The sequence below is a fragment of the Eublepharis macularius genome, chromosome 8, assembly GCF_028583425.1.
Source record: "Eublepharis macularius isolate TG4126 chromosome 8, MPM_Emac_v1.0, whole genome shotgun sequence".
In the NCBI taxonomy this organism is placed as follows: domain Eukaryota; kingdom Metazoa; phylum Chordata; class Lepidosauria; order Squamata; family Eublepharidae; genus Eublepharis; species Eublepharis macularius.
This window is the reverse complement of record NC_072797.1, coordinates 121,593,945-121,666,033: the sequence shown is the minus strand read 5'-3', so window position 1 is coordinate 121,666,033 and position 72,089 is coordinate 121,593,945.

Genomic DNA, 72,089 nt, shown 5'->3' with positions numbered 1-72,089 from the left:
TCTCGCATATCTGTCTTCCTTGCTTGCTAATTCCCCTTTAAATTATTTATTTATTGCAAGGAGACCACTTCCGGTAACAGCCTGCTCACTCTCTGTTGATTTTGGGAAATGAGCAGCCCTGACTGCCTCCTCCTTGGCCCATGGCTTTGAGGGTTTAAATAGCCAGCTGGTTTGTATCTCTTTGCTGGTTTGAACCTCACTATTGCCGTGAGCTCAGCAGGTGGCCTTGGGTAAACCACTCCTCTCAGTCCCAGCTCCCCAGTGGTACTGTAGGGATAATAACACTGACTTTTTTCTCCGCTCAGAGTAACCTTGAATCTGTCCAGAAGAGCGGTATACAAATGAACTGTGAGGAAGGAGCTGCCACTGTTACTCCTTTGGGGCACTTCTCTGCTGGCCAGCTAGACCGCAAGGGGGGAACTGGCACCATTGCTCCTTGTAGCTGTGCCCCTACCAGTCAGCTGGACTCTGGGGGGTTGAAGCTGCCGCTCTCAGCCTGACAACAGGGACCTCCAAAAAGGATCCAGTTAGAGTTTCAACGAGATGAAAGCAGAGGCAGGACTGGTGCCAAGAAGGAGTTCCCTGCCTGATCCCAGACAAGCATCTTCTAAAATAATCGTTATTTGGCCTCATTGTTGCTAATTAATGGTGTTTACTCTTGGGAGTACAGTACAACAGGCTTTAGCTGCTTTCTCTCTGTGTGCTTTCTCTCTCTCTGTGCTTTCTCTCTCTGTGAATAGCGGAAATAAGGTACCAGATATACTCCTATAGAAAGGGGTGCCAACTACATTGAAGTGATTTCTCAATTGAAACCAGGCGAGAGAACTAGATTTTAGTTTGTGATACTGAAGATTATCCGTTCACTCCATTACAAAGCAATTTTGTCACTGTCAGAAAAAACGTGGGTTGGCATTTATGCTAAACATTTACCCATTCACCGGGCAGGCCTTGTGCAGTTAGCTTCCTCCGGGAAGGCCCTGCCTGGTGCCTTTCCCCTTCATTCTGAGCGGATCAAGACTGAACTGGAGGGTTTTTGTCAGGGCTAAAAATGCCCCCATTTCTTAAGTTGTGAGATCAGCGCTGCTTATATAATATTTAGTGAAGAGTACATTTTGAAATATATAAACAGCTACATAATCAAATTGGAACCATTTTTCTAAGTGTCTGCTAAACTTTGAAACTTCATGGCACAGCTTGGAAACATTTGACTGAAACTCCACCCCTCTGCTCTACAAAGGCAGACTGGAGTTTCAGAAACTCCATTCTGCAAAACTGTAAAAGACCAGGAAACCATAAAATAAGCACAGCTGTAATCCATAAAGTCTCCCTTCAGTGCTGAGGCCATCGTTCACCCAGCTCAATGGTGAATGCTTTCGCATTTCTTTCTAGGTGAAATGTAATTCCCAAGCGGAAGAATAATATCTAAAGGGGGGGAGGGATCAGGTCTGTCTCTTGCCTAACTCCAATAATATAACTTTAAGGGCACATTGCCAACCATTTACGGGCACTCATTAAAGCCAATGGGCTTTAGTGCCAGTGTAAGTGCTTAATGTCCACCATAGGAAATTGAACCCAGGTGACTTGTATATTAATTTTCTAAGGCACAATATCCCTTATGCTCAAAGCAGTTAAACTCCATATGTATTTTGCTACATGTATATACATACTGCAACCCTTGTAGTTTAATTAATAGCGTAACTACATGTTATAAAGCAAAACAACTCTGTAATGCTAGTATGAGTTGGAAGGAGTATTTTCTGGGGAGAATTGGTGGATTGTTTGCCGTTTCGTATTCCCAGTGACTTTGCCCTGCAGATTTTCTGTCCTCTTTCCCCAGCTGGCTGGGTGAAGCATCCCCTTTTGATTACTGGTTCCTCCCTACACATTCTCTCTCCCGTTCCATTCCCATGCGCCTACGGAGCTGGGTGGCTTAAAGAAGGTTGTGAGACGTCTAAAATGGCATAAGTTAAAAAACATGAAGCTGGCAGAAGCCCATTATACATAACAGCCTCACACATTCAATGAACACATGAGGAGGGGAACCGTGTGCAAGTGTCTTGACCACACCCCCTGCCTCTGCATAATCATCTACTCAGCTGCAGGCGTAACTGCGCAAAGTAACTAGGTGGGCAGACCTGCCCTCTCCCTGTTATGAGTGACATTCAGAAAGCAGCCTTGCTGATCATGGGGAGGAAGCATATGTGTGGCCACTTCTTCCATGTGGTCCTACTATGCAGACTACCAAGCAGGGCCAGGGCCAGGGCCAGCACGCTTGTGCCTGCTCTTCCTCCCCACACATTCACTGAACACATGAGGTTGCCATGCATACCAGGCTAGAGAGTCTTTTTTTTTTTTTTGCTGTAAATGTATTTATTTAAACAATAAACAGTAAAACATAAAAGATAAGAAAAAACACAACATTTTTTAAAAAAACAAACGAACAGTACATATAAACATGAAAAAAACAACAGGAAAAGCAACTAACAATAATTTAAAAAAGAAGATAGAACTTAGAAAGATGGGGGGGGAAACCTAACTACAAGTTCAGTTCTGATTTTCTTCATGACAAATATGTATCATTTTCAAAGTTTCACTTATTCTATGTTAAACATAAGAGCCCTCTTTTTTCTATTGTTCATTATTCTTAATCCATAAATCCAGATATCATCAAATCATTGTTATCTATTTCATGTAAAAAGTTTATAAACGGTCTCCATTCAACCAAAAATGTAGATAATGTCTTTTCTCTAATCAGTGAAGTAAGTTTTGCCATTGACGCAAACTCCAAAACTTTTATCTACCATTCCTTCATTGTAGGCAATATTGGAGTTTTCCATTTTTGGGTATACAGTACTCTTGCTGCCATGATAACATATAAAAATAAAGTTCCAAAACTTCTTTCCAACTGGCTGTCCATCATTCCCAGCAAGAAAGTCTCTGGCTTCAATTGGATTTTAATCTTCAAAATCTTCTGAACCAATTATTGTATCTGCAACCAGAAACTTTTTGCTTTCTTACATGTCCACCACATATGATAAAATGACCCTTCTTGTTTAGCACCTTTCCAGCATACATTTGAAGCATCCTTGTATATTCTAGCCAATTTTTCAGGAGTCGTACACCAATGATACATCATCTTATAGAAATTCTCCTTAATACTAGAACTTAATATAAATTTCAACACTCTTGTCCACACATTTTTTGCCCATTTGTCCACATTTTTTTGCCCATTTAATCATACATTCTTTTACTGGCTCTTCTTCTGTCTCAAACCTCAACAAAAGTTTATCCATTTTAGAAATAACATATGCATCACTTGTACAGAGGAAAATTTCAAATTCAGTTTTAGATTACTCAAAGTCATAGTGTCTCTTGTCTAATTTAAATCTTTCCAAAATTTGCATATAAGAAAAACATTGGCAAACATGTCCTTAAACTACTAAATCCTCTCTTGATTTAATTTTAACTTGACCTTGAGAAAATCCCAACAAATCACGATAAGTTAACCATTTAACTCACCATTTCCCTTCTAAAATGAGCTTCTTGCAATGATAGTCAGAGAGGTCTTTTTGAACAAAACCTAACTTTATATTTATTTTATACTTTCAAAATGGCACACCTGACATAATGATTATTAAACTCTGCATTAACCTTAGCCTTATCGTACCGTACGTATCCATGCTACCCAAATTTTAAGTCACGCAAGTAGTCTTCTGTTTTTTAACAAAATCCATTCCTTTATCCAAATCAAACAAATAGCAGTAAAATAGAATCTCAAGTCTGGTAAACCCAAACCTCCTCTTTCCCTTGCATCCTGCAGAACCTTAAATTTAACCCTTGGTTTTTTGCCTTACCATATAAATCTCTATATATCCTTCTGCCATTGTTTAAATGGTGCCTTGGCTGTCAAAACTAGAATTGTCTGAAATAAGAATAACATTCTAGGAAAACATTCATTTTAATTGTAGCTATTCTTCCTAACAGCGATAGTTGAATTTTAGCCCATCTAAATGTATCCTTTTTTACTTTCATTCCAAGTCTTCATATATTATTTTGGAATAACATACAGTTCATATTTGACAAAGTGATATCCAAGTATTTTACCTTTTTCTCAATTTTAAACCCTGATTTGTTCTCCCATTTCATTTGATCCTGTATTTTCATATTTTTAGTTAACACTTTGGTCTTCTGCTTATTAACCTTGAAACCAGCCACTGTACTAAATTCTTTCAATTTTAACATTAGGGTTTCAATTTCCTTTAGGGGGTTCTCCAAAACTGGGCTAGATAATCTATAAGCCTATGAGTTAACAGTGACAGTGGCGAAGATATCATACTTTCCTGCAACCAGTGTTAGCTGTTTCATAGCTAGTCCATACAATGTTCTATGCAGTTCGCAACGAGATAAGATTACAGGTCTAATTGCATGTGCACGAATCCCAACCCAGCACGAATCCCAACACCTTCAAAATGGTGGTGGGGGGGAGCTCCCAAGTGTGTGCAGAGGCAGGAGCAGCTTCCACAGTCCCTGATTTCCACCCAGCATGCTTTTCCAGATAGCAAAGGGCCCGGGGGGGGGCGGTGTTGTGCATCTTAGTGCTGGAGATGTGTCTCCTCGACAGACACTCCTCTCATTTAGTGCATTTGTGATCAAACCCTAAATCTTGACACAGGATCGGTGTGCCTGTTTGTATAATGTCGCTCAGAGCTACATCCATAGAATGTAAACATCCTGCAATCAGAAATGATACTGCCCGTTCTGCCTTTCTCAGAGGTTTGGCCTTTCTATGTCAGAGAGCTGCTGCCAGACAGATAAAACAACCCTGAGGTACGTGAACCAATGGTCTAACTCAATATAAAGCAGTTTCATTTGTTGTCAAAGTGGGGAAGGGGAATGGGAATTTCTCCCCGTGCTCTCAGTTTTGCTGCGGTGCGAATATTTCAGCATAAACAGAGAGCATTAGTACAATTCCCTCGGCAACAGCGATATTGCCTGTGAATATTTCACATCTGGGCTGGTGGTGAGAGCTATCCCTCCCAATAAAGATCCCCTCTGGGCCCTCTCACACCGCCAATACCAAACCCAAATGTTATATGAAAACAAGTCGCATGTAACATGTCTGGCTCCACGAGCCCCCAAGGTGTACAACCATTCTCATGGCAGCTCTGTTGAAACCCAGTTATGCACCTGAGCTGTCTCCCTTTTTATTTTATATTTTTCTATATGCAATATTTGTGGTGATGTTTTTTAATATGAAATTGTTCAAACACACTTGAATGCATGAATTGTTCTTTAGTCTACAAATTAATTAATGTACCATACAAAAGGGCAAGAATGCATACTTGATGCAAAACATATTATCCGGGGATTGAAAATGGTTTATGAAAAGTTCTTTTAGTCAAGAAACTCTTTAGTATTTTGGGAGAGCTCCATCCAAGAATTATCCACATGTATCAAGGATCAGTGAAAAACACAGCTGGTTCTTGTATTCTTAATAACTAAGGAATGTTTCTTCTACCTGGAAAATTTTATTTGGCAAAGCAGTTTGAAAAGAAGATCCTACAGTGATATTCAAATATTAGGCAGTTCCCTTCACTTGCATGAGAAGAAGATGAAGCCCTTAACCCAATGTAAGAAAGTAAGAAATTTTTGTGCAGTCTGACCCTATGGATGTTTCCTTAGAGGTCAGTCCTACTGTGTTTAGTTGGAGTTACTTAACAGATGGCTTCTTTATCTTGACACAGCTGACCTGGCCACCTGGATCCATGCTATGGTAACATCAAAACTTGACTATTGTAATGCACTATATATTGGTCTCCCATCTAAATTAACTAGGAGGCTCCAATTGGTACAAAATGCTGCAGCTCGACTGTTCAATAGACTAATGAAAACACAACTAAGGGATAACAAAGCAATTATTCAATCTATACAAATGATGAGAATCCATTCCTATAAAGACAGTCTATTGATAAACTTTTAAAGTGACTAAGTGCAAAGTAGCAAGGAACAATATATTCAGATTCTCATATTGTACATTAGACAAACCTTAGACGATAAAGGCAAACGGCCAAGTATGGAAATTACAAATGATAAAAAATAAATACAATTGGTGCATTCATACAAAATTGATAAGGAATAGGTGCGGAAATTCCAGAGAATCCGATCGAAACACTGGAACAGACAATAAAGTCCAAAACAATGGAGTACCGAATCAGGTTCAAGGTTTTGGTACTATCCTATAAAGTCCTATGTGGACTGAGACCATTGTATCTGCGGGACTGCCTCTCCCGATATGAGCCCCAGAGGACCCTTCGCTCGAGCGATAAACATCTATTAAAGATCCCTGGCCTTAGGGAGGCTCGCCTGACGTTGACCAAGGCCAGGGCTTTTTCAGCCCTGGCCCCAGCCTGGTGGAACTCTCTGCCTTATGAGACCAGGGCCTGGCAGGATCTGTTAGCATTTTGCCGGGCCTGCAAGATGGAGCTGTTCTACCAGGCATATGGTTGATGCTAGGTGGTGCCCCCCCTAGTGGGGAGTTAAACTATATGCCCTCCCGTTCAATGTCACCTTCCATCTCTCACATATTTTGCTGAAAAATGCTCTATAGATGGTGAAAGGTGAGCATCTAAATTATGTGCTGCTATGGGTTTTTTTGTTTTTATACTTATATAGATGTAATATTTTTAAATGAATGATATGTACTATTTTATGTTTTTAATGGTAATGCTGATTAATTGTGCAGTGCGTTTTTAAGCTTTGTTGTGATCCGCCCTGAGCCTACTGGTGCGGGGAGGGCGGACTATAAATTGAATAAATTAAATTAAATTGTTCTCTATTAGTCTCCTTCTTATAAAAAGACAAATCGCAGAAGGCAAGCTTTCCAAGGCTGCAGACTCAACAAGGAACCGGTCATCGAGATGCTTGTTTGCAAGGAGCTTGCTTCATCGGGGTCAAACACACCTTGATATCATGTGGTGGCCCCTACCCTGTGTTTAGTTGCAGTACTGCAGCTTACCACTCTGCGCCACGGGGCTCCTGGGGTGAAGCTATATATTTAATGGCCTATTTATTTATAGGAAGGAGAAGGGTAAGTGCAAGACCTTGGGACAGCTACCACCTCTCAGCCTAACCGAACTCACAAGGCTGTTGTGAAAATAAAACAGAGAGACCATGGGATAGAAATGTGAATAGGAGAAGATACGATGTACATAAATAACCAACTATTAGCATAAGATTCATACTAACATTGAGTCATGTGATGGTTGGGTTGGGTCTGGGTGGTGTTAGAGAGCTCCCAAAGAGAATCTTTAGGGGAGTGCTGATGGATCTTGGCAGCGCAAGCAAGAGGCAGCCACTCTTATGCATGGGTTCATGGATATGTTTGATCGTTTAATTAATGTATCCCTCAGAGGTCAGTAACAATTTTCTTGCAATGCACAGCTTGCGAGTTACTGGCTTACGGTGATTGCCTTATGAGAGCAGACACATGCAAACATTACAGTCTCTTCATTATTTCAGCTCTCCTGCTTCCCAGACACACGTAGCCACCCATCTCCTTACAACTCCCCCCTTTCGTCTATGCTTAAATCCTCCAAGGATGCATATGCAGGGAGAATGAATATGCCAGGCCTGATATACATCTCTTCCATATTAAACTTTGGCTGGACGAGGAGTTTTTATTCCTTGTAAAAGAGCCTCCCCCCCCCCATCTCTGCTCTGCTTTGAAAGGTGAGCAGAAGATCAAAGCGGCTGGTTTTGAAGTTGCTAGACAACAACGTCATCCGAAGCAGATGGAAAATACATTATTCCTCCAAAAACAAACAAACAGAAACAAATAAGCCACATCCTTGTTTAATAGGCTTTGGGGCTGGGTTGGCCTGAACACCGGGAGCTATTTACACGTTTCAGCCATGTTGGTTGTTTGGCTGCAGAAGACTGTACTTGCGTGCTGTCATCTGTGCGGTAGTCTGGCTGACTGCTCACGTGGCTCACAGCTGCTTTACAACTTTGCAAAAGGATTTTTCACTGCCTGGCTGCACTAGCACCACCCCGCTTTTTTCCAGCAAAGGAATGTGGAGATAATTTTGAGGGCCTATGCTAGAGTAACATAGATAAGGGATTAACCACTCAGTTAAATGGACGACTTTTATTTCAGTGCTGTGCTAAGGATATCAGAGCAGAGCATTCATGGGGCAAGAGGAATGTTTGTCCCAGGAGGCTTCAAGAGGCTGGCTTAGTTCCTTGTGGTTGCAGCTACACCTTTCTTTCAGATCTGGCAAAACTGCTGGAGGAGGTGAACTGATACTCCCAGAACACTACAGTAGTAGTGGAGAGCTGGTAGAAGATAGGAATGGTGATTCCAAGTCCAGGGTCTGAGGGCAACATAGAGTCTCTCTCAGGGCTTTTTTTCTGGGAAAAGAGGGGGTGGAACTTTCAAGAGGGAAATAAGGGGTACTGATCTCTGTCTGGAGATCAGGGGGTGAGGCCACCAGACATGTATTTTCAAGAGGTGCTGAAACTAGGGTTGCCAACTCAGTGTTGGGAAATTCCTGGAGAATCAGGAATCAAAACTGTTGAAAATTAAGCCCTTCCTTGCCTGGTGCCACCATAGCATAGGGTTGCCAGCTCCAGTTACAGGTTAGGAAATTCCTGGAGATTTTGGATGTGGAGCCTGGAGAGGGCAGGATTTGGGAGAGGAGAGATCTCAGTGGGGTATAATGCCAAAGAGTCCACTCTCCAAAGCAGCCATTTTCTCCAGGGGAACTGATTTCTATGGCCTGGAGCTCAGTTGTAGTTCCAGGAGATTTCCAGCTACCACCTGGACGTTGGCAACCCTACCGTAATGGCATTGCTAATCCCCAGCATATTATTTGCAGGAGAGGAGAGGGCAGCAGCTCCTATCAGGGCTCTGGGCAACAGCTGGGCAACGGCGCTGCCCCCACACGCTCTTCACTACCTGGCCTCAAACTATGCGAGCACGGAACCTCTCGCCATTCAGCATGCATACTGGACCTTCCACCATCCTCACACAAAGGAAAGACCCACTTTGGGGGGCAGCAGAAGTTCCAGCTAAGTTCTGGCGAGTGGAACTGAGAGCCGCAGCTGGCCTCATTCAAATTTGGTGCCTGGGATGTGTTGTTGCTTCTGCTGCACCCAGGCTCTTCCACCACTTCTGCTTCTGGCTGCTGTGATTCAGATTTAGCTTCTTGCAGGCTGGGAAATAAGGAAAGAGTGCAGAAGCAGGGGGCTTTGGGGGTGTGGTTGTTGCTGTGAGAGGTGGGGGAATCTGCACACAAGGCTGAAATTGGAGCCATGCTGATAGTGGGGGGGGGGGCTGCCCTGGAAAGGGGGATGATGCATCACTGGGGTATGATGCAATAGAATCCTCCTTCCAAAATGGCCATTTCCTCCAGGAGATCAGGAGATCAGGGGGCGGGGCCACCTAATACGTGAGTATTTTCAAGAGGTGCCAGAACACTATTCCACTGCATTCCAGCTGAAAAAAGCCCTGGTCTCTCTACACATTACTAAGTGCCTAGGGATGCTCAAGTGCAGGGCTGTATGTGTAGTCCTCAATTCACATACAGGCTCTGTGCACATGAATGCTGCTTTCACGGGAGCTCCCTTTGTGTGGCTGCATCTGCAAGTGACTCTGGAGACTGGAGCCATGAATAGATAAGAAAGATCTTCCTACATACCTGGAAAAAGCCCCAGCTTTGCAGAAAAATCTGAAATATAAAAAAAAACCCACCGAGGGGTTAAAAAAAACCCAAAATAATAGAAGGGACACCTGTCGCTTTAAGAATCAGATCTTCCTCAGTAGCTGTCGCTGGGTAACCACGGGGCAATTTGATACCACATGACTTGCATGACTCACCCAAGCCTGGCTGCTTGCTGCTGTTCAGCTGCCCCCCCCCCCGCCCCCGGAACAGCCAGTGTAATGCAGTGATCAGAGTAGGATGTGGGAGAACCAAGTTCGAATCACCACTCTGCTGTGGAACCTCATGGGTGACTTTGAGCCAATACATACTGTCATCCTAACATACCTCTCAGGGTTGTTGTGAGAATAATATGGAGGCAAGGAGAATGATGTAAGCTGCTTTGGGCTTGCATTGTGGAGAAAGGCGGCATATAAATGAAATTAATAAATATAGATGAATATGGGGGGGCAGATAAAAAGGTAAGTTGTTTTTAGTGGTATGGAGGCTGCCAGGAGGAGGGAAACAGAAATAGTGTGGGGAAGGGGATACAGGGAAAAGTGAAGTAGCCCCTGCAAGTCCTTGCAGGTTCTCCATGCAACTTGGCCACAGGGAAGAGGCTGCTGGGAGGACAGGTAAGGTGAAGACGGAGGTGGGCAAACAAGGGTAGATGGGAAGGAGAGAAGGAAGCAGGAAAAGGGGGAGAGGCTATGGAGGGGCCAGGGAAGGGAAACAGGACATGGAGGGGGGGATGAGATGCTCCCGCAAGTCTTACGGGTCCCCTGCTTGTGAGAATGCCTAATGCCCACCCCCTATCTAATTCCTGTTGCCTTCCTGGTGGGTTTTTCTAATACTGAACTTTTGTAACCGAAAGATTTGATATGAATTTCACTTTTAATTGATTTCATGCACATCATCCTATCCACAGCACAAGCATGTCTGTGTAATGTTATGAAAGACAAAGTTCCTGGTTGTTTCCTTCTATTAATACAGAGTTTGAATGCTGCAATCTTATGCACAGTTTGGGAATACGTCCCATTGAACCCATTGAACTACCTGAATGGATTGGTCTCATCAAATTACAATTCTTCATAGAGCAGGGTACCGTCTGAGCCTTTGTTCAGTGATAATGCAAATATATAGTATTTCCCTGACTGTCCATTGTATTAGCTCGCTCTAGTAACATACCAGGTACTTTTTAGAAATTGCATTCTAAACAGAATGTAATAAATGGCAGTGATTGCAATCCAACACATAATGGCTGCTTCCATCCCACTGAAGCCATTAAATCCAACTGAAGTTTAATGGAGTTGAAGATGGCAGCCTAAGAAATACAATTATTTAAGTAGCAAATAGAATCTGAGGAGTGAAGCCTCCACCTAAAAGCATCAGAAATGTCCGTTGCCCAATAAAGCATGCAATTGAACCATGGCTGCTATGGAAACCATATAGTGTCAATATTAGCTGAAGGGGGAAATATGTTAACACACAGCCCTACTGCACTCATGAAAGCAAATTATTGCACACTTATGTGATAAGGAGCTGCATTTGACATCACACCATCATCCATCCATAAAAGCTGCTACAGGACAAAAGAGAAATCTTCCCAATAACAGCAGCAACAGCAATTTCAGAGTTGACTGGAGCAATTGAATTATTAGCTAGTCATTTATTCCCAATTCTTCCATATAGAGTATGTAATGGGTGAGCAACAGGCATATTGGAGGGAAGCACATTGTGGAGAATTCAAGTTTAAGTATTTATATATTTGTTATTTGTTAGGAGCACCATATGGAACAAGTCTGTGGCCCAATCTGTACATCTCTTTAGGGTGTGGATACTGTTCAATTTATTAATTTATTTTAAAATGGTATATGCTGCTGCTTCTACAAAAAAAAAAAGAGGGAGGTAATCAGAACCCAACCAGGGTAGACGTATTCCCCATCAAATAACATCAGCATTCCCCTCCCCTCAATGCTTTCCCGCCCAAACCAGTAAGTAACCTTGGAGGGAGAACGCTCCTCCCTCAGTCCTTCCTTTGCTGCTATTGAGGTCGGATGTCTTTCAGCTTTCCATTCCAGAAACAAAATTTTAAGCAAAAAAACCCACCAAAAATTTAAAGAACTTTCCCCCTACTATGGTTCTCTTTTAAAAATGTACTGAATGTGGTTCGAAAATGGTGCAATCCAACAGACATGGTTTGTGATTTATGTGCCTAGCGGAAAACCACAATGTCTTGCCCCGTAAAGTTTACTGCCAAGTCACCCTGAAGGCCAGACATGAATGGGCAGCAAGACTTAAAGCAGCCCTTTGTGAAAAGGCTAGGACCTATACACCATTGTCTTTTTTGGTGGCTCCACTTCCCTCCTCAGATCTGGCCCTTTCTTCAGAGCTGAGATCAATTCTGCCTTCGATGTCGGAACCACCACTACCTAAAAAAGCCAAGAAGAAATCAATGCATGTGAGTAAAGATTCCCCTCATCATAGATTGCCTCATTTGAGACATGGATCCAACAGGGCTATGGGGTTCGATCAAACTATCCCTCCTCACACTGCCTCACTGTTCATGAAGATTGTGGATGAGGATTGCGGATGTGGAATTGTTATCTAAAGATGACTTGATGGGGGTCCCTCACACCTCACCTCCTCCATCTTGGGTGCATAGGGAGCAGAATTGAAGTATCCATGGACATTCTACTCACGGGCAAGTAGCAGGACACTTGAAACTGTTTTCTCGGGGACCTCAGCAACTGCAATGATTCCCTTATCCTCAGGCACTGTCTCCTTCCCTCAGTGGGGACCTTGGAACCAACAGACTTTTGTACCCTCGATGCAATCATCGGATAATTTGGTGCCAACCTGTACCTCTACATCAGCGCCTTCAGTTCTACAATTGGGCTAAGCCATAGACTGCCCTCAGACTCTGATGATGAAGAAGTACCTGCTGAATCGGATCATGAATCCAATGTTACTTTGGGTCCATCTGGTGGACCTTGAGCTTGTTTGGAGGTTCTAGCAGAGGAGTGCAGCTATCGTAAACCCTTGACTGAAGAACGGTACACTCCTTCTATCTGGGACGGTCATCTTCTTCCACCAAGCACTCAGCTTTGGGAGGGATGCACATGGAGTGGTGAGGGAGGGAGGGGACACTCGCCTAGCCAGCCAGATCAGCCGAATCAACCCTGGCGATCAATGGGGCGACAGATGTCGCAGCCAGATCACCCTCACATCCACTTGGGTCCATCACTAGATGAGATGGTGAGGGATCAATGACCAGTATCTCTGTCAGAGGATCTGAGCAACTTATTAGAATGGCAAGATCTTTGGAATTGGATGTCATATGTCCAGATCTGGAGCCCTCAGATTCAATATTGAAGGTCCTATACAACACCAGTGCTGGACTTGTAGCGGTCTCTGTGCTTCAGGGACTTTTGGATATTGCCTCCAATATCTGGCTGAAACCAGTTTCTGAAGCTCAATGTGCCCAAAAGCTGAAAAATATGGATAAGGTCAGAGAAGAAAGTTGTGAGTTTCTTTCCCTGCACCCCTCCCCCAAGGTAATTCCCTCGTGGCAGTGTTACCCTCTAGGCAAATAACAATAATATAATAACATTTGATTTATATACCGCCCTTCAGGACAACTTAATACCCACTCAGAGCAGTATACAAAGTATGTCATTATTATCCCCACAACAAACACCATGTGAGGTGGGTGGGGCAATCACACTGCTCCATTAGATAAAGAGGTTGCAAAGCTGGACAATTTGAGAAGGAAGATTTATTCATTTGGTACCAGAGCTTGTAAGATTGCTAATTATAGGGCTATCTTTTCTGAAGAGGATAGCTCCGTATCTCTCAGCCTGGCAACAAATCACCTAGGGTTCTTGGGTCCTTTCTGTTGTGCTATTTTTTGGAATTTTTTCATCCTCCCCCCAACTATTGGATTTATTATCTGTTACTAGTTCTGCACCATGTTCCCCCTTTTTAGAAGGGATCATATAGCTAGTTCCTACAACTGAAAACTTTCATAGTTTTTATTCTAGATATTTTATTATAGATAAAAAGTTGGGCGAAAGAGGCCAGTTCTTGACCTGAGCGAGCTCAATAAGTATCTGAAGATCTCTAAGTTCCATCTGTTGTCTGTTGTTGATGTTTATTGCAAATAAATTCCTGTTCTGCTTTTTTGGATCTGAAAGATGCCTCCTTCCATGTTTCTGTACACAACTGTAGAAATTATCCCCAATATGGAGATGCTCATTTTCAGTATTCAGTCTTATCCTTTGGTCTTACCACAGCCCCCAAGGTATTTGCTAAGTGTATCTTACTTAGTTGTAATGGCCCATCACTCTATGAAAGGATGCAATATATTTGCATACTTAGACAATTAGCTGCTCACATCTCTGTCAAGGGACATCTTGGTGATTGAAATATGCCTTGTTGTGACTGCATTATCGGATCTAGGTTTGTTAGTGAATTGGAAGAAACCTGATCTATGACCTGTGCAAACTAGTCAATTAATTACGATTATTATTGATGCTGTACAGGGCAAGGCCCTTTTACCTAGACAAAGTACCTGCTAAATATAGTCTACGGTAAAACAATTTTTGGTCCACAGGTTGCAAACGGTTTGGGCTGTTCAGAAACTCATAGGCCTGATGGTTCCCACCATGCTGTGCTGCCATTTGCTAGACTTCTTCAAAGGCCCCTTCAAAATTGGTTCAAATGTAAATTCAGCGGAAGGGACAGCTCTGCACACTTAGGAAATCTCTAGAAAATCGTACATGTGCATGTGCAGTCCCATATGTGCCTGCACAGAAGACCACTTGATGAACAACAGTTACAACTAAGTGAAACCCTGTTTTATCATGTTCTAAATAAACACTACATTTTTGTCCAGAAAGCTAGCTGTGCATAGTGCTGATCAGGGCTTTTTTTTTCTGGGAAAAGAGGTGGTGAAACTCAAGAGGTTGCCAGCACAGGGGGCAACTCTTGGTGGGAGGTAGTGCCTCTGGTAACACATGCATGCGCGCAAAGTGCACACATGCTCCCAGGACCACACAATGACATCACTTTGGGTCAGCTGGAACAAGGGGGAAGTTTTTTAAAGGTTAAATCACCCTCTGCAAAAATGGTCACATGGCTGGTGGCCCTGCCTCCTGATCTCCAGGCAGATAGGAATTTAGATTGCCCTCCATGCTGTGGCATGGAGGGCAATCTAAACTCCCCTCTGTCTGGAGATCAGGGAGCGGGGCCACCGGCCATGTGACCATTTTCAAGAAGTGCCAGAACTCCGTCCCACCGCTTTCCAGTTGAAAAAAAGCCCTGGTGCTGATTAGCTCATACCTGTGAAGTTATTAACTTTCTTCCCAACCATCTCCAGAGCAGTCCTCCTGATGTTTAAAAAGCTAGTAAGTGAAGTTCCAAAGTACTAAGTTTACACCAAAAAAATTTTTTTAAAAAAAGAAAAAGCTGAAACACTGGGGAAACGGGACAAGTGAAGTAACTGAATTCTGAAGTTTGGAAATTTGAAGCAAATGTGGACATTCCTCTTTAGTTTAAACAACTGTAGGAATTCTTAGAGAGCTTTCAAAATTCCTACAGAAGTTAAAAGAATTCCAATAACACTTGCTAGAGTCATTTTTAAGATAATGCATGACCAAACACCATCTAAATGGAGCAACAAACACACAAGAAAGCAGAATAAAGTGATACTACAAAAGAAGCCTACTGATCCTCCCACACTTCCCTTGTAATGTCCCATCACTGAATATTCAGGCATCCAGAATTCCTCGCAAGTTCCTTTGTTCAGCTTTCCTAGACTATTGCTAGATTCAGCTGAAAGTCTTCTCAAAACTGTATCTTTTGGGCTGTAACAAATTTGTAGCTTTCTTAATTCATGAAAATTTAGAATTTAGACAATTTAAAATGCTCTTGGAAAGAGCAAGAGCGTTGTCCACAATCCTATTACTATCCCTAGGTCCTTTGAATTCCAGGCAAACTAACAACTTTCCATTCCTTCAGAGAAGTTGGATAGCAAATAATCTGACAGACTTTTTCCTCTTTGCTATTAGAGGGTTCCATGCCATGACATCAGATAATACAGCTACAGCAGCACAATCGAAATATATTGATGTTTAAATTGTATACAGAAAGCCCTAGTTCACTTAAGCTCTGGTTATTCCTATTTGTATTGCTCCAGAGCAGATTATGAAACTACAAAAACTAAAACTGTGAAAACACACCATTCTTTCCACTTTGAGTAAGGCAGTAGTAGGAGAAGAAAGAGACAAGTGCAGGTATTATGAAACTCCTGAGGCATAAGAGCCTTGGGGCCTCTAAAAGGAATGATCCTTTTAGGTCAAGATTGGGTGGATTTTTTTTTCCAAATAATTTATTCTGGGCTTCTGATCTTAGATTGGCTTTACTTTTTTATAGCATTTGAATTCAACCGAGACATCTTTCTCCCCCTCTTCCTAATGGATGTGGAATAAAGCATTTAAAAGCAGTAGTTCCCGGAATTCAGAGTTCCCTAAGTCCTTGCTTCTAACTTTCCTGCTATATTTATATCCTGTCAAGCTGATGACTCAGCAGCACGGGAGGTGACTCTCATTCATAATTTGCAGCTGTTTGATTTCTGGCCAAAGTGAGGTTCTCAGAGCTTCTTACATTATGGAGCGTCAAGTTTGGCGGCTGTTTCTAGTAGAGTTTTCTAAAGGTCAGGGTGGGAAACACATGTGGGTGGACATATGGATTCCTGCTTGTTATTGCTGGCAGGGAAAATGTGTTTTGGATGCTTGAGGAGTTCATTTATGAGATAGACTAACATTTCACCTAAGGACACTAAGCCTAGTGGGCCTCTGACACGAAGCACAGTGATCATAAAGAAGAGCCACCAGAATTCTGGAGATGATCACAGAATGAATAATAATAATAATAATACTTGATTTATATACCACCCTTCAGAACAACTTAACACCCACTCAGAGTGGTTTACAAAGTATGTTATTATTATCCCCACAATCAACACCCTGTGAGGTGGGTTGGGGCTGAGAGAGCTGTGACTGACGCAAGGTCACCTAGCTGGCTTCAAGCGGAGGAGTAGGGAATCAAACCTGGCTCTCCACATTAGAGTCCTGCCGCTCTTAACTACTACACCAAACTGGCTGTCATCTGTGACAAGACTCTGACTTTGCTGCAAATGCTGGCTGCATTGTGGTACTCAGCATTCTCTTGAGAGCCATGGTCTGAAGATCCTGAAGGGCTCACTAGTTAAACTGGAGTGCACTCTAGAAGACCATTCTCTACCTCACAGTACTGGGCTGGCTCCATTGGGCTCTGCATGCCTCCACCTGCATTCCTTCTGCCGTATCCAATTCAGTGGGCTCCTGGAACTCTTCACTCACCCACCCCTGGTCTCTGTTGAAACGGCTTATATAGGATCTGGATGTGCATTGGGATGTCCTTGCACCGGCACGGATAGTCCAGCTGCATATTGTTCCACTGCTGCTGGATAGCTCATGAAATTTCTAGAGGTCCAATGGTAGTTTGACCCTTGACCCTTCCTGTTTGTGGTGTTCCAAGATACAAGTTTGGGAATACTGTTCTGAAAACTGATTCCACATTGCGGATAATTTAGAAGAGCCAATTTGCAATATGTAAGATAAGTACATCAAAGGGCTGGTGTTTTGTTTTAATAGAACTGAACAGGAGATAAAGAATGTTTTATCTTGGCAATGAAAATGTTTACACCTGGTACATAAGGCTTAACAATTTTGTTGCCTAATGAATATCTATGAGAAAGGACTTGCAGAATTAAGGTGCCGCATCTGAGAAGACCCGGCCACTGGTGATTACGCACCTTATGTCTGCAGGTGAGGGAATACGAAGCAAGTCCTCAAGAACAAGATCTTGACCAACAGAGTAGTTTCTATGGAAGGAGACAGTTTCTCCAATGTTCTTTTGTTGCTGTTTGACCTTGTTGTGATTGGTGATAAGGAACAAGCATGAAAGAAAAAGCTTTATAGAAGAGGTGGGTTCTGAGGTGGGGGGAGAGAGAGGAAGTGATCCTTTAGTCATGAACTATAGGACAAGCTATTTCTTGCTGAACGAGGAACGAGTACACTAGTTGAAATGGTGGAAAAGTTGGTTGTTAGTTTGTTTTTCTTTTGGAGGCTTGGAAGATTAGATGAGTTTGAATCCCAGACATTTGGTAGTTTATTAAAATACAAATGAAGTCATTGGTAAACCTGCTGATTGCTCCCTGTTGTGTGTAAAGTTATCACGCAAAACTTGTCAAATTCCCCTGCAGCACTACTTCTGATTCTTTTGTGGAAATGTACATCAGGTCACTATTAAGTAGCATGAAAAGCACTTACAGAAATGTAATTTGGTACAGCTATTACCTGTTGACTTAACAAATGAAGCTGATTGACTCCATCAGTTGTTTTGTTTGTAATTTCTTGACACAAATCATTGGCCATTACTGCCTGATCTTTGAGAAGTGAATTATGAAAATCATGAATAATGTGACAGATGCCATTGCTGAAACATGAACATACTTTCAGTTAAGGTGGGTGTCTTTCTTTAAAATGTTTCTTTACAATGATTATTCATGAATCTTCCTCCCCTTCCAATACCAGTTCCCTAAGGAGATAGGAACCATTGAACAGAACTATAGTGGGCACAACAAACCTGGTAAGTCAAAAGATGACACCATGGCTGAAGAGTCCTGGGTGGAGCCACGACATGACTTGTTGAGAGAAAGCATAATCCTAAATTTATTGGCTTTATGAATCTTATCACTGGCTACATGACAGAACATGGTTTCACAGGCCAGATCACTGGCAATCCTAACAGCGCTGGGCAAAGCCAAATGCAGCATACATGATTCGTTCAGTGGTTCCATCAAGGCTGGAGTTCCTCCCTGCATAAACTGAGAGGGAACCCCTGAGGCCTTCGCACTGTACATAAGCGCTGAGAAATGTAGATTCTTCTCTCCAATGGGCTGTTCCTAGGAGGACAGTCAAAATGTTCAATGGCCCCATTTTCATTTGAAATATTTATCAGCCCACTTTTCTCCCACACAACATGGATTGATGGCCTGAAGCAGGATGCAAAGATTTGTAATTTGATAAAGAAAAAAAAAAAGCTCCTGCCATCCCGTAAGATTCCTTTCAGATCGGATGATGGAGATGCTAGGTTTTCAATTTATTTATTTATTTAAAATATTAATATGGCGGCCTTTCTCCTGCGCATCTCAGGGCCCAAGGCAATTACGGCATATGGCTTTTACGATGTATGGAATTCACAGTTTACAAGATGCAAGTGAGTTTAGATGATGTCTAAAATGGTTTAGAGAACAGGTCTATAATTGGTCATTAGTAGAGATAGGCACGAACCAGAAAAAACCCAAACCATGTGGTTCATGGTTCGTCAAATTTCACGAACCACAAACTTTCACGAACCTGCCCCTGGTTTGCGATCCGGTTTGTTTGGTTCATGAAAACGTCACATCCAGGTCAGAAAATCATCACTTCGGGTCAACAGAAGTTCACTTTCGGGTCAGCAGAAGGTCTGCAGGAAGTCCACCACCTGTTTCCTAGGAAACCAATTGATTGGCACCAGGCTGCCTGCAGTGACGAACCAAAAAATGAACCAGCCTAAAGAAATGGGATCTGATGAACTGTGGTTCGCAAACCACGAACCAACTTGGTTCGTGCTTAATTTTGGTTCGTATTTCGGTTCGTGTCCATCTCTAGTCATTAGCACTTGTATGTTTATGGGCAGCCTGACACTAAATAGAACCACAAGAAATGGTCATCACCTCCTTCGCTGGGTTTGTGAGCTCTTAGGGATATCAAATTGCCCTTGGTAACAGATTGCTGTCCTTGATAGACTTCAGTCTGATCCAGTAGAACATTCTTTCCCTTCTCCTTGGGTAATATACAGCATACATTTAATCTTGATTATTTCCCCACCTGGTGGAATGGCTTGCTGGAAGAGGCCAGGAAGGCTTCCAAGTTCCTGCCATTATGCAAACTATGTAAAATGAAGTCATTTAGGAGAGCTTTTTAAAATAAAGATAACAGGGCTATAACAGAATAGTTCAGGAAGGCATTTGACAAAAGGAAAGGAACGATGAGTTGTGCTACTGTGTATGGGATGTATCATCACTTTGCTGCATGTATTATTCTGTTGTCATTTCATTGTTTTTCTTCATTATATCCACACTCTGTTGTGCCTAACATGCTATGCTCATTCAACTTTTGGTAATCCTAGTATATTGCTCATGAGATGTATCCTCATTCATGGTGTCAACCTACATTGTGTTTATTAGATGTCTCTTCCTATAGAATTCTGATAAATTTATACTGTGCAATCCACTTTGCATCCCAGTGAGAAAAGCGAACTATAAATACAGTAAATAATAATAAATAATTATTATCATACTAGGTTCACTTTGGGTTTTTTTCTTTTGAAGTCAATCTTTTTATTCTACTTAAGCTACAAAAAATATCCTGATAAATGGATTCTCTGGGCATGAGAAACAAATCCTTCCTCTTGTTAACTGTTTCCAAATTTCCCAGCAGCTAAAATTCCTTGAAAGAGCCTTTTTCCTGTGTCACTTTTGTCTTATTTATATGGAGTTGGTTTTTGCTGGCCTTTTGTATCACCTTTTGACCTCTGATGTGACTTTCACTTTAGTCTGGCATGAAAAAGGCTAATTTATCCTATCACCCATATCTCTGAGTTTTCATCATGGACATAAGCCAGTGATTTCCGCTTGTGAGCAACTGATTCTGAGAACAGCCATTCTTTAGACTTTGTCCTTTCCTCCTTTCTATGTTGAAGCCTCTGAAAATCCACCATGTACAATGGAGATTATTCCTGTGGTTTGGAATTGAAAGTCGATAGTTGTGGCTTTTCCCACTACAGATCATTTTGAACCTGTTGAAGCAATGAAAGCTCAAAAAGCAAACAGATGAGGCTTTTGAAAAAAAAAACTCTTAATATTATAACTGCAGTGTCTTAAAATACCATTGTTTCTGTAAGATATTGGGATAGGGTTCCAAGTGGGGCCTGGAGATCTACAGGAATTACAACTGATCTCCAGGCAACAGAGATCAGTTCCTCTGGAGAAAATGGCTGTTTTGGAGGATAGACTCTGGCCGTTTCCACACTACTTATCTTGTTCCGGAAAACAGCGAAATCTTGCGAGAAGATGCTGTTATCGCGTCTTCTCACGTGATTTCACGCGATAACAGTGTCTTCTTGCGAGATTTCGCGTGAGATTTCGCTGTTTTCCAGAACAAGGTAAGCAGTGTGGAAACGGCCTCTATGGCTTTATACTCCACTAAGGTCCCTTCTCTCCTTAAACTGAAGCTCCACGTGCAAATTTCCAGGGATTTCCTCATCCCTCTTTGGATCCATCTGAACTCTTCAGGAAAGGTGTTAAAGATGTTGCTGGATATGATTGTTACCAGTTTTAAGATGGAACGGAGAAGACGGTACAGTGGTACAAGTGGAGAAAAGATCTGAGATTATACCCACAGAGAAAGTGTTTGTCCTAGGGCATATTTATATGATAAAATGATCTTAGCCGTGGCTTCCTCCAAACAGTACTAAGAAGTGTAGATGGATGAGGGTACATAGAATTCTGTTTTAGACAATGCTAGTCAAAGAACTACAGTCACCAGGGTTCTCTAAGGAAAGATGATAATTGTTAAAACAGGTTAAATCCATTGTATATGTCATCGATATACTGTGAGATATTAAAAAAAAATCCATATGCTTTTTACCCTTTCTGTTATTTTTCATTCTTCCAGTAATGAAATTCCAGAAAAATGTTTGCTGTTATAGATGAGTTATTTTTTCTAGGCAAAAAGAATTTGATCATACTTTCAAGATGTTGTGAAACTAATTAAAATGAAACCAAGAAACCAAGCAAAGGAAGTGAGTAGCACATTTCACAGAAGTAACCAAAGGAAGATCTTAACTATTTCTGATTTCTCAAATTCTCTCCCTCCAGTAAAATGGGGCATAATGCTGTAGAAGGTTACACCAAAATATTTTTATTTATTAATTATTATTTTATACACTTCATGTATAGATCGCCTTTCTCCCCAACGGGGATTCAAAGAATACATCATTCTCCTTTATCATTTATCATCATTTATCCTTACAACAACTCTGTGAGGTAGGTTCGACTGAGAGAATGACTGGCCCAAAGTCATCCAGCAAACTTCCATGTCAGAGCCAGAATTTGAACCTGGGTCTCCCAGATTCTAGTCTGATACTCTAAGCACTGCAGCACATTAACTCTCCAGTGTGGCACTCTTTTTCACATCACAAGCAGCCTGCTGTGTTGGCAAAGATGGAAGCAACAGAACAGTAAGATATTGAAAGATCGAAGGCAACAGGGAAAATATATTCCCTTAACCTATGAAGGAGCGTCTGGAAGTAGAATGTGAACTCTGGGACAATCTTGCTATGCAGAATCAAAATCCAGTGGGACCAAAGTTTGGGGCATTCCATGTGATTCACTCTTGCTAACATTTTTTTCCTTTTTAAATGCCGTGCCCTTTAAAGCCTGTTCTCAAGATTTCTGGAGAAAAGAGTCATTGCTTGGATGGGGTGATTTACTAAATGCTCAACTTGATTCAAGCAGTCTCACTGATATGAGTAAAGTCAAGTGAAGTTAACGTGTTTTCACCACATTTCTGGACACTGAACTGCTCTTCCCTCTACGAAATTGTGGAAATAACACAAATGCCCTTTCCTCTCCCCTGTACTCTACCTTGCCTTTAGTTCTAGTCTATCTTTATGAGACTCTGAAAGAAGGAAAGTGTAACTCTAAAGCATTTCATAAACATGGCTAAAACACCATTCACACTGAGATTTCATGGAATTCGATCCTAATTATGATTAGTGATATACTGGTAATACTTAATGATGTTCCGTCCACAGATCAGTGCACTATTTATATTGTGAAGTTTCAGAAAAGTAGAGTTGCTAGGTGTCCAGTTTCCCCTCGGACAATCCAGTATTTTCTTGGACCATCTGGGTGAAATGGAGTTAATGGGAGGAGTGGCTGGCCAAGGCAAGCTATGCTATCAGTGGCCTATCAGCGGCCTAGGCAAGACTCAAGTTTATGAGCTTCCTCTTCCTCTGCCCCCTCCTTCCTGTTTCCAGGCTGCTGCTGGAGAAAGCGCGGACCTCAAGAAGAGCAGGGACTAATGCTCCACCTCTACCTCCCTGCCTCATCTCCTCTCCTCCCTGTGCCTTCAAGCTGCTCCTCCCTTTGGTGGATGCATGAGCTGGAAGTTCTAGTCAGAAGCCCCCCGGTGTAGACTTGTCCCGACTGCCATGAGACAAAGGGGAGACGGCTGAGCTCCAATGTGTCCTGCTATCTGCTGACACTACTCTCACACTCCTGAGGCCTCTTGGTGGAGGAGGCATCCTGTATTCTCCCCAGCCTGGCTGGGTTGAAATCCTGCTCACTCCCCTGCTTTATGACTCCAGTACCCACAGGGCAATGCAATGATGTCACTTGTGGAAGAGATGTCATCGCATGGAATGCTGGGAATGTCTGGCAACCCTATAGGAAAGGGAAGCCAAGGAAATGATCCCTACAAGGGCTACATCTGGCTGGCTGTGAGCTCCAGTCATGGAACCTACCATTTCTTCTCTGGATAAGCCCTTAATTACAGGTAATAGCACTTTGTTGCATGATTGTGTTACACGCCATCAAGTCACTTCTGCCTTATAGCAACCCTATGAATGAAAGAGCTCCCGAACATCCCATCACTAACAGCCTTGTTCAGGTCTTATAAATGGAAGACCATGACTTAGCTTTCTTCATTAAGTCAATCCATCTCATTTTGAGTCTTTCTCTTTTTCTGTATTTCCTAGTATTATTGACATTTCTAGTGAGTCTTGTCTTCTCATGATATAACCAAAGGACAATAGCCTTTGTTTTGTCATTTGAGCTTGTAGGGAGAATTCAGGCTTGATTTTGATCTAGAACCCACTTATTTGTCTTTTTGGTCATCCATGGTATCCATAAAACTCTCCTCCAATACCCACACAGCAGCAGCAGCAGGGAATGGCTTTTTCAAAAAAAGGAAAGAGCCCAAACAGGCTACAAATGCCACTGCAAGAGGAGGAAGGGCTTCTGCCTCCCCGCAAATCCATTTTTCAAAAACAGCACAAGAGGAGTCATTTCCGTTTTTGCTACGTCATGTGCACAAATACTCCACATCTGTCCCTTCTGTTGCCATCTTTCACCAGCAGATGAAGCCTGTTTTGTTTTTTGGGTTTCACTCAGTGCTCTCTCCTTCCTATCCAATTTCGTTTTGTTTAGTTTTGTGTCATTTTCCGGGCTTTTTTTCTGGGGAAAGAGGTGATGGAACTCAGTGGGTTGCCAGCACAGGGGGCAACTCTTGGCATGAGGTGGTGCCCCTGGTACCACATGTGTGTGCGCAAAGTGCGCGCACGCTCCCAGGACCAATGATGTCACTTTGGGTCCGCTGGAATGGCACGGAAGGCAATCTAAACTCCCCTCTGTCTGGAGATCAGGGGGCGGGGCCACCAGCCATGTGACCATTTTCAAGAGGTTCTGGAACTCCGTTCCACCACGTTCCAGCTGAAAAAAAGCCCTGCATTTTATGTTTTTGTATGCATTTTAGTTTGGGTTTTAACTGACACAAAATAGAATTATTTTAATGATGTGTTCTTGTTCTTTGATTTGGTTTTAATGGTTTTAAAGTATACTTTTTATTATGCATGTCTTAATTTGTTAGCTTCCTTGGTGCCCCTTGTGAGGGCAGAAAGACAGAATATAAATTTTATAAAAGAAAGTAAAAGCACCTGCCGGATAAAATCTCTCTTCAGAGGTACTTTAAAGGTGAGGAATAAGCTTTTCAGAGAGGGATTAGTCCACTAACTTCAGGCAGTGGGACAGTAGGATCCCTGAACAGTGAGGACCCAGACTTCCCAGACATAGCCACAAGGCCAAAAGTTCAGGCCATTCACAGCAGTAAAAGGGGCTCTGCTTGAAGATTTCCCCCATATTGACAAGAAAGAGTGAATTTCCAGACCTCCCCACCCACACTCAGTGCCACTTGCAGCCCATTTCCGCTCATGCTTGCCACTCCCAGCAGGCTTTTTGATGTTTTGAGAATGATTTTCTCAGGAAAATCATTCCAAAGGATGTTTGAGGAACCACACAACAAAGCCAGGGAAGATCATGAAGGTGGATGATTGCATGACAATGTACAGATGTCCTGGTGGGGGGAGCTATGGGGGGGGGGTTGCAGAGCATGAACTGCATGTGGAAACAATGGAGCTAATCTTTAATATAGCCTCTATGGTAAATAAAGGCATTAATACGATGCAGACTATTGCTTTAACAGTGACATAGGAGAGAATTTGAGCAGGTGCAGTTTATTTATTTATTTATTTATTGCATTTCTAGACCACCCTCCCCTTCAGATGGGCTCAGGGCGGTGTAACAGCATACAATTTGTAACATGCAGTTTAAAAACAATAAAAACATTATAAATAAAACATTAAAACATTGTTCCATATACAATAAAATTTCTCAATTGGTGGATATAAATATTAAAATTCAGCATTTTAGGCACAGGGCTTGGCTCTTACATCATGCCCTGCGCCACACTTATGAGCTCCTGCATGGGTGGTGGACAGTCTTCAGTGGTAGGCTGTCCCCTTCAGAGGGGACAGCCTAGCCCCCACCAAATGCCTTGCGGAACATCTCCGCCTTGCAGGCCTGGTGGAAAGGTTACAAATCCCGCCAGACCCTAGTTTCCTCAGACAGAGAGTTCCACCAGGTCGGAGCCAGGACCGAAAAGGCCCTGGCTATGGTAGAGGCCAGACAGACCTCCCTGCTTGTTATGGAGGAGTGGGGAAAGCGACCTCTGTTGGAACTCCTCCTTCTGTACAATTACTCACTGTCCTAATGCAAGGTTCTCCTTTGCATCAAGTCCCTCTAGGGTCAGTGGGTTGGATCCAAACTCTCCCTTTAGCAAGTGCGCTTCTGTCCTGTGTGTTTTGTGTGTGTGCGTGTGATTTCCACCAATTTTCCTCTTCCCGCTGCCTGCCTATTCCTGAGTATCTCCCAAGTGACTTTTCAGAGGCCTGGGAAGGGAAGGGAACATCTGTTCTTCTCATAGTCCTTTGAATCCAGCCCAATATGATCACAGAGCCATGTAGCCAGAGTCTACATGGAAAGAGAGTGGGAATCTGAATTTCCTCAGGCAAATTTCACACTAACTTTGTGTAGTTTATTCTCTCCTGGAGATACCCCATCATGAAATGTTGCTTTCCCCCCATTTTTCCAGAAAGGTTAGATTTAAAGGAGACAGCCGCTGCATATGTATTTCAACAGCTGTGCATATGCATGTTTACTCAGGAGTAAGCAAGTGTGCATAGGATTGCCGCCTAAGAAGAGGCCATTGAACAGGTCCTGCCTTTCTCAGGCCTGCACCTCAAGCTGCACCTCCTTGAACTGGCTTCTTTTACACATCTCTTAAAAGGTACACAGGGTCCCGATCCGTCTTTGCACCTGCCTACTGGACCCCACTGTTCTGATGAATCAAGGCGACAAACGCTTTGCACGCAGTGACAGACGGCTGGATCCCTAAAATCAACACTGCAAGTCATGCGAAGCTGCAAGCAAACCGACTCGTGAGCTTTCCGTTTCAGCTCATGCTCCGATACCAAAACGATGGGGATGAGAATCCCTGCCTAGATCATTGACAAGATAGCCGGGATGTACCTTTCTTACCACGCAGGCACTGTGATGTTTGATCCCTTCTTTTTTATCCAATTTCCCTGGGGCTTTTTGGTGTGAGATTTAGAAAGGTGCTCTCACTTTACATTTTAACTGGTCAAATATTATGGCACTGGAAGAGTATACACTAACTTGACATTTGACCTCTCTGTTGATCTTTCCAGTAGCTTTGATACAAAAATAAATTTGCTTAAGGAACAGCTCTGTGCTGTCAGGAGCAAAAGGCAGTGATTTCACAGATAGGTGTGGATACAGCACTGAGGGCCGTGTGAAGTTCGTAGCTAAAACTGGATCGGATAGCTTTCATTGTGGTGAGTGATGGTTATAAGATAAACAGAATCCTTAATAGCTTTGTACAGAGTACAAATAAAGTTAAGAAAGCCGTGGTGATATTTAAGATTCTCAGTCTTTCTCTTTTTATGCCTGAAAAACACCAAGCCGGTGCTATAATCTTAGAATTTCACTGACATTTTTTGTTCAGATTTCAGCAACTAGCTTCTAGTGGGTTAGATATTCAGTCTGTTAATGTTTAGTAGCATGTGTGCACATTTATAAAACTGTTCCATGTTATCCTTGAATTGACTAAGGCCACTTCACCAATAGGACGAACGTTTGTGTGAAACAATCCCTGTAGTGTTCTTGAAAATTCTCAATATTATCAAGTAGTTTAAATAGTTGGTTTCATATTCTGTTATCGACATTATGTTTACTGTCTAATGTCACTTTCTGTTATATATTCTACTTTTGATATTCTTTCTACAGTTCAATGTTGTTTTCTGTTTTAATAAAATAATAATAATAAACATTTCCTTTTAATTTTTTATTTTGAAATAGTTTTATAATTTTTATCACCAAGCACAACGAAGACAAAACAGGTACCTTTAACCAAGAGATAGAAAGTAGTTACCAGAATAAAGGGTTTGCTATAGGGGTATGTGGCTATGATATTCAGCGTAGGGTTAGCGTGTCAGAATGCGAAAACTGAGGTTCTAAAGCTGTACTCAGAGCTCTTACAGAAGATGAAAATCACGCCTCTTTATTTGTCTATAAAATCCAAAATGCAGACTTAGGCAGCCTCAAGTTGCCTCAGGCTGTGCATGAAAAGGGGAGAGTTAACCAACCTCTGAGGAAGGGGGCAACACACACACACACCCCGCAGCCATTTCTGCTGGCAAAAACATCATGGAAGGAATGCCTTGTCCCCTTCGCAGCAGAGCAACAGAATGCTTTGAAGTTGTTTCTCTGATCGTATGTGTGACTAAAGTTCAGGCGGGACACCCGTGACCTGACTTGTGTCACATTTATCGTCGTGTATTTTGGCCCTCATTCTGATCTCCCTGTGATTCCCTTCTTATTCCCTCTAACGGCAAAAATGGTGGCTGAGTGCCTGTCAGAAAGACAATTAAAAAGGCCAACTCGGAGATGAGGTGAGGGCTTCTGTTCTGACTATTAATTTGAAAATATAAAAGAACCCTCCCCATAGCCTTATGAGGATTGAGCACGCTCAGTGACCTTGAAATGAGTTGTGGGGGGGGGGGCGGAATCAAATTGGGGAAATTAACTTGCAGAAGTGCCTAAGAACATATCAGTGTGGTGGGGGTGGTAACATGTTGGAGCGATTTTCCTAGTTGTCCCCCCACCCACTTCCCCGCACATGATTCATCACAGGCCCCCAACTTGTTCTCACTATAGGTTTGAAGTAGAGATTTACTATTAATGCATTACTTTAATCATCAGATTTTAGGTTTTCCATGGGGCAAATATTGATATGAGGAACTGCGGTTCTGCTGTTGGATGAAAGATATATGCCTTCTGTCTGGTTTAGAGTTAGGGTTAGCTGCCAGAAAAGGGTATTGTGTTGATGAATGATATTATCCAATTTGCTTCTTTTCCTCCTCTCTCACAGCCAGCAAAGCTGTACTGATTTGCTAAACTAATTTAGATCATTTTGGTCTCTGTGCCAATCAGTTGCCATCCATACCATCAGTTTACCAACACGAGGAAACAAAAATTGCTTTCATTCTCCACATCACTCATGCTTCGGCTGTGCAATTACTGGTGGTTTTTACAGGCCACCGTGGAGCTCTGGAATAAAGAGCCACAGTGTGTGAAGCCGAACAAATGGCATCTTTGTCCTTTGGCGACCTCGGAGGCTAGTGTCACAGTGATTCTCTGCTCTTATGTCAACATTACTTCAGCGGCATGTCAGTGGCCTGGAGAAAGTGTTAGAGGAGGTAAGCCCTGCCGGGAGGATGAGTGAAAACATTATGAACGGATCACACCACTCACAATGCTAGCCCATAAAAAACCAATGGAAGCGTTGTCTATTGTCAAGGAATTTGTCAATAGTTAGATAGTAGATGCAATTTAGACTTTTCAACTTGCCACTGTAGCTGTGCCTCTAACAGCAGCCAGGTGCGCAGGAGTGAACAGTTAATGAGGTTTATCACCATGCAGTGAGAAGATTCCCTGACAAATTACTGCACATCCAACTGTTATTAAAGATACAAAAGTAAACCAGTTTTTTTCCTGGTTAGTTGGCAACTCCAATTCTAAGTAATTTTGTTGGCAATGACAAGTTATTATCTTATTTCAGGAGCATAATTAATAACAATGATGAGCCCCGTTATTATGGTTAGGTTTTTTTAATAAATTTTTATTAATGTTTCAAACTCAATATACAAAGTTGAAAAATTATGGTTAGTTTTGACAAAATATTAAAATGTTCTTATTATAAACTGTAAGCGATGGTGATAAACTGCTCCTAGAACCTTTTAGAGTGCAGATGACAGATCACATCATTAAATGTTTGCCTGTGGAAAAATAATCCTTACATGTAGACATCTATCATCTCTGGGAAAAGGCTAGGCTAGAACGCTTCTGCCTGATATATATTTTGTATGTGAAGGAGAGTTTTTGTATGGAGGTGCGTTCCCCGCCCACAGGCTGAAGTCGACAGCCTGGAATAGTTTAATTATCTCATCCACTACTAGCATTCACCAAGCTTTCATTTCCTGAACTTCCGTGGCTGGGTCATGCACTCCATACTCCATCAACAGAGGCCGCAAACTGCTGAATACCAGCACTGGGAGGCAGTAGCAGGGGAGGACCTTGACCTCTGTGCCACGTCCCTCTCTGGCAACTGGTTGGTTACTGTGTGAAACTGTGTGCTGAACTAGACGGACCGCTTACCTGATCCAGCAGGCTCTTCTTATGTTCTTATTTGGTGCCTCAATGAAATTTTTAGGTTTTTTTTCTTTATTAATATTACATCAGGGCTTGACAAATCCCAGATCCCAGGTCACTCTGGCACCTAGAAATTTCACTGCGGCACCTAGTATTTTCAGCAATGGTTTTATTGTTGTGTCTCTCAGTGATCCAAGAAGTACAAACTTCTACAGCAAAACATATTCTGATGTAAAACAGGACATAAAAGTACATGTGCATGAAGTTCTTGTCATTGCTTGTTTCTATGAGCTTTATACCATTTTTAGTACAATTCTATGCAGAGTGACTACAGTCTAAAGCCATTGAAATCAATGGTCTCAGACTGGTGTAACTCTTCATAGGATTGCATTCTTTGTGTTAGCAGATGACTTTGTTTCTTCGTTGCTTTCTAGACTGGCTCTGATATTTAATATTTAATTAACAGAGATTTTAAAAGCCATAATGGAGATATGAGGAATGGGGAGAATTTGGGTTAGGGTTATATGTCAGCTTTTATTGTGGGGTTAACAAATTTGATTGCCTTAAATTTTTATGTACTACAACAATTTTATCATAGCTTTAATAGGATTATGAGAAAGCGTGAAGCATTCAGGATTTGGTTTTGTGGTAGCAATAATTAGAAAATATGGTCATTAAAATACAGAACTCTGAAGCCTGGAATGATGATGATGATGATGATGATGATGATGATGATGATGATAGCAGTTTATTTGTATATCGCTGTTCCGGACAGATTAATGCCACACTCAGAGCGGTGAACAAGGTCAGTGTTATTATTATCTTCACAATACAGCTGGGGAGCTGGGGCTGGGAGGAGTGGCTTGCCCAAGACCACCTGCTGACCTCATGGCAGTAGTGGGAGCTGACGTGCTGCACTGCTAGGTCGCATCTCAATTACTTAACCAATATGCTACACCAATTCTCCCATCTCCTGGGTGCAATCTCCTCTTACCCCAATATGCTTCACCTACCCAAGAAATCTGCAGAATCATTATCATTACATCACTGGTACTCTGAGTTAGGGCAAATAGCTATGGCAGAAAAATTAACACATCACCTTAGAGTTGTTAAAGGTAATACCAGAATGTCAGCTTTTTATGAAAGATGGTAAGACTTCATTTCATATACTAATCAGAACAGTACTCAACATCAACATTTATATGAACCCTTCCTCAAATTATGGAAAAGAGATTAAATTCATAGTATATATAAAAATGTTTTAAAAAACTCCCATATGCCATTAAAACTGCTATCGTCATCATCATCATCATCATCATCATCATCAAGATTCCAGCCTTCAGGGTTCTGTATTTTAATGACCATATTTTCTCATTATTGCTACCACAAAACCAAATCCTGAATGCTTCACGCTTTCTCATAATTCTATTAGAGCTATGATAAAATTGTTGTAGTATATAAAAATTTAAGGCAATCAAATTTGGCAACCCCACAATAAAAAAAAAACCTCTCTATGTTTTGTATTGTGCAAGATAAATTTGAAACGGCCTCAATTAAGTTTGATTCAACATTACCTGGTTTTTTTCCATCTCCCCCCCCTCATTTTTCTTCCTTATTTAATCTTTTTTTTTTGTATTATATGCTCACTCCTTATTCTTATATGTAATATTGTATGTTATGTACATGGTTTAGATGATGGGTTATTTTGTTGTTGTGCTGAAAAATTAATAAAATTCAAAATTATATATTAAAAAAAACTACCCAAGAAAGGCCATGGAGAAGGGTTATTTGCATTACTGACAATTACACGAGTCTGCGTAGGATCTTCCCGTATTGACTAATCACTCCTGGGCAGACACACGGTATCATTAGTAACGCAAATAGTTCCTCCCTCCTCCCCAGCCTTTCTTAGCTAGTTAAAGCAAAGACACTCCTCCTGCATTCACGCACTCACACGGGATGATTTGCACCACCCACAATAGTTTAAAGATAAGTTTACAGCCACATGGAATTTCATCCAAACCAAACTCAAGTTTGTGTAACGTGTGAGGAGGCCCTAGTTTGCAAGGGGACTGCCTCTTCCATTACGTCCCCTGCAGGGTGTTGCATTCTGCAGACAAGCAACTTCTGGCGGTCCCCAGCCCAAAAGACATCTGTCAGGCCTCAACCAGGGCCAGGGCTTTTTCTGCCCTGGCCCCGGCCTGGTGGAATGCTCTCCCGCTGGAGATCCGGGACCTGCGGGACCTGTTACAGTTTTGTAGGGCCTGTAAAATGGAGATGTTCCGCTGGGCCTTTGGCTGAGTGCCAGCGGGTGTCCTCCGTCTTCCATCTAAGACCACCACTTCTTCTGGGGCTGCCCTTGGCCATCTGCTACGCCTGTATACGGACTCCCAATATTTGTTTAAATAGCCTGCTCCTGGACTATTTTAATGACTTTTAAAAAATTATTATTGATTTTATGTTTTTGTGATTTTAATGTATTTCTTAATGTTGTTAGCCGCCCTGAGCCCATCTGTGGGGAGGACGGGGTATAAATCGAATAAAATAAATAAATAAATAATAATAAGGGAGTTTGTGACATTTTGCTGCTCAACTAAAGCAATCCCAGGTTGGGCTCACCACAATGACTCCCCATTGAATAATGTAAGTCCGCCCGACAGACTCATTTGTGGCAACGTTCACGGCCTCCTGAGTTAAGGGCTCGTCACCTGTTGCTGGGCCATAGCAACAGGACACTTCAGTACCTTCAGGAGCAGGGATCCAAAATGCCAGAGGGCTCCATCAAGGCCTCATACAGGAAGGGGCTGCCCAAACGCAATCACTGGTAACATACACATCTTCAAGTTTGTAACGTATACAAACAGGGGGACAGCTTTACAAAGAACTTGTATTATTCTGCCAACGTAGATGTGAATTAAGTGTCTATGATGGATATTATTGTAGGCCGCTCAAGTAGTGATTCCCAAACAGGGAGTGGATCCCATATTACGAGGTCTGCACCAGATTCACCCTGGAATCACCAAGATGAATGGTTTAGTGAGAAATCACTGTGGTGGCCAGGAATGGACCAAGCAATTGAGCATATGGAACAGGCACGTGAATTGTGCCAATAAAGCTGTAAAATGTGTACCGTTATTCGAGAGCTACACTGTGACCTAGGAGACCTGAGTTAGAATCTCTGCTCAGCTGTGAAGCTCACTTGGGCCAGTCACTCTCAGTGGGCTTAACTTACCTAACAGGGTTGCTGTGAAGATAAAATAAGGCAGGAAAGAACCACCATGATGACTTTCTTGGAGGAAGGGTGGGGTAAGAATGAAACAGATGTATCAGGATGCTGGGATAGCGGGAAAAGCACTTAACCCTCCCGGGTTTTGCAATTAACTGAGAAAATGTCTCAAGATCATTTCATGAGATGACATTTCAGGGTTGGTTAGACTGTTGTCTTACAAATTACATTGTAAAGTGTGGCAGGCAGATGACATGTTATGCCCTGGAGCTGGAAAAAACGGCGGGGGGAGCCCTCCCCAACCACAGCGTAATGAAGACCATGCTTTAAAACAATGACAGCCATTTTCTGCATTTGCCTGGCTCTCTCTCCTTCAGAGAATGGTCTGGGGACTAGAAATGTATTAACCCTCAAACGTGTGGTCAAATGGCAATTGTGTCCTATGCACATGTCTATGTGAATGATACCCCTCCACACACCTTTCAGCACTGGGGCTGAAATCAGCCCTGGTGCGATGCCATCACTTCTGGGTTCAACTAGAAGAGATGTCATTGGATGAGGATGCAGGTCTGTTTGAGTCCTTTTCCTCAGCCTGCCTCCTGGCCTCTGCCAATGGCAAGCCATCTCCAGGTGGCCTGCCTCCTCCCACGGATTGGCAGCCATCAGCAGGTAGAGGCTGCAATTGCTGAGAGATTGCCCACCATCGGCAGACACCTGTTAAGGCTAGGTATGCCTAGGGTTGCCAGGTGTCTGGTTTTCACACAGACAGTGTGGTATTTTGGGAGACTGCCTGGGGGAAATGTTTCCAAAATACCTGGAAATTTAGCCCAGCCCCTCCCCAGCCCCATCTCCTAGCCCAGGTGCCCAGCCTCCTGAGGATGCGCCCAGCTGCCACCAGCCCAGGGAAGTGGCCAGCCAGCCTGCCTGGGTGGCCTCCTGTGGCTGCATGGGCTGCCCAGAGCTGCCAGCCATCCTAGGTGTTCCTGCAGCTGGACCAGCTGCACAGAGTGGCCAACCATCCCAAGTGCTCCTGCACTGCATGGGTTGTCCGGAGTGCCCAGCCATCCCAGGGGTCCAGAAGTGGGTGATCGCAATGACATCGCATCCTGTAGTGATGTCACCACACTGTCTGGGAGCATGTGTGTGCTGCATGCCCATACAATTCTTTAAAAAAAAGTTAGTCCACCCCCCCTCCCCAGGGTCTAGTATTATTCCAGACCCCATCTGGCAACTCTATTGCCTAGAAAGCACTGCCCCTCACCTCTGCTGCTGCTAGGGGTCATGTTTTCCCCTTCTGCCATTTTCAAGCCTTCTCAGCCAGGGGAAGCCTGCCTGGATAGCTTTCCAGCTGAGGTGTTGATAAGGTGGCTTTCCAGACTGGGCTTCTGTGGAGTTTTTGGAAGAAAAAAATCCCAGTCATAAAATGGTGGCATGTCCCTGTAGTGGGCACATCTACTTGACACCTTAGTCACTTGTCCTTTCTAGAAAGCCACGAACCTTCAGTATTACATTGCAACAAATTAATAGCCGAACTGGCTTGGACATGTTATTTCTTCTTTCAATGCTTTAGAGTTCTCCACCCATTTAAACCACCTTTTTCATCACTTCCAACTCCTTCTAATATAAATATTTATAAAAACAAAATCTTCTGCTATGGCAATGAAGAATGAAAAGCAAAGGATAAAAAAGAGAGGGAGGTACAAAGGGAGGTTCCTGGAATGGTGAAGTTGCACACCATTAAGCAAACATTAAATAAGATAATAAATGAAGAATGAGATCTACTGGCAGGGCTGGGGGTGGGGAAAGCAGACTTGCTATTTTTTTTTCCTGGCAGGCCTCCTCCACTTTTAATAGCTGTGTGAGGCCCAGAAATTTAAAAGTTTTCTCCATTATTATACTTGTAAGCTAAGAAAAGCCCAATCAATTAAAATTCTGGCTTGTGGTGCAGCTGTCAAACACAGGAGCATTTCAGGGGGGAAGCTGGCAAGCTTAGAAGAAAATGCAAAAAGGCAAGGAACTGAAATGGTCTCTAACCACACCTCGGCATCTTTTAGAAGGATCAAGCGGGGTTGGAGTTCAGGATTCTTTCATTGTAGTGTCAAGTACTGCAGATAGCCAGAAGGTGGTGCTATAGTAAATATGCAGTTGGGATCAGGTGACAAAAGGAGCCAATAAGATCCCATCCAGCTCTAAAAAAAACTTAACTAAACCTGGGCCGATTCCAGACGGCCCCCTGCCTTGCGAAACGTCGCGCGTCGTCGCGCGTCGTTGCGCAGAAAACGCGAAATATCGCGTTTTCTCGCGCGAGTTTTGCGCGACGTCGCGCAAAACTCGCGCGAGAAAACGCGATATTTCGCGTTTTCTGCGCAACGACGCGCGACGACGCGCGACGTTTCGCGAGGCAGGGGGCCGTCTGGAATCGGCCCTGGCTTTTCAGCTTGAGCAATTACATAAGCAGCCGCTGGTCTAATCATTGCCCACACTTCCTCACAGCTAGCCTTTTATTTTCAGAAGAGAAGATCTGAAAGATGCCAGCGTAGACTGCCAGACAGACAGGAAGGCATTCCCTATAAAATATTTACACTGCTTAAAAACATGGAAAGTTTCCATACTTTGGTTACCAATTCATGTGCCAGTTTGGAAAATGCTGTGAACTCTGGTATCTCGTGGCTTGCTTTTGGTCTCTTGAAAATGGCACTAGTTTCACTGCTTAAGAGGGCTAGCAGTTGAAGAAACCTAGAGTCCACTGTGTAGTAGTGGTAGAGTTGCCAGCTCCAAGTTGGGAAATTCCTGGAGATTTGGGGGATGGCGAAGGCAGTGTGTGGGGAGGGAAAGGACCTCAGCATGGTATAATTCCATAGTGTTCACTCTCCAAAGCAGCCATTTTCTTCTCTGTGGCCTGGAGAACAGTTGTAATTCCAAGAGATCTCCAGCCACCACCTGGAGGCTGGCAACCCTAAGTAGTGGCTGAGGAACCACATTCACATGCAGTATTTCTTCAGCGACAGAGTAACTAGCTTGTGGGATTCACTTCAACCGGATGTAGTTTGTCATTAGAAGTGGGTTCGCTATGATGACTGAATGGAACCTCCACGCTCATATGTAGTAGCTGGCTGAATACCCGTGCTGGGATGCAATACAGAGATCCCAGGCGCCTGCCGGTGATGGGCAATCTCTTGGTGTTTTGTCTGCTTGTAGTGGCAGGCCACCCAGCGGTCGCCTGCCACCAGCAGTGCCCCAGAAACATGCGCGGCATACACACTCCTGGTGGACACAAAGCAGGGCTTTTTTTCAGCTGGAACACCATGGAACGGCGTTCTGGAACCTGTGGAGCGGTGTGGAGGACAATCTAAACTCCCCTCTGTCCAGAGATCAGGGGGCGGGGCCACCAGCCATGTGACTATTTTCAGCTAGGGTGATTCAAACTTTAAAAAACTCCCCCCTTCTTCCAGCTGACCCCAAGTGACGTCATTGTGTGGTCCTGGGAGCGTGCACACACTTTGCGCATGCACATGTGATACCAGGGGCTGAACCTCCCACCAAGAGTTGCCCCATGCTGGCAACCCACCGTGCTGGCAACCCCATTGGCCATGTGACCATTTTCACTGAGGGTGATTTAAACTTTAAAAAACTCCCCCCTTGTTCCAGCTGACCCAAAGTTCCACCACTGAGTTCCACCACCTCTTTTCCCAGAAAAAAAGACCTGACACAAAGAATTAGCCCTGTGCACTGCATAGGAGCACTCCTGCAGCTGGCATGATGATGTCACTTCAGAAAGTGATATCATCGTGTTGGCAACATGAGTGCGCTTTATGGACACGTTCATATTCATAGGGCATTGCATCCATAGTGCATGAGTGTTCGCAACACAACAAACACACAGCCACTTTTCTACACGATGCTATAGTGTGCATTGTTGCAGCCATTACAGATTTGCTGAACAGCAAAAACATCTCCGCTGAATTCCCCCCCCCCCCCGGCTGTACAGTTGTGACAACTAGCCAAGAGGACATTTTGGCCAGGTCCATAAAATGTTGGCCAGTTGGCGACGCTAGTTTCTTTCCGGAAAATGAGCTCTTTAAGGGCGCTCTTTGGAACCCTGCTGTGATAGAAATTGGCTCTCTTCTGACTGACAAATAGAAGCTGTCATCCACCCAAGACTTAATTATTACAGCACAGAAAGCCTATCAACAAAACATGTTTTTAATGTCCCTGTCCTTTCGTGGGGCTACCAAGAAGGGGAGAATGGAGGAAAATAAGAGAAGAGACCGACACATCACCCTGACAGCAATGTGCCCGTATGATCATCAGAAGATAAGGAGAGCTGAGCAAGATCAGACAAAAGGCCTTCTCCAGCCTTCTGTTTCCAGCACTGGCCAGCGAGATGACAACCTTGCTTTTTCACAACTTCCATGGAACAACTTGTGTGGGAGTCAAACAGGCCGCCTCGTACTAAACTCTCAGCCAAAAAAAAGGAGGAAACAACAGATTTGAATCAATTTGTTAGCAAAAAAATCTAAATCTTTTCTGCCCCACCTCTAAAGGACTCACAACATTTATATACAACATCCCAGCTGTCAACATACTTTTCATCCTTCTCATGTCGGAAAATATTTTCCGCACTGGAGCTGGAGCGTCCGTGCAAGCACTCCAACAATTACTAAATTAAAACAAACAGAAGATTCATAAAAAGAAGAGACTTCATCATTATTAGAGAGTTTTTAGGGAGTTATATATCAGAGTTTCAGACTTTGGAGATAATACAGCTTTAATTTCAGAAACTAGGACTTTGAATACTCATCATAAATTAAAAAAAAAACTCATTATGATGCTTGTCCAAGAGATTCCTTGGCCAGAGAATCACAGAAGCTTTGCAGCAAAGAGCCTCCGAATGGGAGGTCTCTCATCATAATAAGCTCTCTTTCTTGGGTCTTAAGCTCCTGAACCACTGTTGGAACTTCACCCTGGCTCTGGAAACATACAAAACAAGATTTCCCTTTTTATATCCCTTATTGAGCAATATTGCTCCTTCACCATGTTTCTATGGGTGAGCTGATAAAGTGATAAATTCATGCACAGATTTGTTTTTTTAAAGGATACATGCTTTCAATGAAGGTGGAACAAATCCCAGCAACACTAACTTTCAAGTGTGTATTTGAGTTAACGTGCAAAATAATTCAGCCTTATCCTTGCAAAAATTGCACACTCGCTTTGTCAAATAAATGCTCGGAATACACAAATTCACCTTTTCAACTGTAAAGCAATATATGCACAAATAGAAAAGGAAGTTTTTGTGTCTCCCTTGTCCGCTCGGTGGCAGAATGAGTGCAGGCTTGCATAGATAAGAGACCCAGACTGAAGAACTGGCATCTCCAATGAAAAGGAGATTCAAGAGTAGGCTAAGGGCTATAAGGAAACACCAGCAATGAGAGTAGACTAGTAGAGCAGAACCACAAGTGATGCCTGACACTAGTTGGACACATGTCAGCTTCCCTCAAGTTTTGATGGGAAATGTAGGCATCCTGGTCTTGCAGCTTCGCTCTCTGACTGCTGTCCAATGGACTTTTCAACTGTCACTTGTCCAACATTCTGCCAAGCTGCCTACATTTCCCATCAAAACTTGAGGGAAGCTGACAAGTGTCCAATCTGTGCCTTTTGTCACTTGTGGTTCTGCTCTAAGTGTCCCCGATGTGGTACCTGTGGGTGCTGTAGCACCTACTGATACCTTTCCTGGTGCCTGCCAAGTGCTTTTAGAAAATGGGTGGGGCTAGAATCTCTGCTTGAAATCTCTGCTACAAATGATGAAGAGCTACTGTTAGAGTTGTAATATATTTATTTATTTATTTTATTCGATTTATACCCCGCCCTCCCCACAGATGGCTCAGGGCGGCTAACAACATTAAAAAATACATTAAAATCACAAAAACATAAAATCAACAATAATTTTTAAAAAGTCATTAAAATAGTCCAGGAGCAGGCTATTTGGACAAATATTGGGAGTCTGTATACAGGCATAGCAGATGGCCAAGGGCAGCCCCAGAAGAAGTGGTGTCCTTAGATGGAAGACCACCCGCTGGCACTCAGCCAAAGGCCCGGTGGAACATCTCCATTTTACAGGCTCTGTGAAACTGTAACAGGTCCTGCAGGGCCTGGATCTCCAGCGGGAGAGCGTTCCACCAGGCCGGGGCCAGGGCATAAAAAGCTCTGGCCCTGGCTGAGGCCAGACGGATGTCCTTCGGGCCGGGGACCAGCAGGAGTTGCTTGTCTGCAGAGTGCAACACCCTGCAGGGGACATCACTCCATAACATTTTGTCATGGATTGTACCTCCTGTTGCAGCCATTTTGTGATCGTGCCCACTACCCTGTGTCAGAATTTCAAAGATGTCTGCAGGCTCAACAAGGTGGGACCTTGGAGTAGACAGTCCTGATGCAGGCGGGGCATTGGCCTTATTCAGTATAAAGCAGCAATTCCGTGTAGAGACATAGAATAATTGTGCCATATGCCCAGTTTGAATGTGTGGATATTAACCCTCCTACACAATGGCATAATTACAGAAGATGCTGGAAAAACAAGACATTTGTTGGTCATTGTCTCACAAACAGAGGAACAAGCTGATTCTGCTGGCAATTAAATTTGTACTGAGGAGATGTGGGTGTGTCTTTCTCGGTTACATATCTGTAAAAATGCCTGGTTGGGTGGGTTCCACACCATTGTCTTTTCATGCAAACAGCTGGTACTCATTAACTTATAGTATTTCTCTGTCCTCACTTTTCAGTCATGGAGATGCCATATAAAATCCAAAAACGATGCATGAAATTTAAAAAGAGGCTGTGAAAACTCTTGATGTTACAGAATCAGGTTCCTAGCATAGTTTCTATGGAGTCCAGAGAAAATTTGTTGGTTCCTTCTCACACCAAGTATAAATTCTGAAAAAGGCCGAAAGAAATTGTATCAACGTAAGCAAAGTTTAATCTAAATTGGGGAGTGTTGGGCTGGGCTGAAAACATTTAGGGCTAAATGGGGTAGTGGAAGTTAGTGTACCACTTCCACCTCCAGAGGCACCCCAATGTATCATTATTTTGATCCTTTTGTGGCTATTTGCAGCAATGATTATCCATCTCTGTACTTCTTCACACCATTTTCTCCAGCATGGATGAATTTGTGACACTGTGAAGAGAGCGTGGCTGATTCCGCACATGTTTGATAATGCACTTTCAATGCACTTTATCAATCGTTTGAGGTGGATTTTTTGTTCTACACACAAAAAAATCCGTTCCAAATGATCTATAAAGAGGATTGGAAGTGTATTGTCGAAGGCTTTCACGGCCGGAGAACGATGGTTGTTTTGGGTTTTCTGGGCTGTATTGCCGTGTCACTGTGACACTGAGAGATCTCTATCTTTTGGTGCTACACCTCTGAAGATGCCAGTCACAGCTGCTGGCGAAACGTCAGGAACTACAATGCCAAGACCACGGCAATACAGCCCGGAAAACCCACAACAACCAGGATTGGAAGTGCATTATCCAATGTGTGTGGAATCACCACATGTTGCCCAGTAACCTAGGCAACACAGGGACACTTCTCTAACTTCACAAGTTACCAGTGGGTATTTCCCATTGCCTGTTTTCCTAGGCAACACAGGCAGCTTCATTTCCCTTGTTGTATTGGGTGGCTGCTGCACAGTATGGGTGAGGAGCAAGCATTCCAGCATTGTACAAGCCACTCAAGGAGTGGATGAATTTCAACCACCTTTGTAGGCCTTCTCAAAGCATCAGCAAAAGGACAGGAGTTCAATTATCAAACGGCAAGTAAGAGTCTCTCTACACAAAACATCTTACATGGGGATGCTCAAGTGTAGGGACACCCAATGTTAGCTGGGAAGGGCAGTTTTAAAAGACAACGCAGGCAGAGATCACTCCTCAGAGGGCTTGTTAATTTCATCTTTGCCTCAGGGAAGGGGAGGTGAAATTGACAGAGCCTTTGGGAAGGCAAAGATGAAATTAACATACCCTCTGAGGAGCAACCTCCATGGGCTCTGTCTTTTTAAACTACCTTAGTGTTGCAAGATGAAATTGACAGAGCCTTTGGGGAGGTGAAGATGAAATTAACAAACCCTTTGAGGAATGATCTCCACCGGCTCTGTCTTTTTAAAGTATGCTTCCCGGATAAAGTTGCGTCTTCCTATACTTGAGCATCCCTGTATAAGATGTCTTGTGTAGAGAGACTCTAAGACTACAAAGTTAGGTGCACTATTTTGACTCAGCCTTAAAAACATTAGAGGAATTTAAAATGAAGCCAAAATAATTTTGAATAAACTAGTGAAATTCCTTGGGCATGTGTATGTTAGCATGCCCCTGGCCAAGATGTTTTCAAGGTGATTTCACACATTATAAAGGCTGAAAAAGGAAACCTGAGTTGCACTTCCTTTTAAAAATACTTTTGAGTTATTATACAAAGGAGGAACTTGCACTCTTTGCCATAGCATGAGACGCGTGAGCTTTCCTTGCCTCCATATCTTGTGCATCTCCCCTTGAGAAATGTGTGTGAATTCCTTCCCTTTCCCTATATTATTCCAGAGCATAACTCTTTTGCTTTGCTGTTTTTGTGCTTTGTTATTCCTGTTGTTAGTCTGCAGGTAAGATGAACCCCTTTCCCTCAAATATAGAACAATAGCAGAGCTTTTTTTCAGCTGGAACGTGGTGGAACGGAGTTTCGGAACCGCTTGAAAATGGTCACATGACTGGTGGCCCCGCCCCCTGATCTCCAGACAGAGAGGAGATCACATGCCATGTGGCGCAGAGGGCAATCTTAACTCCCCTCTGTCTGGAGATCAGGGGGCGGGGCCACCAGCCATGCGACCATTTTCTCCAAGGGCAACCCACTGAGTTCCACCACCTCTTTTCCCAGAAAAAAAGCCCTGAACAATAGGTAGTAGAGTGTGAATGGTAGAAGTCAGAATATTATCTACTTAAGGTCTGAGGATCAGTTAATGGTTCCCTTAAAACAAGAAAACCAGTGCATAAGGAAATGATTCCTCACAATTGCATACCCACACTAAATGGAAAATGTGTTATGAAGCCTGTCTTGAAATATGGTTGGTTAATTACCATGAAACTGTTCGTTAAGCCAAGGGAACTTTGCATTCTTCCATTTAGAGAAATTATAAGAGGCATCCTATGCCCATAAAGATCTTTTGATATGTATGCCAAGAAATCAGCTTCGTCCATCTAGCAAGAAGAACTGTGTTAATTGTGGGTGATTTCCTACTGTCCTTCCCCTTTCTGATTTGCAATCATTTCCGTATCATGCATGAAGTATTCTGTTTTTGGTTTAGAGATATATGAATATGTATTTTTGCATATCTTTTAATTTTTATAGAAGACCCTTTTTGTCTTGCCTGTTTCATTTTGCTAATTTTCATTCCTTTCTTTTATGCCATTCCTATGGCAATTTAAGCTTATTTTTTCACTCTTTGTACACTGTTTCAAAGCCACTGATGCATAGAATCATAGAATCATAGCGTTGGAAGGGGCCATACAGACCATCTAGTCCAACCCAGTGCAGGATCAGCCTAAAACATCTCTGACAAATATTCATCCAGCCTCTTCTTGAAAACTGCCAGTGAAGGGGAGCTCACCACCTCCCTAGGCAGCTGATTCCACCTTTGAACTGCTCTGACCATGAAAAGGTTTTTCCTAATATCCAACCGGTACCTTTGTGCATGTAGTTTTAGCACATTGTTTCGGGTCCTACCCTCTGCTGCCAACTGGAACAGCTCCCCACCCTCCTCCAAATGACAACCTTTCAAATACTTAAAGAGAGCAATGATGTCCCCCCTCAACCTCCTCTTCTCCAAACTAAACATTCCCAAGGCCCTCAGCCTTTCCTCGTAGGGCTCAGTCTCCATACCCCTGATCATCGTCGTCGCTCTCCTCTGCACTCTCTCCATTTTGTCCTTTTTGAAGTGAGGCCTCCAGAACTGCACACAATACTCCAGGTGCGGCCTGACCAAGGCAGTATAGAGAGGGACTATGACCTCCTGCGATTTTGATGCCATGGCCCTTTTGATACAACCCAAGACTGAGTTTGCCTTTTTTGCCACCGCATTAAAATTGATGCAAACAAAACTGAAGTCTTTTTGCCACCGCAGTTGATGCCTTTTTTGCCACCACATTAAAATTGATGCAAAAAAAAGCATCAATTTTAATTTATATATATGCACCAGATTGGGTTAATAGCTTCTTTAAAAAGGATGGCCATGTTTTTGTCCTAAGCATGGAAAAAAACTGTACAAGAAACTTGAAACTTGCACATTATTGTCACAACATTTGGTAACATCCGCTGACTAGCTCTCTTCTTAAGAGTAGGTTTCTTTCCTTCATGGGTCTACATAAACCTTAATAACAAGAAAGATGAGCTGAGAAAAACCAGAAAGACTCTGAAAGGGCTTGTAGTAGCAGCTAATGTCTTAAATTTACTCATGGGGACGGCCCATCCCATCTAGCTCACACCACTAGAATAGCAATATTATCCGCCGTATCAACCTACTTATGAAGGAGATGGGAAATGAGATAAAAATCCTTTCCTCTTAAGAAAAAGAGTAACAACGGGAATGTAGAGCAGGGTGGAATGGCATAAAAGTGGCCCATTGTTCTTTGTTTTATTTTTGTGTATATTAAAATGTTATGCCCTAAATTATTCACCAGACTGCGGATGGCTTACAAAGATACCAAACCAACCATCATAAAAACATTCCAATAAAATCCAACAGGGCCACAGTTTCAAAGGATAACAATATTTATGAAGTCAGGAATAAGCATCTAACACTGACCCAAAGAGAACAGCTGGGGATGGCAGAGAGCCCTTCATGGGGAGGGCAGAATAGAAATCCAAAGTAAATAAAATAAATAAATAAATTGCTGTCAAACATTTTGGTATAACTTTCAGGTGACAAGATTAAGTTAAGTTGCCTCCTGAATCAGAGTAGCAACTCTAATGATTACTTTCAGCTCAGCGGAAAGTGTTTTCTTTTTCGATCTGTTCTTATATTTCTGTTCTTTTTTTGATCTACTGTTTTCTTTTCTGATCTGTCCTTTCCTGTTCTGTTCTTTTCAGATCCCTTCTGTTCTGTTCTTTTTGCATTAGATTTATTTATTTCTGAGAGTGGTGTGAGTGTGCTTAGGTGTCAAGTTTTCCTGGCATCTGGAATGAGAGGAGGAAACAAGAATGGCAGGTTGAAAAGCAGGCTGGGGCCAAGGAATGCAGGAAAGGGGGCAGATTTTAGTTGGAAGGGAAACATCAAGGGAAGTGGAAGAGAGGGTTGCAGGGCCAAGGAAAGCAGGAACAGGCAAGAGCAGGAAGTACAGATTGTTGCCATCAACTGTCCATTTTCTGGTCAGCCTTTCTCTTTCCCCTCTGTTTTGACTCTGAGACCACTTTATTTCTGCCAGTCCCAGTTAGGGTTGACAGTTACACTAGAGTTTCCAGTGATTCCTAGAGAGGAATGATGTCACTTCTGGTTTTTACTGGAAGTGATATAATAGCATGCATGATGTTGTCACCCCTACGTCCCCACCCTCAAACTTCCAGTTCCTACTCTTGTCTTACCAACTACACACAGTAATGAAAGGGGGGTTGTAAGTGGCACAGCTGAAGTTGACTTATTGTATAGATAAGGAATTCACAGGAAGAGGATGTTGATTTCAAGACCAAAAGGGACAGGGAACAACCAACAGCAGGCAGAGAAGGGGCAAGTAGAAAAGCTGGGAAAAGCCATGTGGGCCTATCTTGTAGCAGGTCATCCCTTGCTAACTGGTCTGGCTTTGTCATTGTTTCACTAGGCCTTCAGCAACTTGCACTTACCGTCAACCTCACCACAAATCAGTCCATATAGATAGTACATTTTTAGACACCACTGTTCAAATATGTGACAAAAGCTTAAGAACCACCTTATGCCAGAAACCTACTGATCGACAAACATAACTATGTGCCTCCAGTCACCATCCTAAACACATCAAAGAATCTATCATCTACAGCCGAGCTCTGTGTTACAGCCACATCTGTTCCAATTCCTCTGACAGAGATTCTCACCTGCGTCATCTACAACAGACATTTTTGGAATTACGTAGGATTCCTGTCTGACTACAGATGCTACTAAGTTCTGCCGTAGTCAAGCTGCCTTGTACCACTGTACCTTTGCATCCTGACTCCCTTCTTTGCAACACCCCTCCGACCTCCTGAGCGGGATAGAAAGGATCAGGGATCTCCGTCCCTACTTGTATCTGAAGAAAGGAGTTCTGATTCTTGAAAACTTATACCCTAAAGATGTCACTGGACTCAAATCTTGATTGAACCAGAGACTGTGATAGGATGAGGGGAAATGACATGTACTCAACAACAGCACTGCCTCCCAGGGCCAGATCTAGGGTTGCTGATGCCCAGGGCAACCCAAGTCCGCCCCCCCCCCCGCGTGCACGTTCTGGGAGACTGCCCATGACATTCGCCTGCCCCGCTGAGGGGGCGGCCAGCTTGCCGCACACTCTCTGTCCTGCAAGGCAGGCAAGTGGCATGGGTGACCTCCCCCTCACCGCTCAGGTGCCTGTGCTGCTGCTGGCATGCTCCTGGCGGCTGGCAGCTGCCCCCGGCGCCCCCTCCTTGGGGGTGCCAGGGGCAGACTACCCCCCTGTCCGCCTGTCAATCCAGCCCTGCTGCCTCCAAGTATCTGGAAAATGATTGGTTGCAATCTTACAGGCGAATTAAACACGCTGAAGCCCACCAAACTGAATTGCACTTCTTTTCATTATAAATCCTGTCAATCTGATCTCTGTGACCCGCAATCAACTTCATTGGGTCCATGCTTTCCAGAAGCAGAAAAGGAAGGAGCCATCCAAAAGTGGTGCTAAGCTCTTTAAGTGACCAAAAGTGACTGATAGTTGGTGTACTAAGCTTGCACTCTCAATATCACCACTTTCTGCTCTCATAGGTCAGTCATGGTATGAACCAGGGTTGGAGGATATTATGACCCCTTTCTTTCTCTTGGGTAGTTTTGGTCTTTAAGCCTTTTTATTCTTGCCCCCTCTTGGTAGATTGCTGCCACCAGGAATTAAATTCCAGGATAACTTAAATTTCTCCTTTTAGTAACGTGCCCAAGGGTCAGGCTTTTTCATGTCACTATGTGGCCCTGAGGATAAGAATGGGATATAGGAATGACAGATACTCTGGAATATTTTTTAAAAAACTTATTTTTATAAGAAGCGTATCAGTTTCATATTATTTCTAAAACTTGATGGTTTCAAAAGAGTAGTTCTCAATTCATAAAGTTACTTTACTTAAACCCAGTCACATAGATCTTCTTTCAGGCTTCACACACAGTTTGCCTGCTTTTGATATTAATTTCTCTCTGAATTACAAGTAAGACCTTTTCTCAGGTGCACACACAGTTTGCCTGCTTTTCCTGACAGAATGTTCTTTCACAAACACACAGTTCAGGCTACCACACAGGTTAATTTTCTCTCAGACAACATACACAAGTTCAGGCTGCACACAGCTTGCCTGCTTTCTCCTGACTAAATATTTCTCTCAGAACTGTTTAAAATACTCAGGCTGCACACAGCTTGCCTCTCTTGCTCTGACTGAATCTTTTCTCTCCACTCAGTCTAAAACTGCATTCACTCCACCCACACTCACAGTCATCAACCGATCATCTCACTCACTCATCCCTCTCTTTCACCCCCCACTCTTCATCTATACCACACCAAGCATTTAAAGACACATACACACATTTACTTAAAATCATTAGAGGAAAACTCACTGTACAAGGGTAATAGATTTAACCAAAACACTAATTTTTTAGAGAAGTCTGTTTTATAGGCCAAATTAGATTCCCTGATTCATTGATAGCAATACTTTCAAATAAGAAACTTAGTTAACATGTTTAAAGAACGTTTGTCAAAACCTTTGACTGACTTTGAAAAAATGTTAAAGTACCTCCCGCAAGTGACAAAGGAATTATCTCAAGCGTCTACACAGTCTTATTAATGGCATCCAATAATAAACCATCGTCATATGTGCAGACTTGGCACAGAAACCTTGTTTTTAAACTCTCTATAGTTCAATGGCAACAGATCTGGCAATCTAAATTGGCTATTACCAGATCAATCAATATTAGAGATGGGCACAAAATGAACCACGGAACAAAATTCCGGACGGAATGGCTGGTTCATAGTCAAAGAAACAGCATTCCATGGAGCCACGTTTTTACAAAACAAACTACTTTTACTTACTGTTCCATTGCCAGTTTGGGAAGCCAGGCACTTTAATACCATTCAATCCATCACCCCGGCAACGGTGGCAGTCTTTTGGTTGCCCCCAATCTGAGGCCTCCACGCTTGATTGGCAGGTGTCCCTGCCAACTAGAGAGCTCTCATTCTGGCCCATCCAGCCAGGAAAAGGGGGAGCTAGAATCTCTAAGGCAACTGAGATGGACCTTCAGTAGCCATGATAACACCAATCTCTTCCTCCCAAACTATGTTAGGCAGGTCTTTCTGCCAACCAGAGTGCTCCTGTGTTGCTCAATTTGAGTTTTTTACATAAAAAGGGAAAGCTCTGTAGGTATTGGACATTGGGAAGGTCAGTTTGTAGCCCCTCAAAGTAGCTGCCAGAAGACACTTCAGTTTTTACTACTGTGAAGAGAAAATGACAGGAAGGGGGGCATGAACCATGCCTTTCTCAGGGTTCAATCTCTCTGAAACTTGGTGTGGGGGATCTTTAAAGGACAGTGAGGACTAGCTTCCCAGAAAATTTGGTGGATTTTGCTTGCAAAATGCCACCCCTATCCAAATTAAAAGCAAAACAGTTTGAGTGTAAGCCGGATCTAAGAGCAGAAAGAGGGGAGAAGGAAGCAGAAGCTGCTCAAAATCGACATTCTGCAATGGCTACTCACTGATTATGACTATGGACACTCGCAACCATGACTACACCAGTTACCCAACACATGCATGGACTGGGGTTACAGGACACGTGTTCATCAGGAGTAAAATGGACACGGGCAGGAAGGAACAAACATGATTCTAGACACTCACATAACCTCTTGCAATTCATCTTGTTTAGTTTGGCTATGAGCATGAAAGGGCCCATTCTGGGCTCCCTCAAACCGCGAACCAGTTTGCAAACCGGCTCAAGTTTGGCAAAGTTCGTGATTCGTGTTCCGTGAAACTGAACAAACCACGAACCACACGGTTCGTTTTTTCCCCAGTTCGTGCCCATGTCTAATCAATATTAAAACCCAGATGTTTAAATTATTAATGAGATGGTATCTTACGCCAGTTAAAATTCATCATATGAACTGCAACCACCAATCAACCTGCTGGAAAAAATGTGGAGACCAAAGTTCCTATTTTCATACTTGGTGGTCTTGTAAACATGTCCAGTCATTCTTATGTCTAATTCGAACTCAAATATTTACTACTACAACATGTCTAATTCCTTTTAATCCGGAAGTAACGTTGTTGAATTTCTTTCAAAATTCAAATATACCCTGGTTAAGACTTAATAGCATTTTTATGTGCTGCAGTCTGCTTAGTCATGGCGGCAGCTTGGAAGAGCAGTAAACTCCTTTTGTTATCTGATTGTACAAGAAGATATGGGACATATTTGTAATGGAGAAAATTCTAGATCAACAAAAGCAGATTGAGTCAGACCAATATATCTCCGATTTTGCTGAAACACGGCAACATATAATTGACTTTATAGCAAGAAATAAGGCAATATTCCACTTCACCCATTCCAAACAGTTCCTACTTTTATGATGTAGATTTATCATTAGCTGTAGTTCTTTCCATGATTGTAAATTTAGTTGACCCATTGTTCTTTAATTACTTAGTAATTCTTGTGTATACTTTAATATTAGCGTCTTTCAATGTTTTGATTTCTAACTTCTGACGTATGTTGATTTTAAGCTGTTATTGTACAATTTTTCTCTGTTTTAATAAAGTTTATTTAAAGCTGGAAAAAAAGTAACTAAAAGAGGACTGGCCTGAGTGCAAACTCTTGGGTTGACCCAAAACCTCTTAGAATTGGTGGTGATTCCCTGAGAAAGAAGTGGGGGAGCGGAGAAAGAAGAGCCTTGTAGGGGATGTTGAGGCTAAAGCCCTGGGTTGGCTAACTTCCTTCTTCCCAAAGTGCTTGTAAGGCCCACCACACTACAAACTATATTGAATTGAGTCAACGTGACCTCTGAACCATTTTAATTGCTGAGAGTGTTTGGAGATGATCTCTGAGCGCCATAATGAGCAAGGCGTGTCCGTGCTCGTCTTCTGTGGCATACATCAACATTTACAATGGGGAATCTCTGGTAAATGGAACTGTCTCAGAAGTTTATTTACTAATGTTTACCCAGTGCTCTTAGTGCCAAAGGAGACATTAGAAGAGACATAGAGCAGCCAGCGATGGGAGGCTGGGGCAGGCGATGCACAAGGCAATGACCTCATCATGTCACACGCTGTGTTACAAGAGAGAGAGAACAAAGAGATGTACAGCATGTCTAGCTTGGCCCTGATTCTCCTGTTTGCATCCCTTATTTGTTTACATGCTTTAATAAACACCAGCAAATAGCAGTGAGTCACTGAAGTAACAGTGAACATCAGCATCTAAACAATACTAAACCTCAACATGAACGCAACAGCAAGTTGTCTGTGGTATGGATTAAGCACCAGAGGAAGACAATCAAATAGTAGGCCTAGTTTGTGGACCTCAGAAGCCACGAGACGAGAGTCATTTCTGTACTACTAAAATTTCCATCCGAGCAAAGGGCAGCAAAGAATATTTCAATCCCAAAGATGTAAATATACTCAACTTTACAACATCGACGTTAGCAATTTGCACCGAGAGACAAAGCTTAAAATAAAACACTCCTCGGATTGTTGTTAAATTCGTTGATGCATACATAATTACAGAGTATATTCCAAACATCCAGAAGCCAGTAGGTGGTTTTTCTTTAAACTTGGTCCTGAATTTTCTTTTTCTGGTCTTCAGCATAATGGCTGTTTCCCTTTCTGTTTACATATTTGTTTCCTTTCAACATAGCTCTTTTCTTGGAAGCTTTTAAAAAAAAACTCTCTGTCTTTGTGCCACTAACTCTTCTGAAATGGGATGTTTCCCATACTTGTCCCAAGCACAAGATAGGTGCCTTCCTCTTGGCTTTCTGGAGCTGTATCAAAAACTGCCTCCCGTTTGTTTAGCTGGCTTTGTTCTCTGTTCCTCTCCCCTTTTGCACTCATCCCTAATTTTTCCTTCATCATGAAAGGAGCTCCTCTCTTGCTTTGCCTCCTAGGGTTGCATTGCTTTGATGTGAATGCATCTACCACAGAGACAAATGGCTTAAGTCGGTAATGTCTTGGCGTAGTGGTAGAGTCCGGCAGCTGCTGCCAGATTCCACTGACACGTCCCTCTGTAAGGTACCGAAGCCATTGTGGCATCTGTAGTGGGCTCCTTCCAAAGACACACAGTCTCTTCATTGAATCAGCAGCATCAGCAATACCTCTCTGCAATCTTTAAAAAAGTAACCCATAATCCTGCCACCCGCCCAGCCGTCTTACTTTTAGAGCCTTTTGTTGGAAGAGGAGGAGTCAGTGCTGTCCCTTTCCTCAGGTTTTAGAGGGGGACAAACCAAAGAGTTAGAAAGATAGAGAGGTCAGGGCACTCTGTTTATTGTTTACTGCTCTGACTGTCCTTTGATATGTAGATTGCTATTCTCAGGATTTCCTCCTCCTGACTTCCTCTCTCTCACTTGTTCTCTTCCTGGCATTGTTCCAGGCAACACCTCTCTCCTTCTCCTCCCTCCATCTTGGCAGCATGAATACAGGCCTTGCACTAGCATCCATGTCCATCCTTAGACTAGATAGGTAGATAGGATCTGTCTCTCCTCCTTTCCTATCAGAGTATGGAGTTCCTACAATAAAGAACTCTCGTTTCTTTTCTAAATATAAAGCAAGAGTATGATTTATTATTTTTCTCTCCTGCACACACACTGGCCAGCAGAACCAGCTCACAACCACCTATAATCACGCTTTCTATACCAAACAATAGACTTTGCTAACATCCAAAATATGGAATCCTTTAATTAGGTTTCTGGGGCCTACACAACGATTTATTTATCACCTTTTTCTGCAAAAGGATATCTTAAGCTTGTTCTACATATGTAGCAGAATGAGGTGATAATGAAGTGACAGAGTGCTGAGATGGTAGAATAGATTGTACCACATCAAATGGCAAGGGAGGGGTTGCATTTTTTTCAGAGTTCCTCTTTCTTAATTATTCCGTTATGTGGGGAAGGAGCACAGCACTGGTAAGGCTAGGAGAGAATGTTTCGTCCTGATGTGCTTTCTTTTTTAATTTGCAGGGAGTTTTTACACGGGGTGTTACCCAAATGGCTACCCAAGTTCATTCCTTGGCCTTTAGAGGCGTCCTCTGAGCATGTCCAAAGTGTGAATCAAATAATACCAAAAGGGTTAACATATGCATGGGGACCTTTCTTCCTATCTAGTCTGGGGTCTCCTGGAGGTGCTGTCCCTTCTCACTAGAGGAAGAACTTATTGTGGAAGGGAAATCTCTCGACTCATGTTATGACCCAGTCTAGCAGGGAATCAAGATCACTTGACTAATTTCAAAGCAACCACAGAGCCAATTCCTCTATTTGATCATTAAAAGGATTTGTTAAACTAAGATATACATAAAAGGGAAAGGCAATGAAAGCAATGAGCAATGCCCAGACTACAATAATCACTGAACAACAAGACAAGTCAGGTTTGCAATCTCCCATCAGCAAGACAGATGTAAATGCCAATCTGTAACTTCTTAAGATCTAACACCAGGCTTTGTCAAACTTGCATACAAAAGAAAAGGTACCGTTACTAAAGCAAACGCTAGAAAGGCTACAATGGAGAAGACATAAGCAAAGAGAGGAATGTTGACCACCGCACATTTCAATGAGTCTAGGTTAAAATGATGCTGTAGAAAAGAGAAAGAGGACAGTAGCACCTATAAAACTAACAAATTTATTGCAGGGTATGAGCTTTCGTGAGCCACAGCTCGTTTCTTCAGATTCAGCTAGAATGTGAGTCCATCTGTCCTTATGTTTTGGAGAGTGGAGTGATTTCAGAAGCCAAAAGATAATAGCAGCTAAATGATAATCGCCGGTGAATGACAATAGCAGGCGTGATTGTAATAGTTTTCAAGAAATCAGTGTTGGTAATGAGACAAGAAGCCTAGGTCTCAATTCAATCCAGGCAGCTGTGTTGTCTTAAGTTTCATTATCAGTTATAATTCAGTAGACTCTCTCTCCAACCTCTCCTTGAAATTCCATTGCAGGATAACTGCTACTTTTAAGTCATCAACTGAGTGTCCTGGAAGGTTGAAGTGTTCCCCCACTAGTTTTTGAATATTGTGATTTTTGATGTCAGACTTACGTCCATTAAATCTTTGTCGAAGGGACTGCGCAGTTTGTCCAATGTAGAGGGTGGAGGGGCATTGCTAACATAAACCTTAAAGTGAAGCTGCGAGTCTTAAGACTTCCTATAGATTTAGTTTGGAAATACCACCATTTTCAGCACACTGAATCTAACCAATTTGGTTTTTTAGGTCTACCACATCTTATCTTGTGCTTCCTCCAAGGAGTCCAGAGCTGTGTACATAGTTCCTTTTTAATGAGATTTATAGCTAACACCATTCTTAAAATGATCAAATCACATCAGCACTGTTGCAAAAAAAGCTAGTCAGCAACAACTATACATTAGGCACAGTTTTATGAAATAAACCCAGGTCCTGCAGAACCTGTCATGTCTGAGCCCCATCCATGCCAATTTTGATTCTGTTGTGCTAAACAATATGTATCCTGCTGTAACTCAATATCACTTTGCTAGTGTCATAACTATTCCTTTCTCAGGCTTTCACAGGTGTTTATCTTCTGGACTGTAACAGCTTCCAGTGTTTATGACCTTGTGTTCCTTCCCCGACTTTGCTATGTCTTGTTTCCTAGTAGCTCAAGTTGATATCACAAATATGTGAAACATTCTCACACCAGGAGAGCGCCAAAGCTTTGTTTATGGTTGGGAGGGAGGAAAGGAGCAAACTCGAATGTTAAAAGAGAAGTTTCTCTCATATGATGTCATTCCTATCAACTTCTGCTCTTGCTGCTTAGATGTCTACCTGGCTTCTGAGTAGTCCTATGGACATATATATGGAAATGATCTGATTTCTGAATAAAAGCCATTTGACCAAGAATTGGTGTCTTGCTGCAATGGTCCAGGAATCTATCTGCTGTATCCTGTCATCCATAGTCTGACAGAACCATTAACTACCTATGCGTGGGAGGAGAAACAAAGTCAGTGAGATCTTATTCAACTGCTGCTAGCCAGCTAGTAGGCTGTTCCCCAATTCAGAGATAAACTTCACAGGACAAATTACACGAGGATGCTCAAGTGAAGGGAGACGCAATGTTAGCTGGGAAGCCAAGTATGAATTTCACCCCTCTCTATGGAGCCGGCTAGATCACTCCTCAGAGGGTTTGTTAATTTCATCTCTCTACAGAGCCAACAAAGATTGCTCTTTAGAGGGTTTGCTAAGTGACAGAGCCTTTGGGGAGGCAAAGTGGAAATTAACAAACCCTCTGAGGAGTGATCTTTGCCAGCTCTGTAGAGAGAGGTGAAATTCAAACATTGCGTCTCCCTTCACTTTAGCATCCTCATATAATTCGTCTTGTGTAGTTTAGCTCTCATTCCCTGCCTTTTCCCCCTCTCCATCTTCTTGAGTTCCAGTAGAAACGCTGTGGTGACTGTCTCATCCTTGGTTCCACACCTGGCATAAAATAGTAAGTTCAAAGCAGGTCATTGAAGGAATCAGTATCATATTCTTTGTGTTTCACGTGTTGTATTTGCCGGCTTTGTTTGTGAACAGGCCTTTTGATCTCACTTGTTTGTTCTATTAAGAAGGTTTGCTTTACAGTCTCTTGGGGTCCCCCCCCTTTCTTCAGTAATATTTCTCATTAAATGATGAATGAAATGCCTACTTAGAGGGCTAATCTGCTGCTGTCCTGGCAGATTCGAGACACCTTGCGGTGAATCGAGCCAATAGTCCCACTTCCGTACAATCATGAGACGTGAGTTAGTTCAAAAGCATGGTTACCTCTCCTTAGGCTCCTGTTTTCCGTTGTATGACCTGATGACCTGTAGATTACCTGCTCCTGAAAAGCTCAGACAGACCATAAATAATTTTTGCTGAGTGCCCTTGGGCTGCTCCGCTTTCACAGAACACCGCCTTCCTTCTAGACATTTGCCCTTCAAATGACTGCAGTTTGGCATCTTTCAATGATGGGGTTAAAAAATAAAAAAGAGAGAGAAATGTTTACTTCCCATTACTCCCAAGAGGTAGGAAGTGCCAGAGGCAGTTCCTAAGGTCGGTTTCTTTGGAAGGAAAGAATATCTGAGATTTATGGTGTGTTCTTCCCCCCACAAAAGCCTTTAATTTACAGATATAGGAGCTGATGGAGGAGCCAGGCACCCAGAGATATACTGCTTGCCTTAATGTAGTATAATTCCCCTTAAATCAAGCATAAACTTGGAGTCCTCCTGCCAGCAGTAAAAAAAAAAAAAAGACCCCTGTCTCCTTTGCAGGCTCCATTGCGACCATCATATTATTCGATACATCCAGGCAGATGGATGTGTCAGAGCTGATAACCCTGCCATCAAGATCGAGAGGCACAGAATGTGTTTATTTCTTTGAAACAGTTATACCCCTTCTCCCAGCAAAATACTCTCTAAATGGCTTCCATGACAATAAAGAGCGCTGTAAACAAAATAAAAAATGAAATCTGCCCCATAAAAATAATTAAAATCAACAGTTTAAAATGTCATGAGCAGCACAACCCAATGGAGGGATCCAGGGCAAAATGAAAAAGCAACGGTGATAATGATTGGAAAATCAGATCAAGAAATAATATAGGCACACACAGCTAAAGTGGCAAATGATAGAAGCTTGAGAGAGCTCAGGGACCCTGCGGGAGGGAAGGCGGCATGGCTTAGCTTTCATCAGATCTCAGCACTTGGATGGGAGACCAACCAAGGAAGGCTCTGCAGAGTGAGGCTATGGCAATTCATCTCTGCTTCTCACTTGCCTTGAAAGCCCCAGCAGGGGTCGCCATAAGTCAGTTGTGACTTGATGGCACTTTACACATATGAGCCCAGCAGGGTTTCTATCCCACTGGCAGCCTACATCTGGCGGACCGGATTGATTCCTCACTCCTCCTCTTGAAGCCAGCTGGGTCACCTTGGGTCAGTCACAGCTCTTCCAGAGCTCTCTCAGTCCCACCCACCTCACAGGGCGATTGTCGTGAGGATAATAACAACACATTTCGTAAATTGTTCTGAGTGGGTATTAAGTTGTCCTGAAGGGCAATATAGAAATCAAATGTTATTATTTACTTTTTTATGTCATTTATAGTTTGCCTTTCTCACTGAGACTCAAGGCGGATTACATGGTATGAGATTAGTACAATCAGTATCAAGGACATTTCCATATACTGTCAAGGACATTTCCAAAAACAATGATATAGGATAAATAAATACAAGTTTACACAGCCATAGCATTATCAAGGATCCAGTACAGAGTTGAAGAAATGCTGAAACAGAATCATAATCAATCAAATAATCAGAACATAATCTGGATTTAGGTAATAATGTGAAGGCTCCTGAGCATCTGAACTGCATCTAAGTAATTTCTTTTTCAAATGAAAAGTAATTATCGAAGTGTTCTTACTTTTATCTTGGTCCCAGTCTCCCCCCCACCCAGCACCATCTGTATATTCATCAGCAGCACCCACATATCTAAATATTGATCAGGCAATAGTTCTTTCAGGACAGTTCTATATACTACTTGAGGACTTTACTGTGTTCTTCATGCTGAGGAGATCAAAATGGTGCCCGCTAGATATTCCAAAGTTGATCCATAGGGACCGTGCATTGAGGCACAGCGGGGTGTGGAATGCAGGAAAGAAAAGTTGAAAAGGGTAGGACTGTAAATAAATAAAACAGCCTCCTTTTGACATCCGTTCCTGAAGGAGCCAAAAGTTTCCATACAAATTTTAATGAAGTAATGTAGGAGCTCGCTTTGTAGGCACACAGCTGGCCTATATTTAAACGATTAAGGGAAAGCCACTGATTAACCTCTCTTGGCTCAGAAACTGACACACAAGCATATTTGTTACTTGTTTGAAAATGATCTAAAGTACGGGCTTCATGCAGAAGAAGTGCTATGGGACGCAGGGCTAAGTCAGGGTCGGCTTACGTAACTGTTCCACATCATCCTACAGGCAAAATCATTGGCTCTGCGTACATCAGTAGAGAAAGCCCCTAAAGCCAGTAGAGTTGTGCCAAATAACACTCACTTCTGTCTACATGTCTGTGTATATGTGGGGGGGGGGGGTGGAGGGAGATGAGATATAGTTTGCTTTGTGTCCAGGGCCAGGCAGAGGGGATTGGAAATGGGTGCCCTTTACCATGGCCTGACCTGTAAGTCCATTGCCCTGAATCATATCCGTGCCTGTTTATGTCATTTATGAAATAATGCAAATACGATAGGATGCATAGGAGAAGGGCATGTTACAAATTTGCACTAGACCCAAAGAAAGATTATATTTGGATCTTGCTTTTTGCATATATACAGGAGCCATTTCATAGAAAAAGAGCTTCAGGATCTCATTAGCATAACTCATTAGCATACGCCATGCCCCTTGACATCACTGGAAGTATGTCATTAGCATAACTGGTTTGCATATGCCACACCTCCTGACATCACTTATCCTGGCTGTTTCAGCCCCAATCCAGGCAGCAATGGGCCCAAAATGGCCGAAAATCAGGTGGGTGGGGCCACCTGACATGTGACCTCTCTGGAGAACTACCGGGACTGCGTTCCTGTGCATTCCCCCTCAAAATGAACCCTGCATATATAGATATTTATTTGTAAAAAGCAAGAGAAATCCAGATTCCATTTTTTAAAATCATGTATATTTTTAAAGTTTTGCCTATATGTTCTACTATAAGGGCCCTTAGACTGCTTTATGTCAGCCTGATAGCTAAAGCTGACTTTTAAAATTGGAGACACATTTTGATCTCTCTCCTGAAAAAGTTGACTTTTAGAGTGTGCAGGAGTATGAATGATCCACTATGAAAAGATCCCACCACCAGTGTTCTGCATGAATAGTCAGTTTAGAAGTACCCACTGAGGAGAAAAAGTTAGATCTAAAGTTATGCAATGCAGAGATACAACGGGCAAAGTTCGCTCAGGGCTCCTGTAGATTATTCCTATCACATCTTCTAAGTAATCAGCCTAAAATCCAATCTATTCATGTTTACTCAGAAGTAACAGTCATTGACTTAGGCCATTTCTGCATGTCCTTATAGGGATGGCCAACTCACTGAACACTGGCAGCTTTTCCCTAGGAATCCAGATGTCTCTGTTTGCAGGAAAGGCGGTCCCAAAAAAGGCGCTGAAAAAACAGAACCCAAACAGCCTGCAAATGGAGACATCTGGGTTCCTGGGGGAAAGCTGCCAGCATTCCGTGAGTGGCCCGCCCCTTTAAGGATGTGTGGAAACAGGCTTACTTCAGACACAACATAAAACCATTGTTTACATCAACTATGGTTTGTAAAACCAGGATACAGCTCAAAGATGATCATTCACATCTTGTTGGGCTTGACAAATCCTGGTTTCATAACCCTCCCCCTTCCTCTCCAGACATCCAGCTAGTATCCCAGCTTCCATGGTTGGTGAGGATAGCAGCGGAAAACAATCCAGGATTATGGCCGGATGTCTGTGTCCATACATCTCTGAAAACCATAGTTAAGACTAACTAGGGTTATTCTTGGCAGAGTGCCTTTGCAGCAATCAAGACACCTAAGTTTGAACTTATTTAAGATTAACAAAAGCTTCATTATTAGAACTGATAAACTGGATAGGGAACTGGAAAGATAATCCTAACATGCTAGCTAGTTTGAGAGTTTGAGTGTATGGGGAGTTCTGGAAAGACAACCAAAGATTAATATACTTCAGACTGACAAAGTGGAAGAGTCCTTAAGAAAGAAGGTACTCCCCCTAGATTCTTGTCTGTCTAGAGCTTGCTGCCTTTTGCAGCAACTCCAGAAAGTGATGTCAACACACAGGTTCGGGGGGGGGGGCGCATATTTCTCAGAGGGCTGATTTTGGCCCCAAACGGTTCAATTTGGGGCCAAAATCAGCCCACGGCAAAGTTCAGGAGCACTCTCATGGCAGCGTGATGACATCACTCCCAGGAGTGTGCCCAGGAGACCCATTCCCATACCTCCCCCCCCCCGCTGGCCAGATAATGGTGGCGGGGGGCGGAGGGTGAAAGCAGGGAATCCCCTCCCCCTCCCCCTCCCCCTCCCCCTCCCCCAACCAGGGAAATGGGATCCCTATCTCCCATCTAAATACTGACCCGGGCTGCCTCTGCTTAGATTCCAAGATCTGATGAGATCAAGCTACCTGGATCATCCATCTCAGGAATTATTTCCAACTAGACATGTAGGGGAGCAGCTTGCAAGCTGCACAGGCATATCCAATAAATGTTACCTAATTGGTTGATCAAGTGCAAGTAATGTGAGAGCACCGGAAGATATTATATTTGTACATCTGGATTTGAATGACTCTTGAGTTCAGCAGATGCAAACAGCAGAAGGAAGAGCTTTGGTGAAAATGAGCAGCAGCGCTTTGCTGTCTAGCTCATCGTCTGTGAGGAAATTGTAACAGGATTCTTCAGAGAAGCTGTGGCAGGGCCCCTTGCTCCATAGTGTGTGCGGGGTGGGTGGGTGGGGGGAACGGCTTGCTGTGGTTTATGCAAGGAAAGTGCATGCGTGCCACAGGATCTGAAGTCACTGCTGACTTCAAAGCCGGGACAGGAGATTCCTCCGTAATTCCACAATAAATCAAATAATCAGGCAAATAGAACAGAGAAGGAGCAAGGGAAAGCAATACGAAGCACAGATATTGTAGATTAGAAATCGTAAGGATAAATTCCTGATTGAGAGCCGTGCTGCTCTGCTGCGGCCAAACGGACACAGTCTACCGGCACCTTGCAGACTAATGAACCCAACTCTGGATCATGAAAGCTTATTATGACACAATAAATTTGTGATGTCTTTAAGGTGCCAGAAAGCCGTTTATTACAAGGATATGTTTACAGCCCGTTCGTTCCTTCTCTATAAGCTTCTAACCTTTTTTGTCGAAGGACTCAAGAAGATAGATATTTTGAGCAGTGACCTTAAATGGGAGATGCAGTAAAAAAACCCCAACAACATGGTAACAGCAGTTTGATAATATAATCAAAGTGAACTGTTTATTGACATGTGTGCAGTCAAGAAATTTTAGTGGTTTTGTTAAAGGTGAGGCTGCATGCTTTAACTTCCTCCTAACAAGGACTTCTCTTTATGCAGGGGCGGGGCAGGTGATAACGAAAAACAGGGCTTTTTATTGGTGGCACCTTATCTGTGAGATACCCTACACCTTAGGGCTCACCTGGTGCCTAGCTAACTCTTCTCTTTATGCTAGGCCAGAACATTTCCATTTATTTAGGCTTTTAATTAGAGGGTTGTTTTAAAGAAGTTTTAATGCTAATTATTTTAGGTTGTTGCATGTTTTATGCTTTTTTAAATATCATGGCTGGATTTGTAATGGAATTTTTTAAAACGATTTTTATTGATTTATTATTTTATCATGTTTTATTTTGTAAGCTGCTTCAGGCAGGATCTCGGGAGAGGCAGCATAAATTTTATGAATGGATGAATGGATTATGGAATTCTGGGCTTAAATTGCTGTTCTGGGCTTAAACTGCCTGTCTGGTGATAGGCAAGTAATTTTCTCTCAACCTAACCCACCTCACAGGTCTGTCATGAGCCAGAAGAAAATAGAATATGCTGCCCAGAACTCTTCAGAAGAATGAAAAATAAATGTGATAAGAAATGCGCACTATTAATTTATCTGCTTTTTTAAAAAAACATCAGACTATACTGATGGGAAGGCCGGACTAGATATTGCAACAAACCCTTGGAAAGGGAGAGTGTGACATCATTACGCAATTTTTTTCCCTGTCCCCATTCCACATTATTGTTTGACACCAATTAGTGGGATGATGTCATGATGTGACATCACTCCTGTAATGATGTCACATCCTGAATTACATTATAGGGAAAACGTGGCATGAAGTTGCCTTTTTCAATAACTGATCCATAATTGCCCTCTGATCTAGTTGCACCCTAGTAGTAACAATAACATTAGTAGATTTAAATACAAATACCTTCAGCCTAGGAAGAGGGTAATGAATGTCATGCTGGGTCAATTGATATATTGGCTGCTTGGGAGGAGCAGCTGAACAATCCGTAGGAAGACGCTTATCTATGCCGTCTCCAGCAGGTGCAATTGCAGCTGGCAACATCCACAAGATATTCTTGGGTAAGGCAGCTGAGATATACTGGAACAGGTTTCCTCTTCTTCCCCCCCCCCCCGAGGTATACAGTGATCCCACTCAGGGCTTTGAGCTGTCACTCATGACTCATGGAGTATGGAATCCTGAATAAAGCTATGTGGCAACTGGGGGAATTTTTTAAAAATATACCTTAGATAGAAATACTTGGGTGGGGGGAGTCAGTCTGGTCCTATTTAGAGTTAAAGCCCACTGAGTTTAAGGAGCTATATTCCCAAGAAAGTAAGGCACTTTGGATTGCGGCCTGTGGTGAATGGTATTCCTCTTCTCGAAAAGAATCTCTGGCATTTGGGAAAGCTGACAATTCTCCTGTTACCACTTGATTTTTTTTTTTTTGGTCAGCTGTGGTGTTCCCACCTCTCTGTGGTGGACTGACCAACGTGTCTCAGATTTGGAACTCAGCCTCCTTCCCCTCACTGTTCTCAGGACACTTCCCCAAAAACAAGTTACACCGACCATCTGTTCAGTGGTAGAGTATATGTGGTTGAGGTGAAAGGATAACCTTGGTTAGCAGCATATCCTTAACTGTAAAAAACATTTCACAAGCCTCTCATGTTCATAAATTATGCTCAATCATCATAAAAGCATTGGCTTAGGATCCTGGAGACCTGAGTTCAAATCCCCACTCTGTTGTAAAACTTGCTAAGTCAGCTAGGGTCAGGCACTATCAGTCTATCCAGCCTCACTGGGTTGCTGTGCAGAGAACCAGCCTGAATTAAGAACATAAAAAGAGCCCTGCTGGGTCAGAACAGTGGTCTATTTAGTCCAGCATCCTGTGTCACACTGTGGCCAACCAGTTGTCCTGGAGGGCCAACCAACAGGGCATAGAGGCCAAGCCCTTCCCCAACAATGCCCCTTGGCACTGGTATTTAGAGCTCTTACAGCAAGGATAAGACACAAGGAGAAGCCAGTCTGATGTAATTGTTAAGAGCGGCAGGACTGTAATCTGGAGAACCAGATTTAATTCCCCATTTCACCACTTAAAGCCAGCTAGGTGACCTTGGGTTAATCACAGCTTTTTCAGAGCTCTTTCAGCTCCACCCACCTCACGGGGTGATTATTGTGAGGATGATAATATCACACTTTGTGAACCGCTCTGAGTTGGGTGTTAAATTGTTCTGAATGATGGTATATAAATCGAATGTTGTTGTTGTTTTTGTTGTTGTTGTTGTTGTTACTACATTGTCCTGGTTTAAAAATAATTGTACTTTGGTTAAATGCTGAATTGTTTGTATTCTGAGTTCTACCAGTACATTTAGTATAACCTATATAAATGTCCATAATGCATATATAGAGCAAATCTGTGCCTGCTATTTAGAATCATAGACTCATAGGGTTGGACCTCTAGAGTCATCTAGTCCAACCCCCTGCACAATGCAGGAAATTCACAACTACTTCCCCCTCTCAAACTGCCCCAGTGACCCCTGCTCCATGCCCAGAAGATGGCAAAATGCCTCCAGGATCCCTAGCCAACTGGCCTGTGGAAAATTACTACCTGACCCCAAGGTGGCAATCAACATTACCCTGGGCAAGTAAGAAGGCCACTAGAACTAAGCACTGATTTAACTCATTCTGCCCAGGTTCACAGAATCAGCATTGCTGTCAGAAGGTCATCTAGCCTCTGCTTAAAAACCTCCAAAGAAGGAGATCCCCTCCCGAGGAAGTCTGTTCCACTGAGGGGCCACTCTGTCAGGAAGTTCTTCCTAATGTTTAGCCAAACATGTTTTTGACTTAATTTCAAGCCATTGGTTCTGGTCCAACCTTCTGGGGCAGTGGAAAACAACTCTGTGCCCTCCTTTATATGACAGCCTTTCAAGTACTTGAAGATGGTTCTCATATTACTTCTCAGCTGTCTACTCTCCAGGATAAATATTTCAAGCTCCTTTAACTTTTCCTCACAGGTCTTGGTTTCCAGACCCCTCACCATCTTCGTTGCCCTCCTCTGGACATGTTCCTGCTTGTCTGTATCCTTAAATTGTGGTGCCCCAAACTGAACACAATACTCGAGGTGAGGCCTAATCAGAGCAGAGTAGAGTGATACCATTACTTCTTGTGGTTCTTCTGTTGATACAGCACAAAAACACATTTGCCTTTTTAACTACTGTATCACACCGATGATTCATTTTCAGTGTATGGTCTACTAAGACCCCTAGATCCTTTTCGCACATACCACGGCCAAGACAAGTCTCCCCCATCCTATAACTATGCTTTTGATTTTTCCTTCCTAAATGCAGAACTTTGCATTTATCTCTGTTGAAATTCATTTTATTTGTTTTAGCCCAGTTTTCCAGTCTGTCAGGATCATCCTGTATCCTTACTCTGTCTTTGACCATATTTGCTACTCCTCCCAATTTAATATCATTTGCAAATTTAAGAAGCATTCTCTCTATTCCTTCATCCAAATCATTTATAAAAATGTTGAACAGAACAGGTCCCAGGACTATTCCCTGAGAACTCCACTTGCCACTCTTCTCCAAGAGGATGAGGAACCATTAACTAGCATTCTTTGGGTGTGATCTGTCAACCAGTTACAGATCCACCTAATAATAATAGAATCTAAACCACATTTTACCAACTTGTCAACAAGGATATTATGTGGAACCTTATCAAAAGCCTTACTGAAATCGAGATAAACTATGTCTACAGCATTCCCCTGATCCAGCAAGGTAGTAACTTTCTCAAAAAAGAGATTAAGTTTAGTCTGACATAACTCGTTCTTGAGAAACCTATGCTGGCTCTTAGTAATCACAGCCATCCTTTCTAAATGCTCAACGACTGTGCTTGTTCTAAGACTTTTCCAGGTACACATGTCAAGCTTACCTGGATCCTCCTTTTCCCCCTTCTTGAAGATGGGGACAACATTTGCCTGCCTCCAATCTTCTGGCACCTCACCTGATCTCCAAGAAAATAATGGACAGGGGCTCAAAAATTACATCTGTGAGTTCTTTTAGTACCCTTGAGTGCAATTCATCTGGCCCTGAGGACTTAGGGCCAAGCTACAAGTGACAAATGACACTTGAACAGCAAGTGGATTGAGTGGAGCGCAAGTGAACAGGGAGAAATACACTTGCCGTTCAAGTGTCATTCGTCACTTGTAGCTTCGCCCTTAGTTCCATTTAAAGAAACTAGGTGTTTATGTACTACCTCTATGTAACTCCCTTCCCCCATCATGTGTTCTGTTGTTGCCAACAGAGATGGACATGAATCGGAAAAAAAATGAACCGTGCGGTTCGTGGTTCGTTGCATTTCATGAACCACTAACCTTCACAAACCTGCTTTTCTAACGCTCCCTACAAGCATTAGTTATTTGTTTATATTTGTCCTTGGTTATAAGGCCCTCCTTCCATTTCCTAAATGAGTCCTTTTTATTTCTCAATTCATTAGAAAGCAGTTTATGAAGCCACCATGGCTTCTTTAAGCTCCGCCCATTTTTCTTTCTCATAGGAATCATTTGTGATTGCGCTTTCAATATTTCACTTTTAAGAAACTCCCACTCATCTTGAACTCCCTTCTCCTTAAGCATTTCTGACCATGTGATTCTGCCCAGCATAGCTTTCAGTTTGTTAAAATTTGCTTTCCTGAAGTCCAACCTCTATGTCCGACTATGTACAGCTTTTCCCTTCCCCAAGACTGTACATTCCAAAATTACATGGTCACAGCTCTAGTCTGACACATATACCTATATGCTTTACATATTTGCAAAGTCCTGCTTTTCACATTTGCATTTTTAGGTTATAAAAATGTTAGGCGTAAATCCAGAAAGGTAATACTCAAAGAGGCTTAAAATATCATACTGTTTATGCAGGACCGATTCCAGATGGCCCTCCCCGTCCCAAAACGTTGCGCGTTGTCGCGCGGAAAACGCGAAATACCGTGTTTTCTCGCGCGATGACGCACGACGTTTTGGGATGGGGGCCAGGTGTAAGTTACACTGAAATCAGTGGATCTTATTCCTAAGTAATGGTGCCATCTTAAGCAGGTTTACTCAGAATCCCACTCAGGTCTATTAAATGGGGCTTACTCCTATGGAAGTGTATTTAAGATCGTGCTGTAAGTGTGCATAGAATTACAGCTTTAGGTCTCTCTTACTTTTTTCTCTATCAATTTCTGGCCCTTCACCCAGAGTCTGACATTTCCACAATAGGAGCTGACCAGGTTTTATTTACTTATATAAGAGAATTAAGCTTAAATAGGTATATATACATAAGAACAACAAGATACCAGAAGAAAAAAGCAACAGAATCGCTTCTAGAATGTTTGGCCTTGATAATTTGGCAGACGTTGCTCTATAATAAAGACTGTCTGGCTCACAGTCCCCAAATTTCGGTAAGCCTTCGGTAGTGTTTGGCACCTTCTCATTCTGCATCGATTCTGAAGAAGTCGCATCTGAATTTGGCTTTTTCCCTAAGACAGACAAGTGGAGGCATTTCTGAAGGATCTGATGGTTTTTGATTCCACCAGGAGATAAGTCATCTTCTAATGATGGCTTCACAGAGTACGGTTTGTGAGAACAGATTCCAGTACTAACTTCTCTTTTTGTACGTGGTAGTCTCTTCTGAACAGGGCTGCGGAGGGGATGACTTAGCCTCTCAGGAGAAGATTTATCCTCACCGGTTAAAGAAATGGGTTCTTCATAATGACTTATCTCATGTAAAGGAATGTGTTCTTCTTTGGGATGCCTTTTAGAAGGTAGAACAAGACTCCTTTCTCGATGCTTGTGGGGAGACAGAGAAATATGGGTTTTTTTGGAGTGCTTTTTGGTAGGGGAAGAAGCCTTGAAGCGTCTTGTAGGAGATAAAGATGGGAGCTCGGCAGGGTGCCCTTTGACCTTTACAGGGTGAAAAACAGAACCAAAAGGCTGGTTACAGAAAGGACATTCTGCTTTGGTTTCCAACAAGTCCTGTGTGCAAAGAAAGCAGAAACGATGTAAACAGGGGCTTAAGTATAACATGTTGTCAAAGTTTCCCAAACAAATAGGACACGTGGAGTGCAGAGGTGCAAGGGTTGGCTTTGTCATCTGGGGCAACTCCCTTCTTTGGGCTTTGGGTAAAGGCTTTTTGGGCCTTGTGATCTCCTCATTTAATGACATTGGAACCTGTAGAAGAGATGAGAGAAACAGTTGCATCAGTAATAATCATTACCATTTCCAGTATTCATATCTTGCAATAGGCATATACAATATTCTAAACAACAGCTCTGTGGACCGAGGGCAAAGTTGTAACATGACTCCCTCCATACATTCAATCCCATTCCATTCACATAATCACAGAACTCTGGAAAACAAAGTTAATCTCCCTGGGGTTTAAGCCTTGTAAAGTTTGGTCATCTGAACAGAACCTTTTAAAGGTTCCTCCATGCAAACTGTAAGATTGGCGTATGTACATTCTCTGCAATGGAGATTAAATTTGTTTAATCAAAAGATGTAATTCTTGGTTTAAAAACTGAGTGATGTATTTCTCAATATTACAAATAAGGGTTTTTTTAAACAAAAATCTTGAATTGGCTCAGTTATGGCTCCTTAAATCCAGTGTTCAGCAATAAAGTTAAGTTTCCTTCTTTCTAATGGACGGTTCCAAATGAAAATCTTCAGTATGTTGGGGGGTTGTTCAGCTGCTTAAGCATTTTGGGTGAATGTGGACTGGCTTCCTCACTTCTGGTGAAGAGATTAGAGAAATTTCTCTCCAGACCTCGAGACCAAGGCTTTTCCTGCCCCTTGAAGCTCACCAGGTGACCTCGGGCCTGTCATTCTCCGCCCAACCTTACAGGGCTGTTGAACGGACAAAAATGGAGGAGGGAAGTCCAAATCCAAATCCAAATCCAAATCTGACCTTTAATGGCATAATGGCATAAAAATAGGCTGGTACAAATGACAGGATTGTTACAATAAAAGGATAAAAAGTTACACAGATAAAATTTGGTTACTGCATTGAAACATACGTCTGACCTTGACGAATTCCCTGCAATGGCACCCATTTAGGGCCAGTTCCAGGTTTTGAGGGGCCCTGGGTAGGAAGTGCTTAGGTGGTGCTCAGGACCGCCCATGCATGCTCTTGGGCTCCCCTTGCCCTCCCTCCGATGTGCCACCATCCGCCTGTGCAACTTCCTTTGCCCACTTGCAAGCTTTCCCACCTCCTGCAGTCACATCTGCCAACACTGCCTGCACATCCTTTCCTGGGTGCAGCTAGGAGAGCCACTGCCACCAGAAGCATGATGTTTTGTACATCACCCACATGCCCTCCTCCAGCAGCACTGGGCAGCACATGCAGCTGGGAGCAGAGATGACAAAGAACACCCAAGCAGGCAGTGGAAGGGCCTGAGTGCAGGTGTCAGAGGAGATGCATGGGTGGAGATTCAGCAGCAGTGAGACCCACCAGAAGCCATGGTCCTGGCAACTGCCCGATCTCAGTGAATGCCAATACCGGCCCTGCTCCCACCTTGTAGAACAGCTTGCCTGAGGAGGTCCGGAAGGCTCCCACAATACTATCATTCTGCAAAATGTGCATAACAGAAATGTTCAGGATGGAATTCTTGTCATGAAATCTGCAGTGGACAGAACGGTCCAGGCAGGTGTCTTCATATGGGATAGGAGACAGGAGTGGGTACTGTGTGCTTGTGCCTTTGTAATCCCACATTATGCATGGCAGCAGGGCTTTTTTTCAGCTGGAACATGATGGAATGGAGTTCCGGAACCTCTTGAAAATGGTCACATGGCTGGTGGCCCCGCCCCCTGATCTCCAGACAGAGGGGAGTTTAGATTGTCATCTGCACCACTGCAGCACAGAGGGCAATCTAAACTCCCCTCTGTCTGGAGATCAGGGGGCGGGGCCACTAGCCATGTGACCATTTTCTCCAAGGGCAACCCACTAAGTTCCACCACCTCTTTTCCCAGAAAAAAGCCCAGCGTGGCAGATTGTTGTTCACATGGTCATTTAATTTTGTATTCCTAGTCCTATTGCATTATTCATTTGCATTGTTCATTGTATACCTTACATTGAATAATCACATTGTTGCTCGCATTGTTCAATATTGTACTCCTGCTCCTATTGCATTATTCATTCTATGTCCTATACTGCATTCCCCACCCACCCCATCTATACTCTGTAATCTGCTTTGAGCATCAGTGAGAAAGTCAGGCTATAAATAAGCTAAATAAACGAATAGTAAACTATTGTCTATTTGTGTCCTGCATTTCTTTCAAGGGGCTGAGAACAGCATGCTTGGTCCTCCCTTTCTCATTTTATTCCCACAATGACCCTGTGAGATAGGTTTGGCTGCAAGAGTGTGATTGACCCAGGGTCACCTAGCAAGGTTCATGTCAGAATCATAGAATCATAGAGCTGGAAGGGGCCATACAGACCATCTAGTCCAACCCCCTGCCCAGTGCAGGATCAGCCTAAAGCATCTCTGACAAGTATTCATCCAGCCTCTTCTTGAAAACTGTCAGTGAAGGGGAGCTCACCACCTCCCTAGGCAGCAGATTTCACTTTTGAACTACTCTGACCGTGAAAAAGTTTTTCCTAATATCCAACCAGTACCTTTGTGCATGTAGTTTTAGCCCATTGCTTCGCGTCCTACCCTCTGCTGCCAACTGGAACAGCTCTTTGCCCTCCTCCAAATGACAGCCTTTCAAATATTTAAAGAGAGCAATCATGTCCCCCCTCAATCTCCTCTTCTCCAAACTAAACATTCCCAAGGCCCTCAGCCTTTCCTCATAGGGCTCAGTCTCCAGACCCCTGATCATTCTCGTCGCTCTCCTCTGCACCCTCTGACCAAGGCAGTATAGAGAATCCCATTCTCCTAGATCACTACACTGGCTTTCTCATCTATGGTTCCCTTATTCCAAATGGGAAGGCTGAGGATGAGAGCAGTATGCCTAAGGTCACCGGGTGTTGTCAACGCTGAGGGAAGCTTCGAACGAGGAACTTCCCACTTCACAGTTCAGCCTCTTTCCGTGTTGCTTATGCCACCCAATATTCCCCAAGCAGAAATGCAGTGAAAATTTGTTTGGACGAACCTTCTGAGAAATGTGGAAGGAAGCAAAAATAAATAAATTAAATAAATAAAAGATCTTTAACAAGATCCCTGAAATTTCTCCCTAGAAAGAAATGAATATTATACTCAGCAAAGATGGTTTGAAGAGTTAAATGACAAACCTGGGAGCTGTCCCAAGGTCTAATGGTGCCATAAAGGAGATAAATTTTCAATCAACTTAAAAATGAATTGGATAAAAACAATAAACTAAACTATGTCTGTGTCTGCTACATCTGCAAATACCTGGTTAGGAACGATCGAAGGACAGTCTAGTTAGCCCATTATTTAGGCAAGAGATGGAGGGAGCATTCCAGGGTTTCAGGAGGTGACAGTTAATGAGAGCTGCAACTGTCACTCTAGCAGAATGTTGCCCGCTTGCTATTGTTTGATGGACAGGGACTCAGGAGTTCCAACAGCCACCTAGTAAAAAGAAATCAAAGTGGTATGGTTTCTCCCAGCACTGCATTTCCATACCAGAAGATTTAAATTCTGCATTCCTGCCTATCAGGCTCCTCTTAAAGAATCTCTGTTTATCCATAAAAGACATGCCTTACTCTAGTATAAATAATATAATAATATAATATAGAGACAGTCGTTGAGGGTCTTCTGAGCTAGTCAGTGTAGAAGCAAAGTGAATGAGCTGTGATCTGGGAGGGGCCTGTATCAAAAAATCTCCAGCAGCCCCTAAGCAACGCTGTCAGCCTTCTTCATCTGCAATAATGCCAGCCTACCTTACAGGGTTGTTGTGAAGTTTAGAACAAATTATGGCATTTTCAGGTTTTTAAGGCATCTGAGACATTTTCAACAATTTCAGACAGAGGTGCAACCCTTTCTTGCAGCCATTTGTTATTAAGCGGAGATTCTCTCCAGGACAGCATCTTTGTTGCACTTTCAGATACCAACTGATCACCCATTTTAAGATCAAGTATCATTTTGCTCCCACTCTTACTTTTAGCAGAATAGCTCTTTTGCCTATTTTATATAAATACATATCAAGTTTGCAATCTTAAATCTGTATAATTGGTAGAATAATTCATTAAAGCTCTGGTAGATAGGGACCATTTAATTACAGGACAGCAAATAAAGAACATACATATTTGATGCAGAAGGCGCTTTCGGGACTGCTGTGTTACTGTAAGAGTGCATGACAGAAGTATTATGAAACTGTCGTTAGACACACAGAGGAACAAATCACTTGGCAGCCATAGTTAATATTGCTTAACAAGGACTTCAAATCAATGGGCCAAGACTGGAGTAACTCTTCTTAGGATTGCACTATTTGTCTATGATAATACGAAGTATTGTTACACTGAGTCAGATCATGTATTGTTTAATCTGACTGGTAGCAGCTCTCTGAGGTGTGAGCCCTCCCTTGCTGAAATATAGGCTTCTGGGGTGTCCAGATTATGCTGCCTGCTTTCAAAAACATAAATAACATAATTTTAAAATTATGCAATTTAATCAAATGACACTGTAAAGCCAGAAAGGCCAAGGCAGTCTTGTAGGGTAGATGGACACAAACCAGGAAAATGGCGGTTTGTTGTGGTTCGTGGTTCGTCACATTTCACGAACCATGAACTGCGAAGTGGCATGAAATTGCCCGGTTTGTGAAGCGGTTCATTCGGTTCATGAATACGTCACTTCCAGGGCTGCAGAAGGTCTGCAGAAAGCCTATCCTCCCCCCATTGACTAGGAAACTTATTGATCAGTGCCAGGCTGTCTGTAGTGATGAACTGAAAAATGAACCAAATGAACCACTCTAAAAATCATAGCATTTCATTGTGGGTCGTCAGAAATGTCCTCCGACAAACTGTCAGTTCATGAACCAAAAAATGGCTCAGTTTGTGACAAACTTTGGTTCATGCTCATCTCTAAATCCTGCTGATCCTCTGCCTAGCAATGTCTGGGATCTTTCTACTCTGCCACTGAACTATGGCCTTTCCCCTTAGCTTTCCATTATCATAAGAGTATGATTAATCTTTCTGAGATGAGGAGAGAGTAACAAAGGAATATTTGCCTATATTTCTTTTTTTTTAATTAAATTTTATTAAAGGTTATCAAGCACATAAAATATTTGCCTATATTTCAAAGGTGCTTATTTGTTAGCATATTACCAGGAGAGAGCTCACTTCTCCTATTTAAAAATACTTTAATCTAGCACTGAGATAATAAAACAAATGATAAAATAAGAGAATAAGGTAAGAGAATGGCAAGGAAGTCTTTGAAAATTATTACAGGTAAGCAAAGTAGCACTGTAGTATATCCCCATCTGAGTTCAGTTAACCTTCCTTGCTAAAATGTACTTTGCCAAATTAAAAGCAGGCAAGCTGTTTGCTCAGTCCTGAAGAAAATCTAAAGAAATATGCAATCCTATTTAGTTCTTAGTTCATATGGCCATTAGATACCCTCTTGGGTGCAGCGTACATGAACACGTGAAGCTGCCTCATAATGAGTCAGCCCCTTGGAGTCTCTCTACTTGAGACATCTGACACATGAAGAACACATGTCAGGAGATGCAATCTTAGCTGGGAAGGATAGTTTAAAAAGACAGAGCTGATGGTAGGGCAAAGGTTTTGCTATATACTGAAGCTGTGTGCTGTGAAATGCCAGAAGGGAAACTTCAGCCCATTATAACCTCTCCAGATCCAAGCCCGGCTCTGGAAGGCAGCTCTAGCGCATTTCCATTCCTCGCTGCCTTCTGGGTGTGATCCCACACAGTTTTAGACTGGAAAGGTGAAATTGACAGAACTTTCCTGGAGGCAAAGGTGAAATTAACAACCCCTTTGAGGAGCATCTCCACCAGCTCTGTCTTTAAAACTACGCTTCCCAGCTAACGTGTCTCCCTGCACTTGACCAACACATGCTGAGCTGTCTTGTCTAACAAGGTCAGTCCTGTCAGCTCTGATTGGCATCATGGCTCCAGGGTCGAGGGTAGAGGTCATCCACCTCACCTACTAACTAGTCTAGTTTTGTGTAGCTGTTAGGAGCAGCAGGACTCTAATCTGGAGAAGTGGATTTGATTCCCCTCTCCTCCACTTGAAGTCGGCTGGGTGGGTAACCTTGGGTCAGTCACAGCTCTCTCAGAGCTCTCTCAGCCACACCCACCTCACAGGATAATAACAACACACCTGAGTATATTCCTTTGCATACAAGGCTCCATCCAAACAGAATACTGGCACATCAGACAGTAAGCTTCTACCCTGTTTGCTTGCTGTGCTAGTTTTCTGTTTTCCGAGACTTTTTCACATAGTGGAACTGTTAGAAGAGGAGGATTCAGTGCCGTCCCTTTCCTCAGGTTTCAGAGGGGGACAAACCAAAGAGTTAGAAAGATAGAGGTGTTTACTGTTTACTGCTCTGACTATCCTTTGATATGTAGATTGCTATTGGCTGATTCCACATGGTCAGGTTCTGGAGATTCTGATTCCATTCTGCTTCACTCAATTTCCAGATTGCCACACAAGGAGTGATTCCGCACACGTTGGATAATGCACTTCCAATCCTCTTTGTAGATCATTTGGAATGGATTTTTTCATGTGCGGAACAAAAAATCCACCTCAAATGATTGATAAAGTGCTTTGAAAGTGCATTATCCA